Below are 70,192 nucleotides of genomic sequence, written 5' to 3' on the forward strand. Positions count from 1 at the left end.
AAGTGGTCTCTAATTGAGGGTGGGTTCTAGTTGTAGAGTACAGTGCCCTCAGCCACAAAGAATAATTCTCCCAACAATCCAAGTGAGCTTAGTAGTAGATCCTTTCCTAGCCCAGTCTCCAGATAAAGGCTGGCATGTTGGTTGCAGTCTTAGAAACCCTTAAACAAAAGATGGAGCCAAATAATGTTCAGACTCTTCACGCACAGAAACTGTGAGATAATAAATGTGTTGTCTTAAGGCACCATTTGTGATCATTTGTAAGACAGCAATAGATACTAACATAAATGCTGTTCCTTACACATTTGCATTATTCAATATCTCCCCTGGTATCTTTCAGTTTTCACATATTTCACTTTCTTATATTTTCTACCTGCCTCTATAAGCAGATTTAATTTTTCCTGGATTTGTTTCAGGTTATTTCAATAAAATATTTTATTTCATGAAGATATTGTTGAATGATTTTTATGTTTTCACTTCTCAAATAATTTCACTGACATGGTGACATGGCATGACTTTCCATCTCAATGCCACCTCCACTCACCTGTAGATGTAGCTAACTTTCTACTCTGCTGATCAATCTTCTAGAATAATCTAATTTTCTGCTTTGGTGGATGAGCAAACTAAACAAATTCTTACCTTCACAGACAAGCTTTAAAAAGCAGCATTCCTGATTAAACATAATCAAAGATTCAACTACTACCCAAGAAAGTGGGAAAGTAACTACTTTTTCAGATTTATTCATTCTATTCATGTCACCTTTGATAACAATTTATTATAAAAAGAGACAATGGAAGAAATAAGACTCAAATATATATCTTTTTATATCTTGCATTAAAATTTACCGGAAATAATTGAAACCTCAAAGGTTTGCCACCCTTTTTAAAAAATCAAACAATAATTATAGCCAGTTTTTTCTTTAGTTTTTATATCTAGAAAACATAGCACATACACAGTAAGTACAAATTAATTAATTTGATAAATATATGTAGGTATAGGATGATACAGGAACTATTAACACAACATAGTTATCACCCTAAAGAAGTATACAGACTAAGCGGAAAACCATGACAAAATGATGGCAAAGTATACACCAAAAGTAGATGTCTCAAAGCAACTATAAACAAAATTTCATAAAATTTCATAGATTAAAAATAAATCTAATTATATATAAAATTATACCATAAAAAATAATTAACAATGAAAATACTGTTGGAGAAGCAAAAATACACTGTAATTGTGGAAAGTATTTTTTGAGAGTTTAAGAACCATTCTACTATTTTCCATAAATAATATGTAAGATATATATAATAATAGCACTATGTTTATCATAAAACCTTATTGTGAGTGTGAGTGTGTGTATTTCAATTTTAGGCAACAGATGTACAGTATACAACTGTTGATTTTTTTAGAAATAACCAAAATGTTTCAATGACTCCATAAACAATTTAAATTATTTTTGCTAAATTGCCATAACGTAGTTTAAAAGCCTGCCTTAATAACATGGAGAGGCACATGTATGGTTCAAAGAATCAGTATTGTATGTTCATATCCAAGGTCCATTTTAATTGACAACTCCTCATTACTAATCCATAAGTACTCACCCAACTTTATAAAATGCTTATTGATTAAAATTAGTTGTTTGGTTGATGATCTTTCTTTGTTTCCAAGATAGTTTATCATAGTCGTGGTTGATTGATTTATTGACTGATTGATTGATTTTAAAGTTTAAGTACCTAACATACAGTGCAATATTGGCTTCTGGAGTAGAATCAGTGGGTCATCACTTACATACAATACCTAGTGCTCATCATAACAAGTACCCTCCTTAATACCCATCACCCATCTAGCCCATCCCTCCCCCCACCCCCCTCCATCAACCCTAACTTTGTCTTCTATCGTTAAGAGTCTCTCATGGCTTGTTTCCGCTCTCTCCTTTTTTCTGTTCCTATTCCCATATATTCATCTGTTTTCTTTCTTAAATTCCACATATGAGTGAGATCATATAGTATTTATCTTTCTCTGACTAACATATTTCATTTAATATAATACACTCTAGCTCCTTCCATGTCATTGCAAATGGCAAGATTTCATTCTTTTTGATGGCTAATATTCCATTGTGTGTGTGTTTGTGTGTATAGATATATATATCTTCTTTATTCCATTCATCATTCGATGAGCATTTGGGTTCTCTCCATTGTTTGGCTACTGTTGATAATAATGTTATAAACATTGGGGTGCATGTATCCCTTTGAATCTATATTTTTGTATTCTTTGGGTAAATATCTAGCAGTACAATTGCTGGATCATAGAGTAGTTCTATTTTAAACATTTTGAGGAACTTCCATACTGTTCTCCAGAGTGGCTGCACCAGTTTGCATTCCCACCAACAGTGCAAATGGGTTCCCCTTTCTCTGTATCCTTGCCAACATCTGTTGTTTCTTGTGTTGTCAATTGTAGCCATCCTGACAGGGGTGAGATGGTATCTCATCATTGCTTTGATTTGCATTTCCCTGATGATGAGTGATGTTGAGCATCTTTTCATGTGTCTGTTTGCCATCTGGATGTCTTTTTGGAAAAGCTTCTATTCATGTTTTCTGTCCATTTCTTAACTGGGTTATTTGTTTTATGGGTGTTGAGTTTGATAAGTTCTTTGTAGATTTTGGATACTAACCCTTTATCAGGTATGTCATTTGCAAATATCTTCTCCCATTCCATAGGCTGCCTTTCAGTTTTGTTGATTGTTTCCCTTGCTGTTCAGGAGGTTTTTATCTTAATGAAGTCCCAATAGTTCATTTTTGCTTTTGTTTACCTTGTCTGTGGTGATGTGTCTAGTAAGAATTTGCTACAGTTAAGGTCAAAAAGAGTTTTTACTGTGTTCTCCTCCAGGATTTTGATGGTTTCTTTTCTCAATAATAGTAGGGGACTTTAACATCTCACTTCCAGCAATGGACAGATCATCCAAGCAGAAAATCAACAAGGAAACAGTGGCTTTGAATGACACACTGGACCAGACGGACTTAACAGATATATTCAGAACATTTCATCCTAAAGCAGCAGAATAGACATTCTTCTTGAGTGCATAAGGAACGTTCACCAGAATAGATCCCATACTGGGTCACAAATCAGCCCTCATCAAGTACAAAAAGATAGAGATCATACCATGCATATTTTCGGGCCACAGCACTATGAAAGTAGAAGTCAACCACAAGAAAACAATTTGGAAAGACTACAAATATATGGAGGTTAAAGAACATAGTATTAAAGAATGAATTGGTTAACCAGGAAATTAAAGAATAAATACATGGAAACAAATGAAAATGAACACACTACAGCCCAAAACCTTTGGGATACAGCAAAGACAGTCCTAAGAAGGAAGTATATTTCAGTACAGGCCTACCTCAAGAAGCAAGAAAAGTCTCAAATATACAACCTAACCTTACAATAAAGGAATAAGAAAAGGAACAGAAAATAATGCCTAAAGCCAGCAGAAGAAGGGAAATAATAAAGATTAGAGAAGAAATAAATGATACAGAAACAACAACAACAACAAAACGGTAGAATGGACTGACAAAACTAAGAGCTGGTTCTTCGAAAGAATTAATAAAATTGATAAACCCCTACCCAGACTTATGAACAAGAAAAGAGAAAGGACCCAAATAGATAAAATCACAAATGAAAGAGGAGAGATCACAACCAACACCACAGAAATACAAATAATTATAAGAGAATACTATAAAAAATTATATGCCAACAAATTGGGCAACCTGAAAGAAATGTACAAATTCCTAGAAACTTAGAAACCACCAAAACTGAAAGAGGAAGAGATAGAAAATTTGAACAGATCCATAATCAAGAAAGAAATTGAATCAGTAATCAAAAATCTCACAAAAACAAAAGTCCAGGGCCAGATGGCTTCCTAGGCATTTAAAGAAGAGTTAATACCTATTCTTCTCAAATTATTCCAAAAAATAGAAATGGAAGGAAAACTTCCAAATTCATTCTATGAAGAAGTCAGCATTACCTTGATTCCAAAACTAGAAAAAGACCCCACTAAAAAGGAGAATTACAGGCCAGTATCTTTGATGAACATGGATGCAAAAATTCTCAATAAAATACTAACAAATCAAATCCAACAATACATTAAAAAAATCATTCACCACGATCAAGTGGGATTTATTCTGGGGCTGTAGGGGATCGTTCAGTATTTTCAAATCAATCAATGTGATACACTACATTAATAAAAGAAAGGAGAAGAACCACATGATCCTATCAATAGATGTAGAAAAAGCATTTGACAAAATACAGCATCCTTTCCTGATAAAAACTCTCAACAAAATGGGAATAGATGATTTATTTTATTTTAACTGACATTTGGCAGATTATTATTTTGTTACAATAAATATCTTTTAGGTGAGCAAAAATTTCCAAACCTTTAGGTTTTCTAGTATTAAGGACTATGATTTGGTTCTATCAGATTAAGAAAGTTTCCTTTATTATAAATTGTTTTATTATGTAATTTTTTTTTTCTGAGAAAGAATTGTCTTCTACCTCTCTGCAACACAAACACATATATCTTTTAATATTTGATGACTATTCACCATATTTCTCAAGCAACTGAGTGTTGGTATTTGTGTGTATAGAGATAACAATGAAATTTGGACCTTGAAAAAGTAAAACATTAAATCAAAAACTAAAATTTTTGATCCGTATTACTTTTAATACTGTTGATATTCAGTTTTTTCAAGGAAAGAATTGAGGTCATAAAACAAACCAAAGGTTTATGTGGGGTCTTTAGGATTTCAAAACCAGGAAACAGATTCCAGAAGAATGAGCTCTGAGTGGGAAGGAGAAAGAGTTTATAAAGGCAAAAACCACAGACTTATATAAGTTGGCTTTAAAGGATTAATTATTTAGATGTGGACATGCACATGACTAACCTCCCCAATGGCCTGCAGGCCCCGTTTTAGTGTCCCCTAAGTACCGACTTCATTTCAGATGTTTCTGTTCAAAATTCCAATGAGAGGAACTATTTTTCTGTTGTCTTTGCTCCATATTTCCCAACATATAGAAATTCAATTTAACATGTCTTTATTTTAACTATTTTCAAAATAACTAAATGAATTTTCTCAATTATTTTTATACCCCTCACCCCCCCCACTCACCCCCACAAATGACTGAGGAAGCAGGTCAATTAGTCTGCCACTTCAGCAACTACCCCTAGGAGGAGCCATTCTAGGAAGATGTCTGCTCTCCCTTGCACCAGAGGAGGGCCCAGCATTCATCTGACTTCCCAGAAGTTTACCAGGCTGCACAGGAATGGTCCCTCTCCTGATGATGTGAGTCCTGGGGTTTGGAGAGAAACATGGGGAAAGAAGTTGATCCCAGCTTGAAGCAGAAGTAGGAAACTGAACTTTGACCTTTTGTCAAAAGGTGTGCAATTCCAGGCAGGCATGCAGTGAGAAGTGATTGGAAGAAACAATAATAATTACCAGCATTATTATTTATTCAGTATGTGCCCTGTGCCAGGTTGGTGTAATCAAATAGACTCAAGTTCTCTTCCTTAATATCCAAGTAAGGGCCTTGTGCCTGTAGGGTGTTTCTGAGGGCTCTCAAACATGCATGGTCTCCAGGTAGCTGAAAATCATCTCTTTCCCTCAGCTGCAGTTGTCTCCATCTCTTCAGCACTTCCTGGGGCATCCTTCATGCTCCTCCCTTCTTCTTGAAAGGCAGCATAGCACAATGGTGATGACTGGAAGACTTGGGAGCCACATTGCCTAGGCCATAATCCCAGCACTAGTGTCAGGAGCTTGGACAAGTTACTTAATCTTCATGTGACTCTATTTCTTCATTTGAAAATAGTACACCTGCCTCATTTGATCAACGTTTGGAAAGTGATAATAATAGTGAATGGCATCTAATAAACACTGAATATGTTTGGAAAATAAACATGGTTGCATACCCCCCTAAGAAAACAAACAAAATCTCATTGAGGAAAAAATATTAAACGCATGTCCATGTGAGTAAATGGAAGAGCCAAGTTACTAAATGATTTTTCTAATTTTACTATCCTTTCAAATACAGGTTTTCTGACTACAAATCTTGAGATTTTAGTAGAACACCATATCCTTAATCTAAAGGAATCCTCCTAAGCAACTCCACAGGCAAAATAGAAGACAGAAGTCTTAAAATAGATAAATCTTGTTAAAGAAGTTAATTTAAAACAAGATCGTGTGTTAGAATTTGGGACTTGGTAATATGGGGCAAACTGGTAGAGTTTCAACATCAAATATCTCTTAGTTAGTTGCAGCAGATTGTATTTTCCAAATATGTAGTTGTCAAATAAATTTATTTTCAGATGTGCATCCTATATCTTCTTAAAAAGAAATGCTGATTCTCCTCTTTAATTTGGTCAGAGTCTTAAGACGTCCCCAACCAACAGAGTATGGTGGAAGTGATAGCATGTGACTTCTCAGGCTAGTTTATTAAAAGATTAGTGCTATTTGTTGGGTCACTCATTCTCTTTGAACATGGATCTTGGCAGCCTTGGGTTGATAAATAAAAAACTTGTCTACATTAAAATGTCATATTGGAAATAACATGTATTCAGCATATATAGAAATGGACGGAGAGCCCAAGGAGTCTTAGTGAGGTGCTCAGTTTATGAAGTTCTCAACCTTGAGATAAATCTAGCCCCCAGCCTTTGAGCTGCCCCAGATGATGCCATATGATGTAAAGACAAATTGCACATATGTGAACAAAATAAGGGCTTTAAAAAACAGCTTTATTGAGATATATATAACATGCCATATAATTTATCCACTTATAAACTGAATATTTCTAGGTTATTTGCTGTTTTCACAGAATTCTGCAACCACCTCACAATGAGTTTTAGAATATTTAGAAACTCTGGACCATTAACAGTTGCTCCTCATTGCCACAACCTCCTCCCACCCCCTAGCCTTAGGCAGCCAGTAATTTATTTACTGTTGCTATAGATTTGCCTATTCTAGACATTTCATATAAGTGGAATTATGCAATAGTCTTTTGTGATTGCCTTTTTTCACTTAGCATAATGTTTCTAAGATTCATGAATCTTGTAGTGTCTATCACTACTTCATTTCTTTTCATTACCAAATAGTAATCAATTGTATGTATATGCCACATTTTATTTATCCATTCATTAGTTGATGGACATTTGGGTTGTTTCCCATATTGGGCTATTATAAACAATGATACTATAGATATTCACGTGCAAGTTTTGTGTGGACATAAATTTTAATTTCTTTTGACTATACACCTAGGGATAGAATTGCTGTGTCATAGAGTAACTCTATGTTTAACTTTTTAGGAATTGCCAAACTGTTTTCTTTTTTTTTTTCTTTCTTTTTTTTTTTTTAAGATTTTATTTATTTATTTGAGACAGAGAGAATGAGAAACAGAGCATGAGAGGGAAGAGGGTCAGAGGGAGAAGCAGACTCCCCGCCGAGCAGGGAGCCCGATGCAGGACGATCCCGGGACTCCAGGATCATGACCTGAGCTGAAGGCTGTCGCCCAACTAACTGAGCCACCCAGGCGCCCTAGAAGGAAACTTCCTTTTTTTTTTTTTTTTTTTTTTAAGATTTTATTTATTTATTTGAAGAGAGAGACACAGCGAGAGAGGGAACACAAGCAGGGGGAGTGGCAGAGGGAGAAGCAGGCTTCCCGCCAAGCAGGGAGCCCGTTGCGGGGCTCGATCCCAGGACCCTGGGATCACGACCTGAGCCGAAGGCAGACGCTTAACGACTGAGCCACCCAGGCGCCCCAAGAATTGCCAAACTGTTTTCCACAGCAGCTGCTCCGTTTTACATTCCCACCAGCGGTTTTGAGGATTCTGCTTTCTCCACATCCTCACCAATGCTTGTTTTCTCTCTCTCTGCTATTACAGCCATCATTATGGGTGTGAAATGGTGTCTCACTGTGATTATATTTGCATTTGTCTGATGGCTAATGTTGAGCATCTTTTCATGTGTTTATTGGCCATTTGAATCTCTTCTTTGGAGAAATGTCTATTCAGATCCTTTGTCTATTTGTTAATGGTAAAATTTGTCATGTAATTAATAAGTTGTAAGTGACTTTTTATAACAGATTTCCTGAAATATCATTCACATATCATGAAATTAATCCTTTTGAAGGGGTTTTAAGTATATTCACAGAGTTGTGCAACTATTACCATTATTTAACTTCAAAACACATTCATCACTCCTAAAAGAAACACTATACTCATTAGCAATCACTCCCCATTGCATCTCTCACCCAAATATGTGTTTAAATTCCACATAATTGTATTCTATAGCTATCTATAAGGTCTAGTTGCTTTATGGTGTTGTTCAACCTTCTAATTGTTGTTGATCTACCAAGTACTGGAAGTGGAGTATTGAATCTCCAACTATTGCATAGTATTTAGTTGGATTGTGTTTTCCTCCTCTTCCTCTCCCCCCCCACTCCTCCTTCCCCCTTCCTTCTCTTCTTCCTCTTCTTCTTCTTCTTTTTATTCTACTAATTTCCATCTTTTGATCTGAGTGTTTAATCCATTTACATTTCTTGCATTTACTTATAAGGAAGGATTTAGACCTGCTGTTTCTCTATTTGTTTTCTATCTATCTGTCTTAGCTCAGGTTGCTATAACAAAAATGCCATTGACTGGGTGGTTTATAAACAACAGAAATTTATTTCTCACAGTTTTGGGGGCTAGAAGTCCAAGATCAAGGTACCGGCATAATCAAGTTCTTGTGAGGGCCCTCTTCTGGACTGCTGACTTGTCATTGTATCTTCACATGGCAGAGAGCAGAGAAAGGAAGCAAGTCCTCTCATGACTCATATAAGGACTTATAAGGATTCTCATGATCTCATCTAATCCTAATTACCTCCCAAAGGACCACCTCCTAATACCATCACATGGGGGGAGGTCAACATATGAGGGTTTCAACATAAGACTTTCGGTAGGACACAAGTATTAACTCCATAACAATGCTTTATGTCTGTCTTGCTCCTTTATTATACCTTTACTGTGTATTATGTATTTATGTAACTTAGCAGAGCCAAGACACAAAGAGATCTTACCAAACAGTAGGAACAAACCCTAATCAAAGATTTGGGAAAATGTTCCATGCTGGACCATGACTCTTAAGTGCCTTCAGTTTCCCAGCTTTTGAACTGGAGGATCTATAGCAGCTTTCCTTTATCTGTCCCATCATTGTATGTAGGATATGTGGGGACAGATAACTTTTAAAAGGACTGTGTTCAAGGAGCTATAGTTGTGGATGCTCTAGACATCTTAGATAATGCCATAACAAGTGAAACTTGGGAGTTATGGTGGAGGGGATGACTATGTTCAATGTGAGATAGTTTTGAGTTATTATGACCAGACAGAGGACCATTTCAGACTGTATTTTCAAAAACAGATATATCAATAAATATTTCATCACACATCCTCTTCCTATTATATGAAATTGAAATTCCTCCATCAAGAGAGAAGATTCAGATGCCCTCCCCTTGAACTTTGGCAGACTTATGTAATAACCTTAACAAATAAAATGTGTCAGACATCTCACTGAGTAATTTACAAGTGTAAGTCATAAAATGTGATGTGGCTTCACCTGAGTATCCTTCCTGAGACACATGTCTTAGGTGTCCTGAGAAAACATATAAGAAATATGAGTACATGGAAGGCACCATGCTGGAGATAACATTTTAAGAGATCACACAGGGATAGAAAGATTTGCTTGAGAAGCTGTGCTAGGCCCCAGCTCTTTGAATCTTCCTAGAATCAACTGCCAGCCATCTGAGTGAAATAGCCTTCAAATATTCCATTCTCACCCTTTGAGACCTCCAAATCTTATACTAGACATTGTTAAGTAGGGATAAGCTGTCCTTACTGTGTCAGGTCAAAATTTTGTCACACTCATGACATAATGTATTGTATTATACAATGACATTTTGGGGTAAGATGTTATACAAAATACCAATTATTTTAACCATAAATCTAGGATAAAGTATAAAACTTCTGTTAAACTTAAATTAAATATCAGGGGAGTAGCTGGGTAGGCATTAAGGAGGGCACTTGATGCAATGAGCACTGAGTGTTATATGTAACTGATGAATCACTAAACTCTACCTCTGAAACAAATATTCCCCTGATATATTTTTTTAATTTAAAATCAATTAAATAAAAAAATCAGGGAATATTTGGAACTGAATTAGCAGTCAGAAAGTAGTTACAGTCTGGGCCCTACATTAAGTAACTTGTGACTTTGGACAAGTTATTTAATTTGGAGGATTTTGCTATCTTTTCTGTAAAAGTAAGAAAATTGACTAAATTCTTAGAAGTCTTTTTGTAATGGATATTTATATGAATCATTCCCAATTTTTTTTAAGTTTAACATTATACATAGCCTATTATAGAACGGGATGCTGCAAAAACATGGATATTATTTGGTAAGACTATGTGATTGACAAAAGAAGTAATTAATTTATAATTATGGTAAATGCCAATCTAGATAAAACCACTTAGGTAAATTTATTGTAATGTAAGTAATGGTTATGTAACTAAAGATCTGTTCAGTTATACAGAACTTAATTAATGTATGCTTATGTCCATGTCACTAGTGAGAATGGACATTTTAAAACTTTTTTTTACGGTTCTCCAGAAGATCCAGATTAATACTAGGTTATATTCACCATATGATTTAGGCAAGGAAAAGAGATGGATTGGCTTCAACAGAGGTCCTTTTGCCAAATGGATAGAAAAGCATTCAGGTAAATAATTCATTCTATGGGGTGAGTCCACATGGTTCAATCTGAACGTCCCACTGTTAAAAGGGAAAGGGATTTTCAATACAATTTAAGGTATTTTACTTAAACATCTACAAAATTAGTGACCATGTGACAGTAGCAGCTCTCATTCATGAGCGACCAAATTTTACCTAGTAGTAATGGAAGGGATGCAAGTGAATGGCAAATCATTGGCAGGGATTCCTTTGTGGAATCTTTTGGGGGTAAACACATCAAATATCAACACAGAGACAAGTACAAAAAGTTGGAGGAGATAGAGCTAAGAGGAATACTTTCTTTTTCAACATAATCTTTTGTTCTCAGTCCAGTGTTGTCCTGGAAAATTTTTTCCAGATAGGTTTGATTAAACAGTTATTAGAAACTTTTCAACTGATGTCAAATAATTTAACATGTTTCAATTGATGGTTGTTAATTTCATATAGCTAAACATTCTCTCATCTTCAAGTCAAAGCTCATGTTAAACAAATATATATATATGTATACATATATATATGCATTATATGTATGCATATGAACCTATCTGTAATTAGTACTTTACTGTTGGTATGATAGTATTTCTTTTTATTGTTCACAAGATCCCAAATATTTCTATTCTTGAGATATCTATAATTACTATAAATTTTATAAAAATATTGTAAGTACTTGACATGGTATTTTGTTTAAAATATTTCTATTATTCTAAAGCTAGTGCATGGCTGTTCACATTGTATGCTTAGAGCTCTGGAGAGTAGCATGATTGAACTACCTATTTCAGATGTCTATAATAGTTTTGCTTATCTGAAACACACTAATCAATCATGGCAATCTTTTCCACTGAGCCTTGAAGAGGCTTCACAATACTTCTCAAAATACCACTCTGGGCAATTGCTATCAATCTATTTAAGCTAGCATTGGAAATGAAATACATTTTTCCATCTCTAGGTTAGAGCTACTCTACAGTAATAGCTACTCTCCTGATTTAGCAGTGCAGATACAAGACTTACTCAGAAAAGGCAAAAGAATGCAAATCTTCTAGCCTGTCTACTTCCTAACACGAATGATTAAATAAATGAATTGCTAGAGTTCTGGGAGTATATTTCCACTATTCTTGCTATAAGTTCTCCTTTTCTCAAGAATACATGGTTGGATTGCAATTTCCCTTTTGAAGTTGGTTATGTACATGTGACTTGTTTTTGCCAATGGAATGTAAGCAAAAGTGGTGTATATCTCTGAGCAAGTAAGTCCCCATGCCCTTGTCAATTTTGAATTATTTGTTGCAATGGAACCTCCATTAGCTTGAATCTAGAATGGCTACCATGAGGAGAACTCCTCCTGCCAACATGCCTTGGGGGAAGTAGAAGAGAAACAAAAAATTGCTGTTTCATGCCATTGAGATTGAGGATCATTTGTCAAGGAAAATAATACGATATCTGTCATAACCAATTCAGAAACTGGTACCTAGGAGTGAGTTGCTGGTGTTAAAAACAACAACAATGATTATAACTAAAAGGCATACTTTTGACTTAGGAGCTGAGCAGTTGGTGGCTGGCAACCCATAATACCCACTGGGGAAATGCTTAAAGTGTCACTCATAGTAACTTTGGAGGTAGAATGTATGATGGATGAATTTATATGTCTAGAGGAATGTTAGGAAGCAGATTTTTTTAGCATATTTCTGGTTTATGACCACTATATTTGGCAAAGTATTAGAAAAAAGATTACTAAAGTAGTGTGGGACCTTCAGAAGTTGAACTAATGACCTCTGTGAATTTACTCTCTCACATAAGAAACAAAAATACTGCCAAACTATGAAAATCAAACATTTTAGAACTTTTGCAAATAACCAAAGGCACAGAAAAAAAGTTGAAAAGCATTTATCAAGAGAAACTAGTGAAACTTGGTAAGAACTTGGTAAGAAACTTTGGCATTTTGCTTGGAGTTATCCATATCTCCTTTCCCAACTCCATGGTATAGTAGTCAGGAGGCCTGGCAGACTCACAGCAAACAGAAGGATTTACCTCTTTGGGAGCTTGTTAAAAACCCCAGCCTCAGAAAATATAGTATTTTGATCTCTTTTGGAAAGCCTCATTCCCAACCTTGTTGCTATTTGATCTTATTCTAAGCTCTAGTTTCCAGAAAAAGTCCTATCCTCAGGCGCTTATTGAACACAGTAATGATCACCTGGAATAGTTAACATCTCAGCTGAAAACATGTTCACACAAAAAGCTGCATGAAAATGTTTATCCATAATTGGCAAAAATTTCAAGCAACCAAGCTTTCCTTCAATGGGTAGATGAATAAATAAACAATGGTACGTTTATACAGTGTGTGTTATTTAGTGAGGAAAGGAAATGCCCTTCCAAGCTGCAAAAAGATAGTTTGATCTGTAATGCATATTGCTAAATCAAAGAAGCTAGTATATAAATGCTACATTTTATATTATTATATTATGTCAATCTGGAAAAAGCAAAATTATACATGCATTTAAAAGATCGGTGGTTTGCCACAGGTTCAAGGTGAGAAGGAGGGTAGAGTAAGTGAAGCACAAGGGATATTTTTAGGATAGTAAAACTGTTATATGATAGTGTCATGGTGAGTATATGACACCATGCCTTTGTCAAAACCAATAGAACTTTACAGTGGATAGAATAAACCTTAATATATGCAATTAAAAAATCATTTAGCAGGTCAGCAGATCTCAGTATGGAATGCAGAATATGACAAAAAATTCTAAATGCATTACAAATGTAGGAAACAACTTTACTGAAGGAAGTGGGAGAAGCGATACTGAGCTAAATAACTTCAAAACGTTTAGATTCTTGAAAGCCAAAGGTAAAGAAAGACTACAGACTTGTATTCTACATAATAAAGTTGTTTCCTATTGGGTAAAGGTTAAGAATTCTGAAATCATTATATATTTATACCAGAATTAAACAATTAAGTAAATAGATGGCACATGGTGAGAGTCTGATTTTTCACTATTGGAGTGAGAATTTATAGATAAACAGGGGAGGAGGCTAGAAAGACCCATGTTGAAATAGATTAAAGTTGGATGCATCAATATGAATTTATGTTTAGCTTAAAGTAGATGCAGATGATTACATATACAAGTGTTTGTGGATATATATGTACACACAAGCTAGTACACACACACACACACACACACACAATTCCTTGCCCTGTCAGTTGAGTGGCCTAGAAATAATGGCACTTCAGTAGCAAACTAGCACCATATTGTAGCAATCATCTTAGCTTCTAATACTATTTTCCAATAAAAGGAACCAGAGCTCCTTGAAGAAACTGACAATTCTAGGAAAGGGGCAGGAAATATGTAAGTTGAGCCTGGAGCAACTTATATTGCCAGAAAGTAAGTGCTGAGAAACATAACAAACAAATGCAAAAAAGAGATGGAAATATGTCAAAGGGACACAGGAATCAACTGAAAGAACTCCCAATGGCCAAACCTGGAACAATATTAATAAGGAAATAAAGTAGTATGGGATTATAATCCAAAGTATAAAATAAATATCTGTGAGGCCATACTGATTAAATAAATGATTGAATAAATAAATGGGAAGAAGAGACAAATTAATTCTTCATGTAGAATTCCAAATAATTTATGTAGATATGCTGCTTTTTAAAAATCTTTTTAAATTTTTTTAAAGATTTCATTTATCCATTTAAGAGGGAGAGAGAGAGAGAGCATGAGCGGGGCATGGGGAGAAGGAGAAGTGAACTCCTTACTGAGCAGGAATCTGCCCACAGGGCTTGATCCCAGGACCCTGATATCCTGAGATCATGACCTGAGCCAAAGGCAGATGCTTAGCTCACTGAGCTACCCAGTATCCCAGATATTCTGCTTTTAAGAATGTGGAGCATAGCTCCCTGCTTCTTAAGTGTGAGGTACACATAGTCACTTCCTTCAAAAGAGAACAACATAGAAACCAGAAAAAAAAGTGGAGAAATCTGATTAACACTATCTCAGCCAGGCGGTCAAGTTTAACATCAACAGTGATGTCATGTTGAAAACTCTTTATTATGTGATGAAAACGTCCATTTTACTTCAGTTTTCTTCTTCCCAAAGCCTTAACCTCAATCTAATCATGAGAAAATTATTAAACAAATTCCAGCTGAAGGAGATTCTACTAAAGCCAATAAACCATAATCTTCAAAACTGACAAGATCATCAAAAACAAGGAAAGACTGAAACTCAAACTATGGGAAATGTTACAAAGACCTGACTACTAAATGTAATGTGGTATGTTGAATTCCAGGTCAGAAAAATGACATAAGTAAAAGCTAAGGAAATTTGAATATAGTATGGACATTAGTTAAAAGTAATATGTTATATAAGTATTTACTTGTAACAAATATACCACATTAATGCTAGATGTATAATGTAGATCAATAATAGATGAAATTGAGTGTGAGGTATATGGGAATAACTGGTACTATTTTTTTTTTAAGTTTATAGTATTTTAAAAATTTAGTTATATACACGTAACAAATGCAACATTTCAAAGTATACATTTCCATGGTTTTTAGTGTATTCTATGTTGTGTAACAATCATCACTATCTAATTCCAGAAAGTTTCTACGAACAAAAAATAAACTATGTACTTATTATCATTTAGTCTCATTTTCTCCTTTCCCCATCCCCCTTTATCCCATGGCAGTCACTAAATGACTTTCTGTCTCTGTACATTTGCCTATTCTGGCTATTTCATATGAATGGAACCATATAAAATCTGGTGTTTGGGGTCTGGCTTCTTTCACTTAGCATAATGTTTTCAAGGTTTATCCATGTTGTAGCATGTAACAATGCTTCAGTATTTTTATGACTGAATAATATTCCATCATAAAGATATATCACTTTTTGTTTATCCATTGATCAGCTGATAAGCCTTGAGATTGCCTCCAACTCTTTATAAATATTACAAATAAAATAATACTGCTATGAAATTCATCTACAAGTTTTTGTGTGGACATATGCTTTAATTTCTCTTTGATACATAGCTAGGATTGGAATTGTTGGCTCACATAATAATTCTATGCTTAATTTTTTGAGGAACTTTCCAACTGCTTTAAAAGGTGACTTTACCAATTAACATTCTTAACAGCAATGTGCACAAGGATTCCACTTTCTCTGTATCCTCACCAGCATTTTTTATTATCTGACTTTTTAATTCTAGTTATCTTACTGAGTGTGAAGTAATCCTTCATGTGAAATAGTTTTGATTGCATTGCCCTGTGGAGTGTCTTTCCATATGTTCACTGGCCATTGTAACCTCTTTCGGAGAAATCTCTAGTCAAATCTTTGCCCTATTTTTTGAAAAATTAGTTGACTTTTTTTGGTTGAGTTGTAAAAGTTATTTATATATTCCAGATACTAAAACTGTGTCAAATATATGATTTTGTAAATGTTTTATCCCATTCTATAGGGTTTGCCCCCCCTTTCTTCATAGTGTTCTTTGACACACAAAATTTTTAATATGATGAAGTCCAATCTATCTATTTTACCTTTGATTGCTGTGTGTTTGGTGTCATATCCATAAAAATTTAATTAATCTAAGGTCATGACATTTTTTACATTTCCTTCTAAGAACTTAATAGTTTTAGCTTTTAAATTTGGGTCTCTGATCCATTCTGAGTTATATTTATATATAGTGTACTGTAGGGGCTCTAAATTTATTCTTGTGCTTATGGATATCCAATTGTACCAACACCATTCATTAAAAATACTTTTCGCCCCACTGAATTGGCCCACCTTGCCAAAAATCAATGAACCACACTGTCCTGGTTTGCAATATTTTGCTAGATCTAAAACTGCACTAAAAGAAATAAAAAAGTTATCCAAAAAAAGCCCCCATGGGGCTTTTTTTTTAAATTTTAAAATTTCTACTGGAATTTACCTACAAGTCAATTTGGAAAGAATTGACATAGAAATGTTAAGCTTTCCAATTTTATGAACATGGACTAACTCTCTATTTACATAGGTTTTTAATTTCTCCCAGAAATGCTATTGTTTAGTTCTGTATATAGAGAGGGGTCTAACATTTTTTTTTTCTGTTTAGTTTATTCGAAGTAGTTTAAGTTGGTTGGCATCATTAAATTGCTTTTAGCATGTCATTTGTATTAATTGATGCTACTAAAATTATATCTGGTAACTACTAAATTTACTTAGTGTTTTGAGATTTCCTTAATATTTTCTATGTAAACAATCAGATATTTTGCAAATAAAGTTTTATTTCCTTTTTTCAAGGTATCATGCTTTTTCAAAACTTATCACTTTATTGTAATATCTAAAAACTCTAAGACAATGTAGAATAGTTTTAGTGACAATAAGTACCATTGACACATTCCTGGTCTGAGAAGGAAAGTATTCAACATATAAATGGTTAACATAATTTAATTGTAATTATTCAGTGTGAAATTCTGATTTAAGATCATTGAAGAAATATTAAAAGTTCACATTTAGAGATTATCAGATAAAACTTCCAATTAAATATTGTAGAAAATATCACTTCAGTTTGGCTAGATAAGTTAATGAAGATCTGAGAATTCTTTAAGTGAAAATTTCCTTTTATTGAAATATGTATGTATAATATAACTCCATAAGTATAAACAATCAAATGAAACATTACAATTTTTAAAAAAAGGAAAATTGAATTGTACTTTTTTTTAAAGATTTTATTTATTTATTTATTTGAAAGAGAATGAGAGCAAGAGCACAAGCAAGGGTAGCGGCAGACAGAGGAAGAAGCAGGTTCTCCACTGCGCAAGGAGCTCCACACGAGATTCGATCCCTGGACCCAGGGATCATGACCTGAGCTGAAGACAGACGCTTAACCAACTGAGCCACCACGCACGTCCAATTGTACTTTTAAATGTGAATATTAATTCCTCACAGTTAAATTTATGGGGAATTCGTCTCTAAAATTGCACTAAATTTGATAGAATATTACATTGAAACTTGTTATAAGTTCATAAATTATATACATGAATTCAATATGGTTTAAGCATACACTTAAAATGTTATTCTAATGGTTAAATATCTTTACAGATATAACACAGGCAAGATACACAAAAAGGTAATACAAAAATAGAAACCTAAAATGTGCAAAGCAGGGACTGTAGATCAATATAGCATTGGTACAAACTTCCCTAGTAAACTTGGGCAATTTACTTCCTCTATGTCTGAATTAGATCATTATAAAATAAGATAAAAACAGTTTTATGTAAAGATAATCATTGCTTTAGTTATTAAGAAAATTATGTGTGTGTACACACCTATATAAAATACTGACGAGAGTAAATGATACATGCTAATTACTATATAAAGGTGTTAATTATTAATATTCTTAAAATATCTACATACTAATTCAATTATTTAAATCTCAGTAAGTATCAAAGGCATTCACATTAATATATTAAAAGCCAAGTTCTCATCCACAGTTGCAAAATTTCAAAATGCAGACCATTCTGTATATAATTTTGAATGTTGCTGTCAGCACAAATCATACTCATTTCATCTTAGTTTCTTCCTAGATTCCATGACTATTGTTTTATATATGTGCCTTCATGATCTTTGATGACTAAAATATATTTTGTTATTCTGTCGATTCAATGTATTCTACTTCTACCAAGGAAAAGTAAGATGCAAAGCAATCACAGACAGGGATAATGTAATGACAACTCCTTAAAAATTACAACAATCTGGGCGCCTGGGTGGCTCAGTTGGTTAAGCGACTGCCTTCGGCTCAGGTCATGATCCTGGAGTCCCGGGATCGAGTTCTGCATCGTGCTCCCTGCTCAGCGGGGGGTCTGCTTCTCCCTCTGACCCTCCCCCCCTCATACTCTATCTCATTCTCTCTCTCTCTCAAATAAATAAATAAAATCTTAAAAAAAAATTACAACAATCACTCCATGATTTTTAGGATGATTTCCTGGCATAAATTACATCACACTGTATAGGTTCTATTTTCTCTTTTATATTTGATAAATACATTACAGCATATTAAATTAAACTCCCAAAGTTTATAAGAATATAAAATGTTTCTCTACATATCAGTTATTTATTTTCCTCTGATTGATTTAAATATTTATATTATTTCAAAACCATTTGGACATGAAAAATTAAAGTATTCAACACTTTGTAAATGTAACTAGCGGCACAGAGAATTAATACGAAGATAGCATTCAGCAAGGTAGCTGATCTTGACTGTGTACCAGAATTGTGGTTAACATATTGAAATAAAATTTGCTCAGGCCATTTTGTCAGTATTTTTCAAACCCTGGGTTGTGACTCTTTATCAGCACAGAATGCGTGATCACAATTTTTACATGAAATGATAGTTACTATTTGATTAACTTTGTCCACATTCTGTGGATAGGGAGTAGTGTTGAGGGTAGGGAAACCTGAGGAATGGGAATGTTTCCTAAGGGTTTATTTTGCGTGGGGTTATTGGATATGGATATCGATATTTTTAAAGTGGATATCATTATGATCATACTATACCTTAAAATCTACTCCATTAGGTACATTTCAAAGTTGTTTCAATAAATATAGATTATATGAGATAATCTTCATTTATGATGTCAGATAAATACTTGGGTTCACCCTTTTTTGTTTGTTTATATTAAAAATGAAAGAATTAGATCAGATTATTTTGATTTTACTATTATTTTTTAGCATCATTTTAATCATAGTATTCTGGAAACAATATCATATGTGAAGGAAAACTGCAATTAGTTGAGGGTTGAGAGGATAGTGAGAAGAATAGCATAGCCATCTTTCTTCCTTAAATATTTTCTACTCTTCTGCAAGATTGAGATTCAGAAATGTCCATCTGATCTTTTTATTACTTTTTTTCATGTAATACAAACTCTCTTCTTAATGCCCTAGCATATGAGACAAATATCATCTCTTACCTATTACCCCTGTCCCTAACACTCAGAGACACACACGCTCATTCCTATGATGTGACCTCTGTGGTCTAATCTCACTGAAGTCTTTTTTTTTTTTTTTTAGGGGAAAGCAAGAACACAGCCCCCCATTACCACAAATTATGCAGTTGACTTTCCCACATTTGGGGAAATCGCAGGGATCAGCACAACCAGAGTGCAATGAATAAGCCTCGCCCTGGGAAAACCATCTTCTTGATCATGGTATCTCTTCAGTGATACAGGTAAGTATCACTGAAGTCTTTTTGTATTATATTACTTTGTCCATGCATTTGCCCAAACTGTTCACTCTGGAGTATCCTTTCCCCTAGTTTTACTTAATGATGACTTCTCAGTATACATCTTTGAGAAATTCTTTCAATTTTCATTTAAAATATGATGGCATGTTGAGTATCTGCGCAATATTTCTGCTTGTTAAATAATGAATAGCAAGATGTGTAATTTTCTACAGTTTACTTCTGTAACAGGCATAGGGAATGTAGTAGAAAAAGCATTTTTTTTTTTTTTTAGAAAAAGCATTTCAAAGTTAGATAGAAAAATATATCTAAATACCCTTCTAACTCTCTTCAAAATTAGAAAAATATGTTTAAATGCTTCTTCTAATCCATTTAACCACCCATAATAACCCTATATAATATTGGACAAATTCATTAATTTCTATGAAAACCATATCCTCATCAGTAAATGCTAAATTATAAAAGAACAAATAAGTAAGAATTAAAGTAAAATTTGAAATTGATAAATATGCAGTTATAATTTTCAAATATATTAATTAAAATATTGCAACACTGTCTCTTTCTTATACTAGTCTGAATGTTCAGAGAATTTAAATACACTTTCTAAACCAGTTGAAGCATAAATGGTTTAATGATAGAAATAAATGATCAAATTGAAACCACTAAAATTGATTTTAATAATTAATAGTTGTGGCAAACATATAATCCTTAAATTAAACTATTAGGAATTTGATTCCAGTGATAAAAAGGTCGATACTTGTTTTTACCTTTTGAAGCAAAGGATATTTATTTATTTACTTATTTATTTCAAAGTGAATTAACATTTCACTTTATTAAATAATCATATTTTGTTCTATATACTATATATGAGAATGTAACTCTATACTCTGTGAAATGATTATGACTTCACTGAAATACTATTCATGAACACATTATTTTTCTATGCATTTACACTGTTTTTTGTAAATGTGTTAACTCAAACCTCCTGTTGCAATTTGGGGCCTGCTGGTCAGTTCTTAAACTATCAGCATACATACAGTGAAAACCATCCTAAATACTCTACTGTAGTCAGTAAATTCATTTGTATTTAATTCATGCACAACATATTTCTAGAATGTGGGTTCTAATTAGAAGAAATACAGACGATGAGTACTTTGTGATTATTGATTATGAAGGTATTTAGTTAAATGTGGCCTATGAAATGCTCATTCACATTGTAAACAAAAGTTCAAAGAAAGGTAATTTAGAGTCAAGAGTATAATTTATTTTTGTCACCAGTGTTTTAACTCCTTCAAACTAAATTAAATAACTCTCTTTTAGAAAAGACTTCATATTTTAAGAACTCCTTTTGAACAATCTAACAACAATTAGGAAAACATTTCTTGGAAACTGTCCAAAGTATTTGTCCTTAGAGCTTGTTGACATAAGTACCAAGAGAAATATTCCGTATTCTCTATTCATATCCTAGTGGATCCCTGATTGTAATGTCTGACAAATATTCCTGCCAACTTGCAATCTTGAGAGGTTCAAGGATGCTAATTGTGTTTGTTATTTTTGTATAATAGAAGCTATAATTTTGTATTGAGTTGAGTAGCTAAGAAATAAGAAGACTCAAACCAACCTATATAATTATGATTCACACACACACAATCTTATTACTAAAAAGGTATTAGTAATATTTTTTTGAGCACAGTCTCACACCTTAAAATATTGTCTTGAATTCTTAGAAGAATGTATTTGTTATGGACAGTTACAACTGAGGTTTAGCTAATCGATATTGTTTAAGTGATGGTAGGGAAATTGTATAGGCGGTAAAGTGGCATATTTCAAGAATATGCTAAAAATATAACAAATATATCAGCTGAGACTAATGACCCATCTAATCCAGTATCCTCTATATTATAGTTACTAAAGGTATTTTAATTGTTTTATGAGTTCTAAGCCAAATGATCTTCCATGAGTATCTGTTATAGTAATCTCTATCCACAAGGCAGGACCAATGTGCATTAATGACAATTCTTATGTCCAGAATGGTTGCCAAATTCACTTATTCAATGAGGATCTTGGATCGTCTAGTTGAGTCTTTGACGAAAATATTTAATTTTGTACACTAAGAACCTATTTTTAGCCAGCGATGTTATCTTCAAGCCAATGGTTTTCTTTTTTTCTTTTTTTAAAGATTTTATTTATTTATTTGAGAGAGAGCATGAGAGAGAGAGAGAAAGAGAGAACATGAGCGGGGGCTGGGGGAGAAGGGCAGAGGAAAGGGGAGAAGCAGACTCTCCCACTGAGCAGACTCTATCCAAGGACTCTGGGATCATGAACTGAGCCAAAGGCAGACTCTTAATTGACTGAGACATCCAGGCTCCCAAGCCAATGGTTTTCCTTAAATATTTCCTCCAAATTGCCATTGTTTATTTGATTCATAAATTTTGTTTCTTGCAATTTTACCACAATAATTACATTTTGTTAAAAGCTTCTTACATTAGTTTGTATTTATCCATTGAAGGTTTCTTTTTGGAGACCTGGATACCATTTTTTCCTGGTTGTTTCATTCCAATGAAATGTATATTTTTCTGTATTATAAACATGACTGAATATAAAATGAACTATTAAGCCTTAAAATAATGCTCTTTTGAGGAGTAAGTTTAAAGTAAAAAGTTTAAAAAGGCAGAAAAGGATAGATGGATAATTTGATGATAGATTTGATAAAGAGGGAGAGAGAGAGGAAGGAAGGAAGGGAGGGAGGAAGGAAGGAAAGGAAGGAGGGAAGAGAAATTCATTATAAAATTAATTTTAATTGTATTCAGGTAATGGGTAATAAAATATTATGGTGATTTTGCTTTTATTCTTACTTTGCTATTTTTCCCAATTGGATGTCATCAGCATTTTTATAATTTGTACTTCAAACTAAATGCTACAAAGCACTACTTTTGGATATTAGGACAAAAGTAAAAAAAAAAGACAGGGCATGTATGTATGTATTAAAAATAATGAAAAAATTTCTAATGCCCAACATTGTAAGGTTAAAAAATAAACTGAAACACTTTTATATTTGAGTGTAGGTAAAATAAACTAAAACTATTAACTTATCGGGCATCTGATAATTACTGTACATACAAGGTTCTATTTTTATGAAAGAAGTAAGCAACAGATTTTTTAGAGATTTTTTTAAAAAGAAGCCAGATGAATCTGGGGTTCAGACACCCAGATATTAAAATAAACTCATTAAAATGTATTGTATGACCACGACTACAAATAAACTTCTCTGAACCTGAGTATGGCAGTTTAAAAAAAAAAAAAAAATTGGACCAAATGACTAACGTTCTTTTCAGTGCCAACAGTCTCATCAAGCAGTTATTTCCAGGATTGATTCTATGCTTTCAGTGTGATGGTCCAATATCATCCTGAAAATATCTCAAAGTGAAATTTACCAAAGAACAAAAACGTCTGCACAGTACTATGAAAATGGATATGCTCTAGGACAACTACAATATCTCACCCTGTAGGAACTGTGTACTTTGACTAAAACAAATGTTAAACTTAATGAAACAATGTCAGTATTCATGCTGTGGTAAAACCTGATGATGCTACCCTGGCTGAGAGAATGATGGACATGACACATTATTATAATATTCATTTTGATGTTAAATTTTCAGTTTAGGTCTTTAAATCAGGTCAGAGACAATTTATGCACACCCATGTTTCTCCATTCTGTCAGTCATTATCTCTCCATTTTACTGTGCGGCATCTAGCATTCAATTGAGTTTCTAAAAGGGACTAATTAATCATGAAATAGGTTTTAGCCAGGTTTTCAGAGTGAAAGTCATTAATACCATATCTACTTGAAAGCAAAAGATTATACCTGACTGGAAAATGAACTACACTATTATCTCACCAGACAATGATGCAGCAAGAGTCATTCTCTTGAAACAGTAAGGACTCATTAAAACCTGTGTTCATGATTAAAATTAGGTTCTGCTTAGCATGGAAACTGTGAATGATGCATTAGCACTCTGTTCTTTGTAAAACAATACAACTCTCATGTTTAGGATTAAGGAATATTTTATTTCAGGAGATTATATTTTTATTAAACTACATTGTTCTGATAAAATTAAGAGGTTTTGTTTGTAAGGAAGACTATCTGTCCTGGTTTTTAAATACGGAGGTATAAATAGAATACAAATAGAATTGAATGGACCTATTTTTCCAATTAGAAGGTCTAGTCATACTTTTCTTGCATGTGTGATCGTGAAGCCAGGAGAAGAGTGTTAGTTTTCCGTGTTCCTTTCCATGAACTGTAGAGAAGCATGAATCTCAAGGTGATACAATTCCATTAGTTCTTTATTTCAGACATTACATAGAAATGTTACATTTCAAGACTCAGTTTTCCCCTCTACCTGTACTCCCTCAACAAAAAGAAGAGCAGGAGGAATTTTGTGTAAATAATTAAATTTTTAAATTGTAATTTTTGCTTTGGACCCTGTTTCCTAATTAATGATTCATATCCAGTATTGTAAACTTAGCAAACACAAAAATAAAAGATATTAATAAAAAGATAATAAAGATAATATAACAATAATAAAGAGATCGAAGAAAAATCAGCAATATGACTAACTGCCAAAATTGGTTATTGTTAACATCTTGTTAAATGTTATCACTACTTTTCATGACTTGCCTTGGAAATAATTTTGTTCATTTACAAGGATACTATTATTCTCTTGTTGATATTTAGTAGCCTGTTTATTATAACTTATATATATATATTCCTTAAAACATTTTCTATATTTTGTAGTCTGTTTATTATAATTTATATATATATATATACACACATACCCTTAAAACATTTTCTGTAAGACGATTTTGATGGCAGCAAAAAATTCTCCAAAAGCACTATTTAAAAATTTACTTAAAGATTTCTGCCATATTTTTAGATATGCAGAAAGTTTTATTTACACACTACTAAAACATAACAAATTTAATGTCTCTGATTAATCTTTTAGGTTAATTTTTATAAGTAGTATGGCTGTGTCTAAGAACATACACATATTTGATGATTTTAATATGTATTTGCATTTATATTTAGAACATATTTTAGTCTCACTTTGATGTTTGATTTTATTATGTTAATCACCATACATTACATCATTAGTTTTTGATGTAGTGTTCCATGATTCATTGTTTGCATATAACACCCAGCGCTCCATTCAATATATGCCCTCTTTAATACCCATCACCAGGCTAACCCATCCCCCGACCCCCTTCCCCTCTAGAACCCTCAGTTTGTTTCTCAGAGTCCATAGTGTCTCATGGTTCGTCTCTCCCTCCGATTCCCCCCCTCTTCATTTTTCCTTTCCTACTATCTTCTTCTTCTTCTTTTTTTTTTTTTTTTAACATATAATGTATTAATTGTTTCAGAGGTACAGGTCTGTGATTCAACAGTCTTATACAATTCACAGCGCTCACCAAGCCCATTATATTTAATATGGACTTATGTTGTATGGATATTGGTGGGAATTCTGTGAGTTTACATTAGAGTCCATTCCTCCCAAAAGCTCTTGTGATTATTTCCAATATGGAAGTATTTTAGTTTTATTAGTCAGTTAGCTTCAGATTTCAAATATAAAACTCCTGGAACAAGAGTTCTCCTGGAACGTCATGCTCTAGGTAGCATTGACATCTTCACAATATTTGTTCTTCCAATCCATGAGCATGGAACGTTTTTCCATTTCTTTGTGTCTCCCTCAATTTCTTTCATGAGTATTTTATAGTTTTCTGAGTACAGTTTCTTTGCCTCTTTGGTTAAATTTATTCCTAGGTATCTTATGGTTTTAGGTAAAATTGTAAATGGGATCGACTCCTTAATTTCTTTCTTCTGTCTTGTTGGTGTATAGGAATGCCACTGATTTCTGTGCATTGATTTTATATCCTGCCACTTTACTGAATTCCTGTATGAGTTCTAGCAGTTTTGGGGTAGAGACTTTTGGGTTTTCCACATAAAGTATCATATCATCTGCAAAGAGTGAGAGTTTGACTTCTTCTTTGCCAATCTGGATGCCTTTGATTTCTTTCTGTTGTCTGATTGCTGTGGCTAGGACTTCGAATACTATGTTGAATAGCAGTGGTGATAGTGGACATCCCTGCCATGTCCCTGACCTTACAGGAAAAGCTCTCAGTTTTTCCCCATTGAGAATGGTATTGGCTGTGTGTTTTTCATAGATGGCTTTTATGATATTGAGGTATGTACCCTCTATGCCTATACTCTGAAGAGTTTTGATCAAGAAAGGATGCTGTACTTTGTCAAATGCTTTCTCTGCATCTATTGAGAGGATCATATGGTTCTTGTTCTTTCTTTTATTAATGTATTGTATATCACATTGATTGATTTGTGGGTGTTGAACCAAAATTGCAGCCCAGGGATAAATCCCACTTGGTCATGTTGAATAATCCTTTTAATGTACTGTTGTATCCTATTGACTAGTATTTTGGTGAGAATTTTTGCATCCATGTTCATCAGGGATATTGGTCTATAATTCTCCTTTTTGATGGGGTCTTTGTCTGGCTTGGGGATCAAGGTAATGGTGGCCTCATAAAACGAGTTTGGAAGTTTTCCTTCCATTTCTATTTTTTGGAACAGTTTCAGAAGAATAGGTATTAATTCTTCTTGAAATGTTTGGTAGAATTCCCCTGGGAAGCCATCTGGCCTTAGGCTTTTGTTTGTTGGGAGATTTTTGATTACTGATTCAATTTCTTTAGTGGTTATAAGTCTGTTCAGGTTTTCTATTTGTTCCTGGTTCAGTTTTGGTAGCTGATACAGCTCTAGGAATGCATCCCTTTCTTCCAGATTATATAATTTGCTGGCATATAGTTGCTCATAATATGTTCTTCTAATTGTTTATATTTCTTTGGAGTTGGTTTTGATCTCTCCTCTTTCATTCATGATTTTTTATTTGGGTCCTTTCTCTTTTCTTTTTGATAAGTCTGGCCAGGGGTTTATCAATTTTATTAATTGTTTCAAAGAACCAGCTCCTAGTTTCACTGATCTGTTCTACTGTTCTTTTAGTTTCTATTTCATTGATTTCTGCTCTGATCTTTATTATTTCTCTTCTCCTGCTGGGTTTAGGCTTTATTTGCTGCTCTTTCTCCAGCTCCTGTAAGTGTAGGGTTAAGTTGTGTATTTGAGACCTTTCTTGTTTCTTGAGAAGGCTTGTATTGCTATATCCTTTCCTCCTAGGACTGCCTTTGCTGTATCCCAAGGATTTTGAACAGTTGTGTTTTCATTTTCATTTGTTTCCATGAATTTTTTAATTCTTCTTTAATTTCCTGGTTGACCCATTCAGTCTTTAGTAGGATGCTCTTTAGCCTCCATGTATTTGAGTTCTTTCTGACTTTCTTCTTGTGATTGAGTTCTATTTTCAAAGCATTGTGGTCTGAAAATATGCAGGGAATGATCCCAATCTTTTGGTACTGGTTGAGACCTGATTTGTGACCCAGGATGTGATCTATTCTGGAGAATGTTCCATAGGCACTAGAGAAAAATGTGCGTTCTGTTGCTTTGGGGTGGAATGTTATGAATATATCCGTTAAGTCCCTTTGGTCCAGTGTGTCATTTAAAGTCTTTATTTCCTTGTTGATCTTTTGCTTAGGTGATCTGTCCATTTCAGTGAGGGGGGTCTTAAAGTCCCCCACTATTATTGTATTGTTGTTGATGTGTTTCTTTGCTTTTGTTATTAAATGGCTTATATAGCTGGCTGCTCCTATGTTAGGGGCATAGATATTTACAATTGTTAGATCTTCTTGTTGGATAGACCCTTTAAGTAGGATATAGTGTCCTTCCTCATCTCTTGTTACAGTCTTTGGTTTAAAATCTAATTTGTGTGATATAAGGATTGTCACCCCAGCTTTCTTTTGGTGCCCATTAGCATGGCAAATGGTTTTCCACCTCCTCACTTTCAATCTGGGGTGTCTTTGGATCTAAAATGAGTCTCTTGCAGACAGCATATCGATGGGTCTTGTTTTTTTATCCAATCTGATAGCCTGTGTCTTTTGATTGGGGCATTTAGCCCATTTACATTCAGGGTACCTATTGAAAGATATGAATTTAGTGCCATTGTATTGCCTGTAAGGTGACTGTTACTATATGTTGTCTGTGGTCCTTTCTGGTCTATGTTACTTTTAGGCTCTCTCTTTGCTTAGAGGACTCCTTTCAAGATTTCTTGTAGGGCTGGTTTCACGTTTGCAAATTCCTTTAGTTTGTTTTTTTTGTTTTTGTTTTTGTTTTTTTTTTTTTTGTCCTGGAAGCTTTTTATCTCTCCTTCTATTTTCAATGAAACCTAGCTGGATATAGTATTCTTGGCTGCACATTTTTCTCATTTAGTTCTCTAAATATATCATGCCAGTCCTTTCTGGCCTGCCAGGTCTCTGTAGATAGGTCTGTTGCCAATCTAATGTTTCTACCATTGTAGGTTACAGATCTCTTGTCCTGAGCTGCTTTCAGGATTTTCTCTTTGTCTCTGAGACTCGTAAGTTTTACTATTAGATGGCGGGGGTTGACCTATTTTTATTGATTTTGAGAGGGTTTCTCTGTGCCTCCTGCATGTTGATGCCTGTTTCCTTCCCCAAATTAGGGAAGTTCTCTGCTATAATTTGCTCCAATATACCTTCTGCCACTCTCTCTCTTTCTTCTTCTTCTGGGATTCCAATTATTCTAATGTTGTTTTGTCTTATGGTATCGCTTATCTCTCAAATTCTGCCCTCGTGATCCAGTAGTTGTTTATCTCTCTTTTTCTCAGCTTCTTTATTTTCCATCATTTGGTCTTCTATATCACTGATTCTCTCTTCTGCCTCATTTATCCTAGCATTTAGAGCCTCCGTTTTTTATGGCACCTCATTAATGTCCTTTTTGATTTTGACTTGGTTAGATTTTAGTTCTTTTATTTCTCCAGAAAGGGTTTTTCTAATAACTTCCATGCTTTTTTCAAGCCCAGCTAGTATCTTTAAGATCATCATTCTGAGCTCTAGTTCCGACATCTTACTAATATCCATATTGGTTAGGTACTTGGCAGTTGGTACTGCCTCTTGTTCTTTTATTTGAGGTGATTTCTTCTGTCTTGTCATTTTGTCCATAGGAGAATAGATGAATAAGAGAACAAAATGCTAACAGGGTAACAATGTCCCCAGAAAAATAAAGACTAAACAAATCAGAAGAGACCTGAAACTGGGGAAAAGAAAGGGAAAGAAAGAAAAAAGAATAAAAAAAGAAAAAGAAAAAGATAAAAACAAACAAACAAACAAACAAAAAACACCAGAATATGATCAAGTATGATCAGGCTGGTGCATAGATCAGTGCCACACACTAGATTTGGGGCATATTTTGGTCTGTTAGAAGAAAGTGCCTCCAAAAATTTTAAAGAAAGAAAAACTTATATATGTTCAAAAATAAGGGTAAATACGATGAAGGGGTGGAATATGACTGTAAAGATGAAAATTATAAAAGATTTTATAAGAGGAATTGATAAGATAAGAAGTTGGTTGAAAAAAGAAAGAAGGGGATTAAAAAAAAGGGGGAGAGAATGTGATCAGGCAGGAGACTTGAACAAAGCCATACACTAGAGATTTAGGGTATATTTTAGTCTGTCAGAAGAAACTGTATCCCAAAATTTTAAAGAGAGAACAATATATATACATATATATATCAAAAATAAGGTTAACTACTATGAAGGGGTAGAATATGAATCTAAAAATGAAAAATAAAAAAGATTTTTTAAAAAAGGGATTGATAAGATGTTGGTTGAAAAAGGGAAAAAGAAAAATTCAAAAACAAAAAGTTAAAAAAAATTAACTTTGAAAGACTAAAGAATCATGGGGAAAAAAACATGAATTCTATGTGCAGTATTCCCCTAGCTCTGGAGTTCTGCTGTTCTCCTTGATAGGTAAACTTGGTCTTGGCTGGCTGTTCTTGCTGATCTTCTGGGAGAGTGGCCTGTTGCTGTGGTTCCCAAATGTCTTTGCTGGAGGTGGAATTGCCCTACTCTTGCCAGGGCTGGGCTAAGTAATCTGTTCAGGTTTGCTCTCCATAGCTTTTATTCCCTGGAAGCTTGCCGTACAGCCTTGGAGGACAAGACTGAAATGGAGGCCTCCCAATCTCTGCCCCAGAGGAGCTGATAACTTGGGGCCCCACTCCTCAGTGTGCCCCCAGTGAAAAGCAGTCAATCACTCCCATCTCCCCAGTCTCTGGCCGCACTCCATGCTCACCCAGCCTGTGACTGAGCATTCCTATCTCTGGCACCCAACCCCATGTGGAGTCTCCAAACCCAGCAGATTCCTGTGGTGCACTCCCGCACCGCTCCTCCCGGGGGAGGAAGGAGAGTCTCCCTGGATCTGCCGCTTGTTGGGTCCCTGCTGGGAGAGCAGTGGCCCAACTGTGCCATGGATCATGGTTTATGGCAACCCCAAGCTGAAAGCCCACTCCTCAGCTCCATCTCTGCAGCTGGCTTCCCCACTCTGATACCTGGGAGCTCTGCCACACTCAGGGACCCCCGTCTTTCTGTGACCCCGAGGGTCCTGAGACCACACTGTCCCAGTGAGGGTTCCGCTCCCTACTTAGCCACTGGAGTGACGTCCCTCAGCAGAGCAGACTTCTAAAATTTCTGATTTTGTGCTCTGCTGCGCTATCACTTGCCAGTAGCAGCTGATGTAGGCCCCCTCCCCCACCGTCTATCTTCCTGAATATTGCCTCAGATTCACTTCTCCACATGTCCTACCTTCCAGAAAGTGGTTGCCTTTCTGTTCAGAGAGTTGCTGCTATTCTTTTCTTGGATCTCCTGTTGAGTTCATAGGTGTTCAGAATGGTTTGATCCCTATCTAGCTGAATTCCTGGGACCAGATGAAATTTAGGTCTCCTACTCCTCCGTCATTTTGCTCCTCCCCCAATGTTTGATTTTATGCTTTCAGTTTGTAGAGGCATCTATATCATGGATTGTGTATTACTGCACCTTCTTCTAAGAACTTTAGTCTCCTTTGCCTCTCAAATGACTAATCAAAGGCCAGACATATTCTCAAGAATTAACATAAATTGGACCAATGAGCTCTTATCTAGATCATACTCCTCAATGCCATTCTTAGAAGTTAGCTCTGAAAGAAAATAGCTCATTGAAATTATTTCATTAGGCAGACTTTGGAGTAGTTTAAAAGGCTGAACAAAGAAGTCATTCTATTGCTGGGAAAATAAATCCACAAGTGAGTCCCACATAAATCTACTGTTCAAAAATCTGTTGTACTAAGTTGCAGTATAGTTTCCAAAAAAAGAAAAAAAGAAAAAGAAAAACAGATGCTTAAAATGTTAGTAAATTTATATTAAAATTTAATGAAACATTAATAACTAGGTTTCTTAGAGGTTGGAACAATGTGAAACTAAAATACAAAATAATAATAGATGTAAAGTATTCTTCATATACTTCCCCAGAGTAGAATAGCAGTATTGATTAAACTTGGAGACTTAGATATTTAACAATCATGTTAAACATGATTGTTTAAATTTATTATAACCACTAAAAATAGCAGGTATAGTACATAGTGCTTGCTTCTGCTTGAAATGCATTTTCCACAGATTTTAACATGACTCATTCTCTTTTGAAGGTGTTTTCCTTGAAGTACTCCCTGACCATCCTAACTTTAAGTAATCACTTACTATTCTTGGTCATCTTTACATACTTTATTTCTTTTCATAGCACTTACTACCACAAGAATTTACATCACATATTCAGTGGTTTCTTTCTTTTTGTCTACTCCAGGAATGTTAGCTCCACCAGTAGGGGAATTTTGCATTTGCCATTTTGTTTTCTACTCAAAGTAGTTACAATATTTCAGGGCAAATAACAGACACCCAATATAAGTTTCCTGATTGAATCAAAGAATGAGTACATAATAATTAAATAATTAATCTCTTTAGTCATATTGATTTTTTGTCTTTCATCTCTGATTCCTGGATTTTTTTATCTCAAATTTGCCTTTCATTATACAGAATCGGAATTCAGCAGTGCTAATATGGTTGAAATCTTTTTCTCTAAATTTGCAATATCTCATTTACTTTTCTTGATTTGTATTGTAATTGACTATTTTAAATTTACTTGACTATCAATTGACTATTTTAAATTTAGTTTTGTTGTTTGACTACCTCAAGTATCACAAAACTGATTCTCCCACATTCCCTTGTATTGAATACTTGATATATTTTTGGTCTTTTTACTGTTTCCTAGAATAAATTTGCAAACAATTCTTTTGCAAATATTTTGAATGATTAATTAATATTTTAAACTTGGATTTCATAGGACCAATTATGTTTTATGAACTGATGTTTTTTGGATCCCTTTTTTCTTTTCTTAATATAATGCACAAATAAATTGCTATACTAAAGATAAACTCCAAAATAAATAATAATAATAAAAATAAAAATAAATAAATAAAATATCAGGTATCATAATTTTTTGTTCAATTGTATTTATTTCTCATGTTTCATAGTTATACTGGAAGTTCTTTTTTTTTTTTTTTTAAAGATTTTATTTATTTATCTGACAGAGAGAGAGACAGCGAGAGAGGGAACACAAGTATGGGGAGAGGGAGGAGAAGCAGGCTTCCCGCCAAGCAGGGAGCCCGATGTGGGTCTCGATCCCAGGACCCTGGGATCATGACCTGAGCTGAAGGCAGATGCTTAGTGACCGAGCCACCCAAGCACTGTATACCGGAAGTTCTTATTTGATATGAATGATATGAAAGGAATGATATGAAAGGAAACACTCTATTATCAAACTATAAGGACAGGACAAATTTATTGATAATAGTAGACTTATTCATACTCAGAAAACACTGAGAAGTACTTTCATTTCAGATTGTTTAAATAAAATGTCACCTATTGAAGTATTGAAGTAACATCTCTCTGTCAAATAAATAAAATCTTTAAAAAAAAAGTAAACAGAGGTGATAAATATGAACATAATGATTGGAAAATATTTTCAGGAGAATCATCTGTAAATGGCTAATCACAAAGAGAATGGAAGCAACAACAAGCTCAAAGAAAAGTTCTCATAATCATTATTAGTATCACATTTATTTGTATGTTTCTCTTTTCCTGTCAAATATAAATCTAAGATGACATGGGAAACAAATTTAAAAAAATATATATATATCTTTTTAAAATTTGTACCCCATTTGGATTGCATTATTCTGGATACATTGCAATCACTACAATGTTTGTTACATGAAGGAAAACAAATCTGCTCTAGATCCTCCTTCAGAGTCTTTAATTATACTCCTGTAATCCCAATTGAATAACTTATTTAATGGTACCAGCTATTTCCAGAACCTGCAAATCTTTGGTATACAACTGTCTGTGGCACCTAAGACTGAGACAGTCCTTCAAGGCCAGTTCTGAGCAACTGTAAGTCGTAGTAATTGCTTTATGAAATAATACAAAACCAGTTTACTTTAGATGTTCGGCCCACAGCACTTTACTCTTCTGGAATATTGTAAGATGACAAAGGATTTTTGAAGGCCTGAGAAAAATCCAGAAATAGTATCAACAACAGCATAGTTGTTAGAAACTTTTAGAAGAGACTTTTCAAGTAAAATAAAGCAAAATGAATGTCAAATCATCTTACTATTGCAGTTAGATAAGAAATTATCTAAATTGGATTATAATATCATAAAATATTAAGTAAATAAAATAAACTTAGATTTTGTAATTAAACTGACAGTGTTTTAATTCAGCAAAATCACATTAATAGGGGGGAAGCATGAACTATTGATACTTTTTTTATAAAGTACAAATTTTAGTCTAAAGCAGTTTCAGTGGTCACATAGACAAGGCACTGGAATGATGTTTCCTGGCTTAAGCAAGAACAACAGTTCACTTTAGATCAGTCTATATGAAGATTAATAATAGCAGAAGAGATATGATAATCAGTTTAGCAACTTTTTTTTTTGCCAACAGCATTTGCCTTTTCCCCCAGACTTTTCTAGAGTTTTAATTTTATTTTTTCTTTACTACATTTGTAATAATAATGTCCACATAAGTTACTTGTTACTTACAGTAACAAGACACCTAAACTTCCAGAAATGGTTTCATGCATAATATTATACTAAATAGCATGGATGACCACAGGGGAAGGGAGGGAAAACTGAATGGGAAGAAATCAGAGAGGGAGACAAACCATGAAAGACTCTGGACTGCAGGAAACAAACTGAGGTTTACAAAAGGGAGGGGAGTGGGGAATGGGGTAACCGGGTGATGGGTATTAAGGAGGGCACGTGTTATGATGAGTACTAGGTGTTATATGCAACTAATGAGTCAATGAACACTACATCCAAAACTAATGATGTACTATATGCTGGCTAACTGAACATAACTAAATAAACACAAATAAATAAATAAATATCATCATCTATTTAATTCTTCTACTTGTAGTCAATATTTAAGTTGTTTACTTATCATTAAAACTATAATGAACTTCACAAATTCCCTCACATGTTTAGGATCATTGCCTCCAGTTTGATTTCCAGATGTGAAATTATTCTACTAAAGAGATGCGAAATTTTTAAAAGTGCATATTGGTAGATTGCTTTCCAAAAGGGAAGTGAAGATGCACTGAACCTGAAACCAACCTCACATTGAGTCATATCAGAAATGTCTTCCTTAGGAAATTTTTCTACATATCCAGACTAGTCTTAATACTCCAGATCATGTAGTGATTATTTTGAACTTTGTACAATTAGCATCTGCCCCAAAATTCTCCCATCTAAAAAATACTGGTTCATTAGTGACACTTAAAAGGAAAAAAAAAAAAAAGGAAAATTTGACATTTATGGTATAGTGCTTGTTCCCTAACCTTTAGTCCTCACAAGAGACTGAAGAGTTGTTATAGTTGTAACCATTGTACAGAACATGAAATTCATGGTCAATGAGACTACATAGATTTTCCAAGAAAGCGACTTGTTGGTAAATGTCAAATCAGGGATTTGTACCCAGCCTCTTGTAAAGATCTCCTTTATTTTCTCTTCATTATAATATACCAACTACCCTTTCTTTAAGGTCCAGCTTCTTGATAAATCTTACAAATGGATCTCTCACCTTCTTCAATCTCTTTTTTCTTTGATAAATAAAAATAACAATTTTCATGTACTATTATATATAGACGTAAGAGTGATTCTGAAACTTGTGTGCTCAAAAGCCATATTTAATAGTTCTGTGACAATTAGTGAGCAATCTGAACCTCATTGGGCCAGAGCTTATCTAAAAATTGTGGTGGCAATAATATATCTGCCTCACAGGGTTATTATAAGAATTAAACTGCTAATATATACAAAGTATTTGGAATAGTATCACATATATAAGTGTTTGTTATCATAATTATCATGTTGTTTTTTTAATTACTTCCACCTTTTGGGTTGCAATATTTTAGACCTACTTCATCAGCTTCAGACACCTTGTCTTTGCTATCTATAGAACAAATGAAATCATGACCCTCCTTTTTCATAGAGAATCCAATACTGAGTTGAAAAATTCAGTAATAAATTAATCTTTTGAAAGGCAAAAAACAAACAAACAAAACAAAACAAGCAAAAGAACCCTTATTCCTAGATATACCTTCTGTTTTTAAAAATGTCAATTTCTCCCCTTTTAGAGTAAGAATTGGTAAAATGAATAACCGGCCTCAGCAAAATTAGGCCCTGGCTTTTAAAACATCAGGAATGTCAAGAAAAGTTTAGAGTGGAACACGTGAGACTTTGCTATTTTGGAAGGCATCTCAAATATAGATTTGAAGCTATGGAAAAAGATAGTGAGTATAAAATATTCAGTAGTCAAATATATGTGGCAAGTTCAAGGTCAGAGTTATCTATTAAAGTAGACACAGGAATAAACAAGTTATGTTTAAAAAACAGTTCTAGAGAAGTCTGTCTAATATCAAGTCAGTATTGCACATCTGCAATATCTGCATCAGTCAGGTGAAGCAGGGCTTTTGGAATAGAAAATGTAGTTGTTGAAACTGAGCTATTGGTAAGTTAGCCAACTAGATGTTGTACAAAAGCCAGACAAACAAACAACAACAAAAATCCCCCTTGTAAATTAAAACCTACATTTTACTTGCATAGATGGGTTAACAAGTTACCCAAAATTACAACCAAACATGAAGAGGAAACTGAAAGACAAAGGCCATAGTGTCTCAGAAGCCAAGGCTGCCATGAAGAAGATAGAACCCTAAAATTTAACCAGAAACAGAGGGAAAAAGAAAATCCACAATGTGATAAATAGGAACTGAGTGCCCACGTAATGCTAGCACACTCAAAGTGCAAACATCTCAGTGAAAGGGAAAAGTATTTAATAAAAGAACAAGTCAAAAACCTGCTTTCAAAAATGACTTACAAAGAAGCAATTCTCATTTGAATGAGATAGCAGGTGGACAAAATAGTACATCCTAAACATTTGATTAAAAAGTGTTCTCTTGGGGTGCCTGGGTGGCTCAGTCATTAAGCATCTGCCTTCGGCTCAGGTCATGATCCCAGGGTCCTGGGATAGAGCCCCACATCAGGCTCCCAGCTCTGCGGGAAGCCTGCTTCTCCCTCTCCCACTCCCCCTGCTTGTGTTCCCTCTCTTGCTGTCTCTCTCTCTGTCAAATAAATAAATAAAATCTTTAAAAAAAAGTGTTCTCTTATATTACTTAGCCATAAAAAAGGATGAGATCGTGCCATTTGCAACAACATGGATGGACCTAGAGGGTATAATGCTTACTTAAATAGGTTAAGAAGAGAAAGACAAATACCATATGATTTCACTTATATGTGGAATCTAAAAATAAATAAATAAATAAGACAAATTAATAAATACCTAAAGAAAAAGCAGATAGAGACCCATAAATACAGAGAACAAATTGATGGTTGCCAGAGAGGAGGCATGGGCAAAATGGGCAAAGGGGAGTGGGAGATACAAGCTCCAAGTCATGGAATGAATAAGTCACGGGGATAAAAGGGACAGCTTAGGAAATATGGTCAATGATATTGTAATAGCACTGTATGGTGACAGACGGTAGCTACACTTGTGGTGAGCATAGCCTAATGTATTTACTTGTCAAATCACTATGTTGTACACCTGAGCTGTAATGTAATATTGTGAGTGGACTCTACTTCAATTAAAAAAGTATTCTTGTTCCAGGAGTTTTATATTTGAAATCTGAAGCTAACTAATAAAACTAAAATACTTCCATATTGGAAATAATCACAAGAGCTTTTGGGAGGAATGGACTCTAATGTAAACTCACAGAATTCCCACCAATATCCATACAACATAAGTCCATATTAAATATAATGGGCTTGGTGAGCACTGTGAATTGTGTAAGACTGTTGAATCACAGACCTGTACCTCTGAAACAATTAATACATTATATGTTAAAAAAAGAAGAAGAAGAAGAAGATAGTAGGAAGGGAAAAATGAAGGGGGGGGGAATCGGAGGGAGAGACGAACCATGAGAGACTATGGACTCTGAGAAACAAACTGGGGGTTCCAGAGGGGAGGGGGTGGGGGATGGGTTAGCCTGGCGATGGGTATTAAAGAGGGCACATATTGAATGGAGCACTGGGTGTTGTACACAAACAATGAATCATGGGACCCTACATCAAAAACTAATGATGTAATGTATGGTGATTCACATAACATAATAAAATATATATATAAAATAAAACAAAACCCCCAATAAAACAAAAAACCAAAAACATTTGACTCCTGGAAAGTAAGCTTTGTTTATAATGAAAATCACTATAGAGGCTTTATGTCCATTAAATGTTACTAAATGATTGGAATATATATGGATTAATGTTAGAAAAAAATAAATTATTTGGTGTGTAAAAAACAAAAGAAAAGAAAAAATAAATACAATGGGCAATTAGTATATGAACAGATGTTTAAATAATGAAGGAGAGGAGGAGAAACATAGGGAAAGGATGGAAGAAAACTTAAATTGAAAGTGCATTTTTGATTTTAGAGAATACTTATTATTCATGCCTGTGTAGTTTTAATGAGGGACTCCATTCCAGAATTAAGATTTCAGTACAGTTACCACACAAAAGTTAATATGCAATGTGAGTTTCTTACTGTTATGCTATCAGGTACACCTGCAACTTCAAAGTCTAGCTCAATAGATCCCACGTTGCTGAAACAAACGTCTTTTTTTTTTTTGTAACAAATATTATGAAACAATTTCTTCACTAATTAAAATATAATAAATCTATAATTCACATTTAAAAATATATATCTGTAGGGCGCCTGGGTGGCTCAGTCGTTAAGCGTCTGCCTTTGGCTCAGGTCATGATTCCAGGTCCTGGGATGGAGCCCCACATTGGGCTCCCTGCTCCGCGGGAAGCCTGCTTCTCCCTCTCCCACTCCCCCTGCTTGTATTCCCTCTCTCGCTGTGTCTCTATCTCTGTCAAATAAATAAATAAAATCTTTAAAAATATATATATATATATCTGTAAATGCACATATATATGCATATAATGCTTTGCATTATATAATGAAAAAATTAAAAGAAAATTAATTTTAGTAAAATTATATGTAGTTCAACATGTAACTACTGGATCACATTATTAGTGATGTTATGATGGTTCATAATGACGGTTCATAATGTACTTTCACCTTGAAAGTACAAATCCAAGTGTAGCTGATACAGGTACATTTTTTTTTTAAGATTTTATTTATTGATTTGACAGAGAGAGTGAGTGAGAGAGAGAACATGAGCGGGGGGCAGGGGCAGAAGGAGAGGGAGAAGCAGACTCCTGACCGAGCAGGGAGCCCAATGCGGGGCTCTATCCCAGGACCCTGGGATCATGACCTGAGCTGAAGGCAGATGCTTAACTGACTGAACCAACCCGGTGCCCCAGTACAGGTATATTTTATTGGCAACTCAAATCAAAAGTACATCTGCCACTGGTGATATGATTTCTTGAAGTTATAAACAACTCTTGGTTAATCCAAACACAAATTAAAACCTCAGTATTAATCATTGTGTTTCTCAAATTACTTTCACATAATAACAAAATCTGATTTTTCATTCAAAATCAGTTATTTATTTTAAAATATTTTGTTTACTAAATATTATTAAAACAAAAATCTCCTTGACTCTCCTTGACAGCAATAGGCATGTTTCAAATAACTGTTCATTTCTTAAAACTTTCAGCTACAGAAGAATATGTTTGCTACTTAAATAACAGCTTTATACTTTAGAATGCACCAAAGCTAAAACACAGTTTTATTCAGCCAACCAAATAGTTTCCTGGAAGTTGGAAATACAACTGCAGAGAAATCACACTTGGCTCATGTTAGTTTGGAGTTTATAGTCTAGTGGAAGATAGAGAAATAGAAATTAAGATACTTGAAATAAAATGTCTTATTCTTCATCTAATCAAAGCATAGCACTAAAATCATATTGGTGCATAAAACAGATATGAGTGGGTATTGTAGCATTGGATAATTTTTTTTATATTTGTGTATTTTTTAATTTTATTATGTTATGTTAATCACCATACATTACATCATTAGTTTTTGATGTAGTGTTCCATAATTCATTGTTTACATATAACACCCAGTGCTCCATTTAGTACTTGCCCTCTTTAATACCCATCACCAGGCTAAGCCATCTCCCCATCCCCCTCCCCTCTAGAACCCTCAGTTTGTTTCTCAGAGTCCATAGTCTCTCATGGTTCGTCTCCCCCTCCAATTTCCCCCCCTTCATTTTTCCCTTCCTACTATCTTCTTTTTTTTTTTAACATATAATGTATTATTTGTTTCAGAGGTACAGCATTGGATAATTTTTGTAGAGGTCAGAATAAAATACATTTTTGGTGGTAGAGAATAAAACATTCTGAGTTTTTTTTTGTGTGAACATACGTGTACAAATACACTAATTAGTAAGTAAATAAATAGTTGAAGTGTGGCTTTTAAAAATATCTGCACAAGTGAAATCAACCTTTTTAGAAATGTCATAAGTAATTAGATTGATGTTTTTGATACATATAAATGACCAATCCCTATTTGTCAATTCAATTTATTCATTTATGAAAAGCTCTTAATACTATGTTCAATAATTGTGCAAGACAATATACCCATGAAAAAAAACCATGTGCAATCACATCAAAATTTCACAAATGAGGATATGCAAATTATTTTTTAAAGATAGACAAGGTGGATATGGAAAGTGGAGAGAAAAGAAATACAGGAAGAATGAGGTTCTGATCATAATGGATTCTGTATGTCATTTTGGGAGTTGGAAATTTATCCTGAAAATGCAGAGGGATTAAGAAATTTTAATGAGAATAGCATGATCAAATTTTTATTTTAGAAATATAGCTATCAGAGATATTTGCAAATGACATTACAGATAAAGGGCTGATATCCAAGATCTATAAAGAACTTCTCAAACTCAACACTCAAAAAACAACACAGTCAAGAAATGGGCAGAAGACATGAACAGACATTTCTCCAAAGAAGACATACAAATGGCTAATAGACACATGAAAAAATGCTCAACATCACTAACCTTCATGGAAATACAAATCAAAACCACAATGAGATACCACCTTACACCAGTTAGAATGGCAAAAATTAATAAAACAGGAAACAACAAATGTTGGTGAGGATGCCGAGAAAGGGGAAACTTCTTACACTGTTGGTGAGAATGCAAGTTGGTACAGCAACTCTGGAAAACAGCATGGAGGTTCCTCAAGACATTAAAAATAGAGCTACCCTATGATCCACCAATTACACTACTAGGTATTTACCCCAAAGATACAGATATAGTGAAAGGAAGGGTACATGCACCCCAGTGTTCATAACGGCAATGTCGACAATAACCAACTCTAGAAGGAGCCAAGATGCCCTTCAACAGATGAATGGATAAAGAAGATGTGGTACACATATACAGTGGAATATTATTCAGCCATCAAAAAGGATGAATACCTACCATTTGCATTGACATGGATAGAACTGGAGAGGATTATGCTAAGTGAAGTAAGTCAAGTGGAGAAAGACAATTATATGGTTTCACTCATATGTGGAATATAAGCAATAGCACAGAGGACCATAGGGGAAGGGAGGGAAATCTGAATGGGGAGAAATCAGAGAGGGAGATGAACCATGAGAGACTATGGACCACAGGAAACAAACTGAGGGTTCCAGAGGGGAAGGGTGTAGGGGAAGGTAGTAACAGGGTGATGGATATTAAGGAGGGCACGTGTTGTGATGAGCACTGGGTGTTATACATAACTAATGAATCATTGAACACTACATCAAAAACTAATGATGTATTATACAGAGGCTAACTGAACATGAAAAAAAAAAAAAGAAAAAAAAAGAAATATGGCTATCAGCCATATGGAGGATAGGGAGGATGGGGGATAATGTACATAGAAAAAATCATTTTTCCCATGTTGAAACTTTAGGAAATGGAGACAAAATATTCAGAACCAGTGAGAGGAAAAGAGGAAGAAATTTGTAATATAGCCAATACAGGAGAATCTAAACTCTATTTCCTGTTATTTACAGAAATTACAGCTACTATTTTAACCATAGTGTAACTATGGCTGTTCACTGGTTTTAACTGCCATGTATATAATTAGATTCCATATATCAAGTCTAAGATGCTATAAGTTATATTGAATCATGATTTTGTGTTGCTATTTAAGAAAAATAAATAAATTGGGGCACCTGGGTGGCTCAGTTGTTAAGCGTCTGCCTTTGGCTCAGGTCATGATACTAGGGTCCTGGGATTGAGCACCACATCAGGTTCCCTGCTCCACAGGAAGCCTGCTTCTCTCTCTCCCACTCCCCCTGCTTGTATTCCTCTCTTGCTGTGTCGCTCTCTGTCAAATAAATAAAATCTTTAAAAAAAAGAAAAGAAAAAGAAATGAATTTCCAGCTCAACTATTACATAATGCTAAATTGCCATTGATTGTAGAATGGATTCCAATTTCACAGATAATAAAATGAGAAAAAATGTGTATCTTAGAATTGATAAAATACATTTTTTTCATAATATGAGTTCAGGTCTTCTCAAAAAACATTTTACTTTTATAAAGCTCATTTGAAAGAATACATATCTGGAATGAATAAAAGATGTTACAGGTTTAGGGAGATCTATGGAATTTTCAGACACTGAAATGTGCAGGTGAGTGTTGCCAAGAATAAGAGAGCTAGTACAGGATTCCTTCCTCTGCTGATTCCACATGGTCAGGGTAATAATGGCTAATTATTACCACCTATGTTTGTAAAAGATACTAGCATCCTTAATTTCATGTTTCTCAATTAAAAATCTGTGTTCCCTTATATTTCCACTTCCCCTAATTTTGACCATTTTCACCTTTGAGGTCATTTTTTTATTTTTATTTTATTTATTTGAGAGAGAGAGTAAGCTAGAGAGAGAGAGCACAAGTTGGAGGAGGAGCAGAGGGAGAAGAAGAAGCAGACCCCTTGCTGAGTAGGGAGCCTAATGCACAGTATTATCTGGGACCCTAGGATCATGACCTAAGCAGAAGGCAGAATTTTAACCGACTGAGCCACCCAGGTGCCCCAAGGTCATTGTTTTTTTGGGCACCAGTGTATTACACATGACTTGATACATGTAAATGACCAATCCCTATATCAATTTACACATTCATATATGAAAAGCTCTTTATTTTACATTCTGACTAGTTATCTCCCAAAAATTGTTTATTGAACTAATACATAAATTAATGAATTCTGACTCCTAGAGTTTCCCCACTAACCAATAAACAGTGAAACTCATTTGAATTAAGTAAACATTCAAATTCAGAAGCTTTACAGTTTCTGAGTATACTATGTAAATTTAAGAGTTTTAGCCATTACAAATGCTTTGTGGAATAAAGCAAAGTAAAAAGAGGTGAAAAGTGTAGAATCTAAATAGAAACCTCCAATTTTAATAGCTGCTCTTACCTTACATAGTCTCTTTCAAATATCATATAGTAGCAATCAAAAAATATAAGGATTTTCCATAGGATAAATATACTTTGGGAGGAAATAATGAGATAATTGACAAGTGACTTTTGGGGAAACCAAAGATAGTTGCCATAAAGTTCTTAAACTTTTTATTATAGTGATCTGGGAAAAAATAGCATTTAGTACATGAGCAATAAAAATTCCAGGAATTAATATCTAGACAATTTCCAAGCATATAACTCTTCTAGTTTTGTTTTTTTCTTTTTTTAAATATTTTATTTATTTATTTGAGAGAGAGAGAAAAAGAGCATGAGAGGGGATAGGGTCAGAGGGAGAAGCAGGCTCCCCGCCGAGCCGGGAGCCCAATGTGGGACTCGATCCCAGGACTCCGGGATCATGACCCGAGCCGAAGGCAGTCGCTTAACCAACTGAGCCACCCAGGCACCCATAACTCTTCTAGTTTCAATGCACACATATTTACAAAATTAAATCTTCAAATCAGCTATTTGGTGTTTGCAAATCATTCTAGTATTTGCAAAGATGCCTTTTAAGTTTCCTTCTCTGGTTAGCCAACGTGCTGTTTTCTTGACCACAGTTTCCTGCCAATTGGACCAGTATTTACAGTTATCTGTTTAAATTCATGTGTTAATTAGAGGAATTTTGAAAGCGATCATTGATCACTGATTTCTTTTTCATGTCTGCAAATAGACCTAACAGTTTTCATATTAATTCTTTTTCATGATATCTCATTTCAAACTGGACCCCGCAGTATATTTTACTTTTCCTTTGAGCAGCAAAATAGACCACTGATAAAAGAGGATTTGTCCAATTACTATGAGCAAAGTAGCTTTAACTTCCTTCAGCTATCCACTAGCAAGATATAAAATGACACTTCCCAGACACATCAGTAGCACAATAGGGCCTTTATTGATTTTCATATCATGTTCTTCAGTCTGAAATGTCTCTCTTGAGGACTCCACTTCCCAGCAGGAAAAAATTGCCTTTTCTACGTTTGAATTCTCAGGTCTATTAATGCATCCCTAGCTGGAGACACTGTCATTTTAGTTCTATTTCTTTGTAGTTGATGTGTCTACACCTTGCTATTGTAGTGCCCTAATGGATCTTAGGGTTGTAGGTCAAAGTATGAAAACAAAAAATGAAATTGCTTAGCCTGCGAATCAATGGAAAAGACTCTTAACACTTTTTCTAAGCATAAAATGTGCAACCAATGAAGTGTGATAAGTGCATTCAACCTTGTACTAAAACTATAAATAGAATATTTCTAACTCTCAGCATTTATATACTCAAAATGAAGATAAATGGTTACTTTTGTTGTTCAATATACAATAGCTAGATCAAGAAAACTAATGAAAGTGCATTTGTTATGTTGACTAAAATGTTGAATTATAATCTTTTCAAAAGTTACCTCAGAATGGCATTGGATGTCATTCTATTATCATCTACCCTAAAGAATCTAATTTAATTTAATTTAAAATTCTCTGGAATAAAAGCACTTCAAGGAGAACTGTCCTCATTTTTTAATTTGACCTCCCTAAAGTCATCTATCTGACAGCTAAAATTTCTTTTAGTGATTGCTGTATAATAAAAAAATTTCAGTTTGATATTAATTGAGATAAAATATAGAGAAAAAAATAACACTATAATATTTCCATGTAGGAACAAAATGCCTTTATCTATAGTCTTCATATTTATTTCTAATAACTAAATCTTTTACAGATTTGACATTTTTATTATCTAATAATTTCATTATTGGATAGTTAATGGATTTATTATGTAACCACTCTATCCCTAGAAATAACCTACAAGTTATTACCAAAAGGACACCAGTTTCAGAAAAATCTAATTTTTCAGCCAATTCAAGTTCCATATTAACCTTTTTTTTCCTGAGGATTGTTATAAAATGCAAAATCAACAAATATTTATTTCTGTTCTTCCCATTTCTAGTCTTCTTTACTAAATCTGAACTAATTGCCTTACTCAAAATATCACATAAGTGATAAATTCCTTCAGTATGTGGAATAAACCTCCTTTGGCATGATTTTTAAAAAAGATTTTTCTATGGCCCTTTAACTATGATAACCGTATAATTCATATGGCTGTTTAATTACCTGAATCTTCATTGACCCCCATAACAAACTTTCTTAAAGGAATAGTAATAAATACTTTTGAAATCTTACATGATCACCTCAGTGGTTGAAATAACCATTTAATATCATGTAGGCCACCCAAAGCCCATGAAATGTTATTAGAGAACTTTATAAATTAATGTCCCCAAACACTGGCTATTTTGAAAAGGATAATCTTTCACTAATTGTTATTTAATCCTCATGGTTTTTTTTTTTAAGATTTTATTTATTTATTTGACAGAGAGAGAGAGAGACAAGTGAGAGAGGGAACACAAGCAGGGGGAGTGGGAGAAGGAGAAGCAAGCTTTCCACTGAGCAGGGAGACTAATGCGGGGCTCGATCCCAAAACCCTGGGATCATGACCTGAGTGGAAGGCAGACAGACGCTTAACGACTGAGCGACCCAGGCAGGCCTCACATCTGTTTTTTTGTTTTTTGTTTTTTTAAGATTTTATTTATTTGATAGAGAGAAACAGCGAGAGAGGGAACACAAGCAGGGGGAGTGAGAGAGGGAGAAGCAGGCTTCCCGCTGAGCAGGGAGCCCGATGTGGGGCTTGATCCCAGGACCCTGAGATCATGACCCTAGCCGAAGGCAGATGCTTAATGACTGAGCCACCCAGGCACCCCGCTCACATCTATTTTTATAATAATGTTTAGTTTAAGGGAATGGAATTGCTGGGGTTTTTTTAAGGTATATACTTAATTGTAGAATACTTCATGAATTTGTGCGTCATCTTTGTACAGGGGTCATGCTAATCTATATATTGTTCCAATTTTAGTGTATGTACTAAGTGAGCACTTGGTGTTTTTGACTAAAATAGGTTATGTAAAAATGTATCTAGCATACAAGTGGTTGCTCACAGTATATCTAAACTGGAAAACAGATGCAGGATCTAGTTACAATGTAGCTGTAAAGTGCTGCCTTGTCTTTGCCCCTGCTCAAAATAAGCTGTTACCTTTCTAGCCCTGTCCGCCCTGATGCTTAGCAGCCAGGGATGCATGGTCTCAGACATGTTTACCAAGTAAAACACTGACTTGAGGGGCGCCTGGGTGGCTCAGTCATTAAGCGTCTGCCTTCGGCTCAGGTCATGATCCCAGGGTCCTGGGATCGAGCCCCACATCGGGCTCCCTGCTCAGCGGGGAGTCTACTTCTCCCTCTCCCACTCCCCCTGCTTGTATTCCCTCTCTCGTTGTGTCTCTCTCTGTCAAATAAATAAATAAAATCTTTTAAAAAAATAAATAAATAATAAAAAAATAAACTGGAAAACATCACTTAGACATCTAGAGATAAATTCATACCACTATTCTAACTGTGAAACTTTTAGGGAGAGGGTATATTTGAGAACAGTAAGAGATGTAATCAGAGGGAAGAATATTTGTTTCATTAACAGAGCACAGGGCTGAGATATCATGTCTACTCAAAATATGGATGATTGTAAAATGACTTGACTGGCCACTAAAAATAGTCTTAGCCATTCCAAAAGAGATGTGTTATATTTAAAGACCAGAGAAAAGCCAAAGAGCTTTAACACAAATTGACAAAAAAAAACAAATGGGTACCAAATTTCTCTGGACTATTAAGTATGTGATTGAGAAATCATCATGGATCAAGATATGATGCTGACAAAAATAACTGCAGAAGAAAAGCATATAGAATTAGAATACTTATTACTCAAATTATTACTGGCCAAGGGGCTTAAGAAATTAACTTAGAATTCTGTGATATTTTTCAATGCCAGTACTATTGAAATATCCAGTTGCCTTTGTTGGAGGACATTCAAAGTAAGGAAAGCACCATGCTTGAAAATTTGAGTCTTATAAAAAGTTGATGGGTATTGATGATCATATAAAATAGAAAATATACAATATTTTTTTAATAAAGTGATCTCAATCTGATTTTCTCTCATTAAGTAACATCCATATCGTAAGACCACCAGCTAACCATAATCACTACAGTTTATTGGCTACAGACTTTGTTTTAATTAAACTGTGCACCAATAATATGTCCTCCAATGTTTCTAACATTAAAACAAATGTGTTTTTATTAAAATAATGTAATCATAAACATTTACTCATTTCCCCTTTAGCATCTACTTTTGGTCGTATTATAAAATTTGAAGTTATATACATACACATACACAAAAGTGTTAGATAAAACATTTCAAACATTTAATGTATTCTTAAAGATAGAATCAAAGGTTCTAGGAAAGGTATATAAATATTACTATTAATGTTTCAGTCAAAACCTGAGAGAGAAAAATCTGTCTCTCTAAATATTCTCTAACAGTAAACTTTTCAAAGTTGTGAGGATAATATTTTAAGCAAGGAAACTCAAGGCCTGTAAAGAGTAGAGGAACTACAGAAAATGAATACAATGGCAGGAAAACAGTGGTATCAAAATGTTGATTGTTCCAAATGACCCCAAACAGTGACTTCAAACCCTGAGCTATTGGGCAAAATCCCCAGCAATGAATGCTGTTCATTTCTGCGCTTTGTCATGCAGAGTAGAACTTAACAGAATGCTACACAATATGTTTCTTTTTAAAAAATGAACTTAGACCACAAAGAATAAACATTGCTGATGACATATTTAAGAGAAAGTAAGGAATTCTGAAAATAGTAAGGGTACCTATCCAGAAAAGAGCTTTGTTTTAACATATAGAGTGTCAAATTTGGGGGAGATTCAAGTAGAATCTTAACGTAAACATGGCTAGGTCATTCTCTTTACAGAAATCAGAACATCATAAGAATATTATTTTTTATGGCACTTTATTAGAACAATTTTAGTCCATGAGGTTAATTACAAATTTAGAATTTTTTAAAGGATGCATTTTTGTTTAATGGAATGTGATAACAATTATAAAATAGATGTCTCTATTTTGCCTTTGTCAGTTATGGGTAATTATTTTTACCAGCTCTGTTGAAGTATACTTGACAAATAATAATTGCATATATTTAAGGTGTACAACTTGATGTTTTGATATACCTATACATTGTGAAATGATCACCATAAGCTAGCTAATTAACATATCCATCACCACACATGATTATGATTTTCTTCTCTTTTCTTTTTCTGTGGTAATTAAGGTCTACCTTCTTAGTAAAATTAAAGAATATGATACAGTACTGTTAACAATTGTCACATTGCTGTCACATTAGATCTCCAGAATTTATTCACCCTGTGTAATTGAAACTGTACCTCTTTACCAGCATCTGTATACCCTCACCCCCAACCCTCCATCCCACACCCCAGGCCCCCATCCACTCCTCCCATCCCACACCTCCCCCCTCCACTAGCCCTTGGCAATCATATTCTCTATGTCTCTGAATTAGACTATTTTTAATTCTACAAATAATTGAGATTATGCAGTATTTATCTTTATTTGGCTTATTTCACTTACAATGTTCTCTAGGTTCATCCGTGTAGTTGCACTTGTAACAGGATTTCCATTTCTTTTTTTTTTTTTTTTTAAGATTTTATTTATTTATTTGAGAGAGAGAGAATGAGAGAGAGCACATGAGAGGGGGGAGGGTCAGAGGGAGAAGCAGACTCCCTGCTGAGCAGGGAGCCCGATGCGGAACTCGATCCAGGGACTCCAGGAGCATGACCTGAGCCAGAGGCAGTCGCTTAACCAACTGAGCCACCCAGGCGCCCAGGATTTCCATTTCTTTGAAGGTTGCATAATTTCCACTATATATATGATATATATATATATATATCATATATATCACATTTTCTTCATCCATTTTTCTGGTAGTGATATTTAGGTTATTTCCATATCTTGGCTATTGTGAATAAAACTGTAATTAAAATGATAGTATGGATATCTCTTTAAGACCTTGATTTCATTTGCTTTAGATATATACCCAGAAGTGGAATTTCTGGATCATTTGGTAGTCCTATCTTTTAATTTTTTTGAAGAACTTCCATATTGTTTTTCATAATGGCTGTACATTGCCACCAGTGTACAAGAGTTCCAATATCTCCAAATCCTTGGCAACACTTGTTATTTTTTGTCTTTTTGATAGTAACCATTCTAACAGTTGGGAGGTAAGACCTCATTGTGGTTTTGGTCTTCTTCATTTATGAACAGATAACTAAGATTAAGTTACATATATCACAAAAGGATAAAAATTTTAGTGGCAAATGATATTTTTAAGTTGCTTTAATAATGTCATTAATATCTCTTGACTGCGTATAATAAAACATACTGCCAGAAAGAGACAAAATATCTTAAAGGGAAGACCTAAGGCCACAACCGAATACCACAATCAGAAAACAAAGAAAATCAATCCAAATTTATAAATATTTTTCTTACTAAAAAGAAAGACTATAAAGTTTGTAAGCCTTCTTAAATATTAACTTGGTTTTCATTTGTATTTCCCTGATGATGAGTGATGTTGAACATCTTTTCATGTGTCTGTTAGCCATCTAAATGTCTTCTTTGGAAAAGTGTCTATTTGTGTCTTCTGCCCATTTCTTAACTGGGTTATTTGATTTTTGGTTTTGAGTTTGATAAGTTCTTTATAGATTTTGGATACTAATCCTTTATCAGATATGTCATTTGCAAGTATCTTCTCCCATTCCATAGGCTGCCTTTTAGTTTTATTGTTTCCTTTACTGTGCAGAAGATTTTATCTTGATGAAGTCGAATAGTTCATTTTTGCTTTTGTTTCCCTTGCCTCTGGAGATGTTTCTACTAAGAAGTGCTATAGCTGAGGTCAAAGAGGTTGTTGCTTTTGTTCTCCTCCAGGATTTTGATGGTTTCCTGTCTCACATTTAGGTCTTTCATCCATTTTGAACTTATTTTTATGTATGGTGTAAGAAAGTCAACCAGTTTCATTCTTCTGCATGTTGCTGTCCAGTTTTCCCAACACTGTTTGTTGAAGAGACTGTCTTTTTTCCACTGAATATTCTTCCCTGCTTTGTCAAAGATTAGCTGCCCAAATAACTGTGGGTCCATTTCTGGATTTTCTATTCTGTTCCATTGATCTATGTGACTGTTTTTATGTCAGAACCATACTGTCTTTATGACTACAGCTTTGTGATATAACTCGAAATCCAGAATTGTGATGCCTCCACGATTTTTGTTTTTCTTTTTCAGGATTGCTTTGGCTATTTGGGGTCTTTTTGGGTTCCATAAAAATTTTAGGATTGTCGGGTTGCCTGGGTGGCTCAAATGGTTAAGAGTCTGCCTTCGGCTTGGGTCATGATCCCAGGGTCCTGGGATCAAGCCCCTTATTGGGCTCCCTGCTCAGTGGGGCGTCTACTTCTCCCTCTGCCATATATCTTTGCTCATTCTCTCTTTCGTTCTGTCTCAAATAAATAAATAAAATCTTAAAAAAATTTAGGATTGTCTGTGAAAAATGCTGGTGGTATTTTGATAGAGATTACATTAAATGTGTAGATTACTTTGGGTAATATAGACATTTTAACAATGTTTGTTCTTCCAATCCATGAGCATGGAATGTTTTTCCATTTCTTTGTGTCCTCTTCAATTTCTTTCATAAGTTTTCTATAGTTTTCACTATAGAATTTTATACCTCTTAGGTTAGGTTTATTCCTAGGGGTCTTATTGTTTTTAGTCCAATTGTAAATGGAGTCGATTCCTTGATTTCTCTTTCTGCTGCTTCATTATTGGGGTATAGAAATGCAACAGATTTCTGTACATTGATTTTATATCCTGCAAATTTGTTGAATTTATGTATTACTTCTGGCAATATTTTGGTGTAGTCTTTGGGTTTTCTACATAGAGTATCATGTCATCTACAAATAAAAAGTTTGACTTCTTCCTTACTGATTTTGATGCCTTTCATTCCTTTTGTTGTCTGATTACTGAGGCTAAGACTTCCAGTATTATATTAAGTAGTAATGGTGAGCATGGACATCCTTGTTTTGTTCCTAACCATAGGGGAAAGGCTCTCAGTTTTTACCCATTGAGGATGATATTAGCTGTGGGCCTTTCATATTTTGCCTTTATGATGTTGAGGTATGTTTAATCTATCCCTACTTTGTTGAGGGTTCTTTTTTTTTTTTTAAGATTTTATTTATTTATTTGACAGAGAGATACACAGTGAGAGAGGGAACACAAGCAGGGGGAGTGGGAGAGGGAGAAGCAGGCTTCCCGCTGAGCAGGGAGCCAGATGCTAGGCTCAATCCCAGGACCCTGGGATCAGGACCAGAGCTGAAGGCAGACGCTTAACAATTTAGCCACCCAGGTGCCCCTTTGTTGAGGGTTCTTATTAAGAAAGGATGCTGTATTTTGTAAAATGCTTTTTCTGCATCTATTGACAAGATCATATGGTTCTTATCCTTTCTTTTATTAATGGGATGTGTCATGTTGATTGATTTGCAAATGTTGAGCCACCACTGCAACCCAGGAATAAATCCCATTTGATCATGATGAATAATTCTTTTAATGTATTGTTGAATTCAACTTGCTAGTATCTTTTTGAGAATTTTTGCATCCATATTCATCAAGGATATTGGCCTGTAATTCTCCTTTTTAGTGGGATCTTTGTCTGGTTTTAGAATCAAGATAAAGTTAGCCAGGTAGAATGAATTTGGAAGTTTTCCTTCTATTTCTATTTTGGAACAGTTTGAGAAAAATTGGTATTAACTCTTTAAATGTCTGGTAGAATTTGGGAAGCCAACTGGCCTTCGATTTTTGTTGGGAGATTTTTCATTACTGATTTAATTTCTTTGCTGGTTATCAGTCTGTTCAAATTTTCTGTTTCTTCCTGTTTCAGTTTTGGTGGTTTGTATGTTTCTAGGAATTTATCCATTTCTTCCAGTTTGCCCAGTTTGTTAGCATATATTTTTTCATAATATTCTCCTATAATTATTTGTATTTCTGTGGTGTTGGTTGTGATCGCTCCTCTTTCATTTGTGATTTTATTTATTTGGGTCCTTTCTCTTTTCTTGTTCATAAGTCTGGCTAGAAGTTTATCAATTTTATGAACTCTTTCAAAGAACCAGATCTTAGTTTTGTTGATCTGTTCTATTGGGTTTTGCTTGTTTGTTTGTTTCTATATCATTTATTTCTTCTCTAATCTTTATTATTTCCCTTCTTCTGCTGGCTTTAGGCTTTATTTGCTATTCCTTTTCTAGTTCCTTTAGGTATAAGGTTAGGTTGTATATTTGAGACTTTTCTTGCTTCTTGAGGTAGGCCTGTACTGCAATATACTTCCTTCTTAAGACTGCCTTTCCTGCATCCCAAAGGTTTTGGACTGTCATGTGTTCATTTTTATTTGCTTCCATGTACTTTTTAATTTCTTCATTAACACCTGGTTAACTCATTCACTATTTAGTAGGATGTTCTTTAACTTCCATGTATTAGTGGTCTTACCAAATTTTTTCTTGTGGTTGATATCTAGTTTCATTGTGCTATGTTCTGAAAATATGCATGGTATGATCTCTATCTTTTTGTACTTGTTGAGGGCTGATTTGTGACCCAGTATGGGATCTATTCTGGTGAATGTTCCATGTGCACTCAAGAAGAATGTGTATTCTGCTGACTATATCTGTTAAGTCCATCTGGTCCAATGTGCCATTTGAAGCCATTGTTTCCTTGTTGATTTTCTGCTTAGATGATCTATTGCTGTAAGTGGAGTGTTAAGGTTCCCTACTATTATTGTATTATTATCAATGAATTTATTTATGTTTGTTATTAATTGATTTATATATTTTGGTCCTCCCAAGTTGGGGGCATAAATATTTATAATTATTAAATCTTCTTCACGGATAGACTCCTTAATTATGATATAGGGTTCTTCTTCATCTCTTGTTGCAGTCTTTAGTTCAAAATCCAGTTTGTCCAAAAGAAGTATGGCTACTATGGCTTTCTTTTGGCATCTGTTAGCATGATAGATTATTCTCCATCCATTCACTTTTAATCTGCCGATGTACGTCTTTAGGTCTAAAATGAGTCTCCTGTATGCCACATATCAATGGATCTTGTTTTTCCCTTTTCTATTCTGATACCCTATGTCTTTTGATTGGAGCACTGAATCCATTTACAGAGTGATTATTTAAACATGTGAACTTAGTGCTATTGTGTTACCTGTAAGGTTGGTGTTTCTGGTGATGTTCTTTGTTCCTTTCTAGTCTTTGTTGCTTTTGGTCTTTTTTTCACACTCAAAGAGTGATGTTAATGTTTCTCTTAATTTTCACAGCAGTTAGATCACAATAATCTCTTAATGTTTCTTGCAGGGATGACTCAGTGGTCACTAACTTTTTTAGTTTTTGTTTGTCTAGGAAACTCTATCTCTTCTTCCATTCTGAATGACAGCTTTGCTGGATTAAGTATTCTTGGCTGCATATTTTTCACATTCAGCACGTTGAATATATCTTGCCATTCTCTTCTGGTCTGCCAAGTTTCTGTGGACAGATCTGCTGCAAATCTTATCTGTTTCCCTTGTAGGTTAAGGACTTTCCCTTACTGCTTTCATTCTTTCCTTGTCTGTGTACTTTGTGAATTTGATTATGATATGTCTTGGTAACGGCCAGCTTTTGTTGAATTTAAAGGGAGTTCTCTGTGATTCTTGGATTTTGATGCCTGTATCCTTCCCCAGATTAGGGAAGTTTTCAGCTATAATTTGCTCAAAAAAAAAAAAAAAAACAAAACCCTTCTGCCCCTTTTTATATCTCTTCATCTTCTGGGACTCCTATGATATGGATGTTATTATATTTTAATAAGTCACTGGGTTCCCTAAGTCTACCTTTGTGATCCATTGGCTTTGTTTCCCTCTTCTTTTCAGCTTCATTATTTTCCATAATTTTATCTTCTATATCACTGATTTGTTCCTCTGCTTCATCCATCTTCATTGTTATGGCATCCATTTAAGTTTGCATCTTGGAGGTAGCATTTCTAATTTTGGCCTGACTAGATTTTAGCTCTTTTATCTCTGCAGTAAGGGATTCTCTAGTGTCTTCTATGCTTTTCTCAAGTCCAGCTAGTAGCCCTATAATTGTTTGAAAATCTAGTTTAGACACTTACTTATATCTGTATTGATTAAATCCCTGGCCATCAATTCTTCTTCTTCTTTCTTTTGGGGTGAATTCTTCCATCTTGTCATTTTGGAGGTTAAAAAAAGAGAAATGAGCAAAATAAAATAAAATTTAAATTTAAAAATTAAAAAAAAAAAAAAAGGAAGCCAGATCCTAGGTGTGTTCTGATCTTCTTGTTAGGAGAAGCTTGATAGAAAAAGAAAACAAATAAAATTAAAAATTAAAAAAAAGAGTAAAAAATAAAATATTAAAAGATTGCTTTCTGTATCCAAAAACAAAAACAAAAATTAAAAATATCAAACAAGCAAACAAACCCAAAGGAAGCCAGGTCCTGTTTTCCCTAGAGCTCAAGTTTTGCAGCACTCTATGATCAGTAGACTTGGTGCCTGCAAGGGGTTTGTGTTTGTCTTCTGGGGGGAGGGGCCTGTTGCTTCAATTTTCAAGGTGAACTTGCCCTAGTGGAGATGCATCTGCAGGGTGTATGGGGCAGGGCTTGGTGTGGTGGCTCCGTTCTCCACTTGGTGCTGTTTAGCTCACTGAGTTCAATCAGTGCTGGTGGGCAAGGGATGAAAATGGCCTCTCTCAGCTCTCTTGCCTCTGGAGCAGGAAGTTAGTGACTGCCACTCTTCAGGCAGCCCTCACAGACATGCAAACTATCACCCCTCCTGTGTCCCCAGCTTCCGTCAGATCCTGGCCTTCACCCTGTCCTTGACCAAGCTGTCTGCCTCCCAGGCAGTGCAGCACTCCTGTGCTTTATCCCAGGCACAGCTGTGTTTCAAAACCCCACACTTCAGAGAGCCCTATGGTGAGACACACCCTGATCCCCTGGGGAGGGGTCTCACTGTGCTGTGGCCAGTGCCAGTTTCTCCCAGAAAACAATTGTGCAACCACACAGCAGTTAGGAGTTTATGGTAAATCATAACATACACCCGGTGCCAGGGTTTGCTGCCCTCAGCCTGCATCTTTGTTCCAATACTGGTGAATGGGGTATCTCAATGTGTCTGCAGGGTCTTTCGCCCACATAGGTGCCATATCACCTATACCAAATGCACTCAAAACAAGGGAACTGCTTCTCCCCTTGCAATCCAGGGAATCCTCAGACTGTGCTGCCTGCTTCCCGGGCTCTGCTCTGCTTTCCTGCCAGAGCACTGCCAGGCCTGACCCTAGCTATGGCGCTGACCTCCAAAACTTTAAACTCTGTGCTCCACTGTTTAGAAAAACTTGGCTGTTTTGAAACCCTCTTCTTTTTCCTAGTCAATGGTTTTGGGGCACAGTTACCTTATGGAGTCCCCTATGTGTGTTTTCACTCTTTTTCTCTCTCATTTTCTCTTGCTACTCCCTCCACTATTAGAGCTACCTCCCCTAGGCAGTACCCACAGCTCTTTTCTTCCACAAATCAACTCTTCACAGTTCCTACCTTCCGTGGGTCATTTTTTCTGCTTGTAGACATGCAGCTTTGTTCTTTAAGACTTCTGAATGATTTCTTGGGTGTTCAGAATGATTTGATATTTATTCAGTAATGTTCAAGGGAAGAATCAAGCTTAGGGTCACCCTCTCCTATATTCAATTTCAATATTTACATTCATTGTATATATAGTGATCATCTAGAAAATTAAAGGTGGAATTAAACTACTATACTAAACCACTTTATTTTATAAAAACATAAAACCTTACCTTCTGACCATCATGGGAGGTGGAAAAAGAAAGAAAAATGGAAAAACAACATGAATCCCCATGGGGAAAAAAAAAAAAACAACCCAAGAATAAATTTGATTTTTCTTCCTCTTTCTTTTTTCCACCAAATTTCCACTCCTCTGGCCTATTTTGAATAGATTTTTTTCTGTAATATCAGTAGACAGGAAGTTACAAAATGAGAGAACAAAAAATAAAACCCTACACTTACAATGTCAAAGATTTTAAGTAATATATTCTCTTTTAGGCTACAGAAGAATCTAAATTAAAAGGAGTTAACTCACATATGACAAGATAAGAAAGTTGTATGATTTTCAAAGGAAGGAATACACTGTTCTCCAATCAAGCAATTCTAATGCATATATTCTTAAATTGCAAATTAACAGATTAAAAATTACCTTGGAAATTCCCACTTTTAGAAGTTTTGAACTTTATTTTCTTATTCAACATTGCCTACAAATATCCATAATTTGCTTCTGGCCAATGCTACATGCACTTGCAATGGTTTTCAGTCCAAAATGCATATAAAAATCATGTATATTAATATACTTAAAGCTCTATTAGCAAAACAGTAATAAACCTTAGAATGGATAAAATGGAAAAAGCAAATTGTTATAAGTGGTTTTCTTTGGGTGATTATAATTTAATATGGATTATTTTTAAATGTTTTATACTGAGCATTTTGTATTCACTTTAGATATATCATTCTTAAATTGTGTGAAGGCTCTCTTTTAACATGATTGACAATATAATTGTAAGGTATACGTATCTACTGCTTTACACAAATGACAGAAATTTGAATTTTTTGCAATTAACAAATGTTATTATCTTATTCATTTCAAAAAAGTAAAAAGATATTATAACATTATGGAATATTTTCATATCTATGCTGCATTTTCCAATGTTTAGAAGAAAAAAAAATAAGGTAAAGAATATTTTTTAAAGAAGTCATTGAATAAGAGGTCATCCAGCTTACAAATTAGCATCTGAAACTTCATCACAACTTACAGGTAGGGACTGTTGGGGAAATGCAACTAAAAACAAAATTCTCAATCCAGAAAACATCTCTGCAAACAGAGGCAAAAGAAAGTTTTCTTACTGAAAAAGCATTAAACCAGAATGTCATGCACATCAAAGCAGCCCACTAAAGAGGTTGAAAAGTAAGACAAAATCTCCTTTTATATAGCCAAGCAAATGCAACCTGTTACGTACAAGTTCTCATGATAAACAAGTGATCCCCAAGTAAGAGAGCTTGACAGCACAATTTGTTACACATAGTGCATCCTAAATTTCCTTGGCAATTGGAATGTCCCTCTGTGTAGCTAATTGGCTTTATCCAGAGGAAAAATAAACTCCTTATATCTTCATAACAAGAGGTAGTTTTGTAATGTGGAGAAAATCCCTGTGGGAGTTAGGCTCCTAGAATCCACAGAAACTGGAAAAGAGGGGGACTATCATCGTTGATGATTACATTTCAAAGACATGGTTCCCAGGTCCTTGAAAAAGCCATTTGTGATTCATAAAATTGTTAAGAGGCTTATTTAGTTTTTAAAAAAGATTTACATACATTTCAAGCAGAGAGAGAGCTTACAATTAGGCATTTTCTAAAGTAAATGCTCCAAAAACAGGGAGCAGAACTAGTCTTTTTCCTTATTTTCAACAGGGGAAATTTTTTTATTTGTACATACCCTTACAAGACTACCTAGACTTTTCACAAGCATTAACTAACATGAAGTCCCATGACAACAAACACCTCATTTGCTAGTTGTCAGCTCTGTTATTTTTATCTATACTTTTTCTTATACCGTTCATATTTTTTATAGTGCTTGCTACTTTTAATAATACATAAATCTTTTCTAATGGACTGTTATTAAAAAGGGAGAGAGATAACATGTGTTGGTAAGGATATAAAGATATTGGAACCCCTGTACACTGTGGGTGGTGATGTAGAATAGCACAGCTACTATGGAAAATAGTATGGATGTTTCTCAAAAGATTAAAAATAGAACTACTACATGATCCTGCAATCCCACTTCTGGGTACATATTCAAAACAGTTGCAATCAGGATCTCAAAGAAATGTCTGCAGCCCCATGGTCTTCGCAGCATTATTCACAATAACCAAGATATTGAAACATCTTGAATTTCCATGGACAGATGAATGGATAAGAAAAATGTGATGAATACATACAATGAAATGTTATTCAGCCTTAAAAAAGAAGGCAATCCTGCCACTTGTATCAACATGGATGAAACTGGAGAACATTTTGCTAAGTGGAATAAACCACTTTCAGAAGGATAGCAACTGTATGATCTCCCTTATATGTGGAATCGAAAATAGTCAAAGCCCTAAATGCAGAGAGTAGAATGGTGGTTGCTAGGAGCTGAAGGAAGGTGGAGGGAAATGGAGTTGTTCAATCAGAATAAAGTTTCAGTTATGCAAGATGAAGACATTCTAGAGATCTACTGCACAACATAATGGTTATAGTTAACAACACAATATTGCACACTTAAAATTTTGTTAAGCAGGTGTCACGTTAAGCATTCTTACCACATATAAAAACAAGAGACATGAGGAAACTTTTTGGAAGTGATGGGTATGTTTATTACCTTGATAGTAGTAATAGTATCACTGGTGTGTGCATATTTCCAAACTCATCAAATTATATATGTTAAACAGGTGCAGTTTTCTGTATATCAATTATACCTCAGTAAAGCTGATTTTAAAAAAAGAAAAATTACTTAATCCTGCATTTTTCACAATTTTCTAAAAGAACATTAGGCAAGGACCATATGAGCTCTCTATTAAACTTTTATTTTTCAGAACTCTTTTTTTTCAAGAACAATCAGAACAATACATTTTAAGATTATTAACATTTATATACAACTATTAATACAATATTTGGGCTGTAATCATAGTTATATTAACTGTAATCATAGTTATATTAACTGTCTTTGGAAATAGTATTATTTCCTTGTTATTCTGTTTTAAGTCAATTTGGATCCTAAATAATTTCACATTTTTACTTGTGATTTGTCATTAAAATTTGTTCCTAGTACATCATACTTGTTAGAAATAATGATCCTTTTTGAAAACGTACTGCTTGAATATATGTGTGCATACATTATTAAATTATGCATTCTAATTAAAATCACCTATTGAATAAACTTATTTATATCATCACTAATATTTAAAAATGTAACACGGAAGTGATTTCATATTGACTCCAATAACATCAATATTATATTTCAAAAGAAAGATTAAGTAACTCTTTTCAGCATCACTGAGGCATAAGGAAATCCTCTACAAGTTAAAGAAAATATTAGCAAATGATTACATGAGTTAAGCCATTTAAAAGTGGTACTAGTATTATAAAAATAGCTATCTATGTTAATTTAATAAAACTTGCCAACAACTACATTTTAATTAATAAATTCCACCTGCTTTCCCCAACTTTTAGTTAAAGTATTTATATATATGTGTGATTTTAATTAGCTTAATGTTGATATAATTAGACTAGCACACATATACTGTATAAATTTAAACTCATATTTTAATAATGAAAGCTGTTGTATTTTAAATTATTTCAGGAGAGATGAAACTTATAATATCCTACATATCAAATGCCTACTTTTCTCTAGGTTCTATGCTTTATTAACAGTTACTCATTAAATACTATTAATGCATGTAAAATGAGCATTATTACTACTCTACAGATTAGATGCAGATAAAAAGCTTGTTTTCCTTGCCATTATTAACCCAGATACATATGAGCAAGGTCATTCACATAAATTTCTTTTAGACACTAGAGAAATGCTGGCAGATATTGGAAAGTTGAATATAGTTGTGTTTTTTCAGAGTTCATTATTAACTATGTTCAGAGACCACGAATTGAAGTAATTTTGGCTAGAGCCCTAGTAGTGTATCATGGAGCTTGGAGTTGACCTTATCAAAAATCTCTCAGTCACAGTTCAAAACTATAGAAAGTATATTCAACTTGAAGGTGATATAAACTGTTCAGAGGGATGCCTGGGTGACTCAGTAGGTTAAGCATCTGCCTTTGGCTCAGGTCATGATCCCTGGTCCTGGGATGGGGTCTTGCATGGCTCTCCTTGCTTAGCAGGGAGCCTGTTTCTCCCTCTGCCTGCTGCTCCCCCTGCTTGTGCTCTCTCTCTCTCTGACAAATGAATAAATAAAATCTCAGAAAAAAAAAAAAAACTGTTCAGAGATGAAATATCAAGTGAATATTTGCAACATTATTCACAAATATATAATATATATATAAATACTATAAGCACATTAAAGTAAACAGCCTCAATCCGCAGAATGAGGAATAATTGTGATAAATATGAAATATTCTATTTAGTGAAAAAGCAGCCGTACACCATGCAAAGCATGAAAGATATCTAAATTAACAGCAGTTCATATCAACTTCAGCAGGGAATCCTTGATTGGACCAAAATTAATGGCAGCAGAAACTGAAGAAGAGAGCAGCTAATGAATCCGTTGTGGTCCTTGGTTGTCAGCAGCACTTGGAGACTTAAGTTCCACAAAGCAAATTTTGAGCAGAGTATTAAAAAATGACAGGCCACACGGAGAAGTTGGGCTAAAATTTGCAAAGGTAAGGAAATCTAATAAAGGAGACCACTTAAAGAAGCTTGGTTTAGTCTCAAGAAAATGAACAATTAAAGGATTATAATGGCTTTCAAATACATGGAAGTTTAGAATGGGCTTAAAAAGTGCACGTGACTACAACAAATGGGTACAAATAAGATATAGGTGGATTGTGATTCATTGCATAATCATATGATTGCATAATGCATATGATTCATCATGTAATTCTACCAGTAGTTGAGTCTCCATAAGACAATAAGCTAGCATTTCTCCATAAAGATCTTGCAACTTCTAGGACATGGTAGTAAATCTCTTGTAAATAAAAGTAGAAGATTTTTTCTCAATTACTTTATACAGACCTGTAGATGGTAGGTCTTTGGGACTAATAGCACTTTGCATATATTTCTCAGACCTTCCATTTTGTTTCCAGCAATACAAAGGGCGATTGGAAAAACCACAAAAAAGCTATTTTTCGGGGCGCCTGGGTGGCTCAGTTGGTTAAGCGACTGCCTTCGGCTCGGGTTGTGATCCCGGAGTCCCGGGATCGAGTCCCGCATCGGGCTCCCTGCTCAGCAGGGAGTCTGCTTCGTCCTCTGACCCTATCCTCTCTCATGTGTTCTCTCTCTCTCATTCTCTCTCTCTCAAATAAATAAATTAAATCTTTAAAAAAAAAAAAAGCTATTTTTCATATTGTATTGGTATATATTTCACATTTTCCATATTTTGTTTTAGCAAAAATATTAAGATTTAAATATATTAATTATACTTTAATAAAGCTGTTCTAAAAAAAGAAAAAAAATTAAAGAGTCTGGATAGTCTAGGCCCAAAGTATATGTTATTTTTCTTACAAATTGAATGAAATGTGACTTTATGATCGTATTGTAAATCTCTACATGGGAGAATATAAAATCTGTGATATATGTGTATGGGTGTGTATATGTGTAGTGTACACTCTTAGATCATAAAATTGTCCTTGGTAACTGGTTGATAATAACAAACTGCCTGCCCCAGGAATGTTACAACCAGCTATTCTGTTTTCCTATGGTACAATGTCAGTGTTACTTGTAAACAGCTTGTAAACAGCTTCCAAGGGGAGAGGCTTGTTTCTATTGTAAATTCCCTTGGCGCTGACAAAAGAATGCAACAAGGGATGAGAAAATTCTCTTCATTTTGTATCTTTCTTGATAGTCCAAGAAAATGATGGGTCATACTGGTCAGAAAATTGAATAAGATGGGGGTAAGGGAACACCATCAGTTGCAATTCTAACTGCTACTTTCTAAAATTGTACTGAAACACACACTGCACGTGGAAGTTCTTTCTCTTCTGTTTGTAATCCTTTTTACCTAACATGAGAAGTGTGCACAAAGATAGAGGTATGGAATTGTTTAAGAAAATCTCTAACATGATAACTTAATATGTTTTCCTCTAAGAAAGAACAAAGCAGTTGTTATGAAATTATGATTAGGTTTTTATAAGATTTCCATCAGTGTGAATCAGGGATAAGTTATTGGTTAACAGGACCTCAAAGAAATTTACTTTGGTTTTTCCTCAAAGAAGTGTAAAATATTTGGCCCTGTGTCTTCTATTAATCTAAATGGGCAATGAAGGAAATAATCCAATGAATAACAAGCCTCTGACTCTGATGTAACAGATTTGAGGTAGAAAGAACAATTAAGAGTAGTCTTCCATCTAATTAGAAATAGACCTGGATGGGTAATAGAGCCCTTACAAACAGATTAATAACACAGGGGTTATGGGGTGCTCTGTTCTTTTTGTTAGATGATGATGTGAGACCAAAGTCAGACCTGGTGATATTTCCTGCAAAATTAAGGCAGATGATTAAAAAACAGGTGTACAGTATTGCTAAGTCATAATTCCAAAAGGATCATTAACTAACTGTCGCAAGGACTGTTTCAGTGTCATTAACTATCATTCTTAATATAATCAATGCATTATTATAAACAAAGTACTGGAGTTTACATTTATTCTTGTGGAGTGCAATCTTACCATTTGAATTGATCTTTCCCTTATGTTTGAGAACAGTTTTTGTTTGCTGTGCTTTTGTTTTATGTTTTTTTTTTTCTTATGTTGTCACAGAAAGTGTTTGTACCTAACCCAGATGCATCTGTTTGGTGTCATTTGTGAATCTTATTGCCATATAGCCTATGTCTTTGTAAAAATCATTAATAAAAATATTGAATAAGATCATCTCCAGAACATACGGCTAGAAACTTTCATCATAATAGATATTGAATCCAATCATTTAAGCTTTGGTTATAGTAGCTTAACAAGATATAAAGCTATGAAATCATATTATCACATAATGCATAGTTTTTTTGTTTTTTTTTTACAGGGATAGTGCAAGTGGGGGAGGGACAGAGAGAAAGGGAAAGAGAGAATCCTAAGCAGGTTCCAAGCCCAGCATGGAGCCTGACCCAGGGCTCAATCCAATGGCCCTGAGATCATGACCTGATGATCATGACCCTTGTTTCATACACACACATATATACTTCACCACCAGGACCACCACCACAAAAAAAAGATAAAAAATAAAATAAAACTAGATCTTGTCATTGAAGTCCCATATTTCTTTTTTTTTTTCTGTTTTAAAGATTTTATTTATCTGACAGAGAGAGAGCACAAGAAGGGGGGAGCAGCAGGCATAGGGAGAAGCAGACTACCCGCTGAGCAGAGAGCCCTCTGCGGAGCTCGATCCCAGGACCCTGAGATCATGACCTGAGCCAAAGGCAGACGCTTAACTGAGCCACCCAGGCACCCCTGAAGTCTCATATTTCTAAGAATGCTATCTCTATTACAAGATTCAATAAACTATTTGAAACTCAACATGAAGAATTTGTCTTTGTTGTTATATATAATCTCTCAACTTAAGGCTAGTGGGAGAGGAGAGAGAATTTACAGTTGCATGAGGGATAGAGAAAGAACAATCAGTAAGAAAATTAACTGGGCAAATACAGTACTATTATTGGCTCAAAATATTATTTACTATATCTGTAGAGCTAGATTGCAGAAAATAGAGGCTAGTTGCAAAAGATAACACTGGTAAGTTGACCTATGTCATAAAGTGCCTTGTGAAGTAACATAAAGTATTCTAGCTTTACTATGAGCATTGTTAGAAACTATGTATTTTAGATAAAACAATGAGATTTATGTTAGACAAATACCATTCTTTCTTCATATGGGGTATGTAATCACAGGACAGTAAGAAACAACTATGATGCTTAATTCAGATTATTAAAACTATAAAACTATGATACTCAGTGATTCAAGAGTATGATGATTATTTTCTGTACTAGTTAGAGTGTGTAGCAATGGGAGAGATAATAAAATTAGAGATTTATTTAGAAGATAGATAAGGTAAGTCTCAGTGATTGATTGGATAGAGGTTGGGATATAAAGAAAAAGGATCATGGATAATGAAGATTTCAGACCTTCATAAATAAAAGAATGATAATATCATTTGCTAAGATTTGCAACATTGAAAAAATAGCAATATTGTAGGATGAGGCAAAGAGTTTAAGATTATTGATATGTTGATTTGATATATTGATTTGAAATGCCTATGAAACAAATACATAAAATGAATATTGTAAGAATTTAGGTATATTTTCCTAGAATTCCAAAGCAAGTTTAGTGATGCAGTGAGAATCATCAAGGATATAAGTGGCAGTGTGTGTCCCAAGGATATTGTGTGGAAAGAATGGAGGGCAGAGAGTATTAAAATAACAATGGCTGGAGGAAGAAAGATTTTAAAATTGGTACTAGAATTTGTTTTAGAAGAAAATGTATTTAAGATGGGTTATTTGAAATTAGATATTTGATTTGCTTTTAAAGGCATGAATAGGGCGCCTGGGTGGCTCAGTTGGTTAAGCGACTGCCTTCGGCTCAGGTCATGATCCTGGAGTCCCGGGATCGAGTCCCGCATCGGGCTCCCTGCTCGGCAGGGAGTCTGCTTCTCCCTCTGACCCTCCCGACCCTCCCCCCTCTCATGTTCTCTCTCTCTCAGTCTCTCTCTCTCAAATAAATAAATAAAATCTTTAAAAAAAATAAAAATAAAATAAAGGCATGAATAACCATGTTTTCACTGGAAAAGGGACGTTGGTAATCTACAGAATGTGGTGGCAAAGAAATTACTGTAGTCAGTCCCCTGTAATCAAATGCATATGGAAGGCAAGGCATTGGGTGACAAAATATTTTCTGCCATAAAATAATTTAGTAACATCCCTGAGTATAATGGAGCTGTTTGGTGACCTTAAGTGTGCTGGAGAATCTAGGCAAAAAAAAAAAAAAAAAAAAAGAGTTCATTGTTTTAAATTACAGACTCATGATATGCATTAGGAACCTAAAATCTTCTATAACTGACCATTTAAAAAATGATATGAAACAACAAAAATACAATGGCAAAATCCCTTATCTCCTGTAGTTTAAGGATATGATTTCTGAAAACCAAGTCCACAGTCTATTCATATTGGTGGATGACTTACAAAGCAGATTTGATTTTTAATCTCACAGAGTCCCTTATTTTAAAACTTAAAACTTTGGGAAAAGTGAGACACTAAAAATTGGGGTAGGGTTATATGGGCTGAATCAGCTGAAGCTAGAGACACTGAAACTCTAAACACTGCCCCTAGAAGCATCCCTTTCTTCCCTGTTTAAAGAGATTAGTTTCCCTTTGCCTGTGGAATCTATAGTGGCGCCCACTGAAATAGCTGCCTTGCAAGGAACTGTTGAACCTAATAAGAACAAAACCCTATCATACCTCATTGCTTCTATATATATAACCAGACTCAAGTCCCATTAGTCAATGAAGGGTGAGTTACAAAATATGACCCATGAGAGGTGCAACGCATGCCAAAAGAATCACAAAATTTTCACCAAATAATATTTACAGAAACATGGGGAATATATGTGAGAACAGATTGTAAGGGAATTTGGCCAGAGTAGAAGGAATAGGAAGCTGTAGTTGGCTATGATAAAAGCAGTGAAATGACAGAAATTTCCTGATATAGTTTTAGAGAGGGAAACCAGTAGCTTAGATATATTAGAATGCTACAGTAAATTTAACACATAAGATCTGCTTATGACCTAACAATTTCTCTAGGAAGTACCCGTAAAACCCTCCCTCACTTAAGGATAGCACACACGGGAGAAGAGTACCAGCATCCATGCAGAGTTCTATGGCTGGTCAGGTACACTTCCATCATCAAACTCTGTTCCCTAAACTCAATGAGGATGATGCAATCCTGAGTTTTCTTTATCTACTAGATCATTAATCTTCAATTCCTGCTTCCTTGGAAGCTTGTGAGATGATATTTTAAATGAGTTTATACATGAGGTATAGTTGCTTTCATTGGGAGCCTTGGTCTGCCGCAAAATACTTGCCATAGCCACAAGGGAATATTTTGCTTAATTGTAATTTACACCTTCACATGTCACACCATGTTCAGTCACATCTGATATTCAAGAGCAGAACCAAGTCAGTGCAATATTAAATTTCTCATTTGAACCTAAAAAAAAACCTTGCTTAAATATAGAAATCTATTCTTTTTAAAGTTTTTATTTAAATTCCAGTTAACATACCATGTTATATTAGTTTCTGATGTACAATTTATGATTCAACACTTAGGTACAACACCTGGTGCTCATCACAAGTGCACTCCTTAATCTCCATCACCTATTTCATTCATCCCTTCACTCACTTTCCCTTTGGTAACCATCAGTTTGTTCTCTACAGTTAAGACTCTGTTTCTTGGTTTGCCTCTCTCTCTCTCTTTTTTCCCTTTGCTCATTTGTTTTGTTTCTTAAGTTCCACATATGAGTGAAATCATATAGTATTTGTCTTCCTTTGACTTGTTTTGCTTAACATAATGCTCTCTATTCTTATTAATTACATACACCTTAAATTTGAGAGTTTGATTTTCATTTTCCCTCTAGTTTATTTCCAGTGTTTCCATTTTTCTAGTTTCAATTTTCACTTTTGATAAATAGGATATATGTCATCAATGAGAACTACCAATTAATATCCCCATTTATGTATTTATGTGGGGTTTCATATGCATCAGAGTTACAGAAATTTTTCATTTTTTAAATGTTACTCACATATCACTTTGTTATCTTGCCTTATTTATTATACCCTTGATATTTAAGGCAGTAAACTCATCACTACATTATTTTCCTCTCTCTGCACTGTTCACTTACCAGTCCTTTTACTAATACTTGAAAACCTATTTTTAGACTGTACTTCAAATAAGAACACTTAAATTACAGAACATTAGGATATACACAAGTGTTAGGAGCCTGGGTGGCTCAGTCAGTTAAGCGACTGCCTTCGGCTCAGGTCATGATCCTGGAGTCCCAGGATCGAGTCCCTCATCGGGCTCCCTGCTCAGGGGGGAGTCTGCTTCTCCCTCTGACACTCCTCCCTCTCGTGCTCTCTGTCTCTCATTCTCTCTTTTGCAAATAAATAAATAAAATCTTTAAAAAAAAAAAAGGATATACACAAGTGTTAAAAAGAAACTCTGTTTCACTTGTATAAATAAAGAACTAAAGAAAAGATTAAAATTTGAGAAGGTATCAAGAAGTAATGTGCATTGTCCATGTTTAACAGTCAAATATGGACTGGTTGGTCAATATTCATGCAAACGAATTTCTTCTTATCAAACTTACAACTTTTTCAGTTACTATACTTCATTCCTAGCTAATTCTTCATATTTTAATTCTTGATTAAATTCAACATTCAAAGCACTCATCAGGACATTGTGAAAATAATCATTAAAAACAATAAAAATGATTGTTTTTTTTTTTTCTTAATCTTTGAACATTTTTTTCTATATTCAGGTAGAGGCAAAGATGTTCATCAAATGTGTAGAGAAAAATGTAGTGGGGTATTGTGTGTCATTGTAACAAAGAGCTGTTGCAAATTTTGACACCCTGGAATAGTCTTTTCCAAGGCTTTCAAGTTCTACTTCCACACCAGTTTTCCTGACTCAAGGGCTTAGTGTCAGTCCTTGATTGTGTTTTAATGCTTTTGTAAATCAACAATTGAGTTTAAAGTTAAGCAGTCAAAACAGACATTTGTCATTGTGTTGGCATCTGATTTCCTATGGCACCCTGCCCACTTAATCATGCAAGTAGGGGAACTGCTGGCAAAGCAAGAGGGACCGAGGCAAGCTGCTGTGACCTAGGAGGAATCATGTCATATGTAATTATCATAATTTATATGGATCACTCCAGGCTCACTGGTGTTGTTGCTGCACACCAACTGGACTGTGCTAGAATGTTTAAGTAAATATTTGCACGCAACTTGAAACTGTTGAGAATTTCCGCTTCAGCTAGAGCCCCTTTCTTATGAAATATTCAGCACATGAAATGTCTCCAGTGGTGCTGAGTGGTGGGTTTTCTCTCTGATTTGATTAGCAGTGATGATTCTTTCATGAGCTGTGAATGTCCTTCTAGATTAGCATCATCCAGGTTCTTTGGTATTGTCACGAAAGAAGAGGACTGGGGGGACTGTTGCTTATGAACATGCTTAAGGCATGGCTTTAACAACCTATGAAATTTTTCAAAATAATATTTTAAATTCATTCAAATAAATTCAAATACAGTCCATTCTAATTGATAATGTATTACTATGAATCTGAAACTAATGGTATGTCAGAAGCACATAAAAACTCCAGACTTAGAAATGATATAAATTATGGCATTTATATCTATAATAATTCCATTTAATGGGTGGTATAATTCCATTTAATGAGTGAATAATCACTAAGCATGTTACACAATTCTAAAAAAGATACAATTTTATTTCATCAATGTTTGTGGGTTGTACTGACTTGTTCTTGGCAATTTAAGGATTATTATCCAAAATAATCCTGAAATTAAGAAGAACAAACTTGTTAATTGAAAATTGCAAATATTTTAAACAAAATGCCTAGAGTCAATAAAAACTAAACTACATTTTTATCATATATAAAAAATAATTAAATCATACATGTAAACATATGTAAATTATGTAGAGGTATATTTATAAATATATATAATTTATATATCAACATATAATTTACAAGATATATATACATAGTTATTTTTTAAAGCTTTGAAAATGCCAAATTATTTATTTAACAAGTTCCTCTCAGTTGTAAGAATGATTTCCCTTAGGAAGGATTAGAGTCACCTTCTATAGTCCTCCCATTTTACCTGATTTAGGCCAACACCACAGAAATGCAAACAATCTCTTTTGAAAATCTATAAGCTCACAATTGGACACCTTAGAAGAAATATAAACTACCAATAATGAAACAGGAAGGAATAGAAAACCTGAACAGACCAATAGCCGGCAAAGAAATCAAATCAGTAATCAAAAAACTCCCAAAAAACAAAAGTCCAGGGCCAGAGGACATCACAGGAAAATTCTACCAAAGACTTAAAAAAGAGTTAATACCTATTCTTTTCAAACAATTCCAAAAAATTAAAAAAGAAGGAAAACTTCCAAATTCACTCTATGAGCACAGCATTGCCCTGATAAAACCAGATAAAGATACCATTAAAGAAGAGAACTACAGGCCAATATCCCTGATAAATATAGATGCAAAAATTCTTTTATTCAACTTAGTACTAGAAGTCCTAGCCAGACAAAAAAAGAAATAAAAAGACAACAAAAAGAAAACAGACAACAAAAGAAATAAAAGGCATCCAAATCAGCAAGGAAGAAGTCAAATGGTCACTATTTGTAGATGACATGATACTGTATATAGAAAACTCAAAAGACTCCACCAAGAAAACTTCTAGAACTCATACATGATTTCAGAAAAATCCCAGGTTACAATATCAATGTACAGAAATCTGTGCATTTCTATACACCCATAATGAAGCAGCAGAAAGATAAATTAAAAAACAATGCCATTTACAATTGCACCCCAAATTAACAAGATACCTGGGAATAAACCTAACCAAAGATGTGAAAGACCTGTACCCTGAAAGTTATATAGCACTGATAAAAGAAATTAGAGATGGCACAAAGAAATGGAAAGACATTCCATGCTCATGGATTGGAAGAAAACTGTTAAAATGTCTACACTATCCAAAGCAATATACACATTTAATGCAATCCCTGTCAAAATACCAACAGCATTTTTCACAGAACTAGAAGAAACAATCCTAAAATTTGTATGGAACCACAAAAGAACCTGAATAGGCAAATCAATCTTGAAAAGAAAGGCAAAACGGGAGGTATCACAATTCCAGACTTCAATTTATATTATAAAGCTGCAATGATCAAAACAGTATGGTACTGGCACAAAAATAGACGCAGATCAATGGAACAAAACAGAAAACCCAGGAATAAATCCACAATTACATGGTCAATTAATCTTCAAAAAAGGAGGAAAGTGTGAGGTGGGAAAAAGACATTCTTTTCAACAAATGTTGTTGGGACAACTGGACAGCTACATGCAAAAGAATGAAACTTCACCACTTTCTTACACCATCCACAAAAATAAATTCATGATGTATTAAAGACATAAATATAAAACCTGAAACCATAAAAATCCTACAAGAGGATACAAAGAGTAACTTCTTTGATATCAACTGTAGCAGCTTTTTTCTAGATATGTCTCCAGAGGCAAAAGAAACAAAAGCACTACTAAACTATTGAGACTACATAAAAATAAATAAATAAATAAATAAATAAATAAATAAATAAATAAATAAA

General features: G+C 34.4%; 2 non-coding genes and 1 pseudogene across 2 annotated transcripts; 1 reads left to right on the top strand and 2 right to left on the bottom strand.

Annotated features, from left to right (window-relative positions):
- Positions 1-19,837: 19,837 nt before the first annotated feature.
- On the bottom strand, positions 19,838-20,005 carry LOC118017435. Its single transcript, XR_004681147.1, has one exon. It is a non-coding gene; the product is annotated as a U1 spliceosomal RNA (small nuclear RNA).
- Positions 20,006-45,847: 25,842 nt separating this feature from the next.
- LOC118017457 lies at positions 45,848-45,947 on the bottom strand (annotated as a pseudogene).
- Positions 45,948-46,032: 85 nt separating this feature from the next.
- On the top strand, positions 46,033-46,161 carry LOC118017460. The gene has a single exon (XR_004681161.1). It is a non-coding gene; the product is annotated as a small nucleolar RNA SNORA63 (small nucleolar RNA).
- Positions 46,162-70,192: the final 24,031 nt, after the last annotated feature.

The sequence above is a fragment of the Mirounga leonina genome, unplaced genomic scaffold (genome assembly GCF_011800145.1).
Source record: "Mirounga leonina isolate KUSES-001 unplaced genomic scaffold, KU_Mleo_1.0 Mir_169, whole genome shotgun sequence".
Lineage (NCBI taxonomy): Eukaryota > Metazoa > Chordata > Mammalia > Carnivora > Phocidae > Mirounga > Mirounga leonina.